At 39.5% G+C, this 70,050-nt stretch overlaps 3 protein-coding genes across 18 annotated transcripts; 2 read left to right on the forward strand and 1 right to left on the reverse strand.

Annotated features, from left to right (window-relative positions):
• Window positions 1-6,446: 6,446 nt before the first annotated feature.
• LOC128619813 (suppressor of cytokine signaling 2-like) lies at window positions 6,447-12,491 on the reverse strand. 3 transcript variants are annotated; one of them, XM_053644262.1, is made up of 4 exons: window positions 12,106-12,491; window positions 11,853-11,971; window positions 9,798-10,051; window positions 6,447-8,217 (listed from the first exon to the last, which is right to left on the reverse strand). In XM_053644262.1, the coding sequence occupies exons 3-4, from the start codon at window positions 10,042-10,044 to the stop codon at window positions 7,730-7,732; spliced, it is 735 nt and encodes a 244-aa protein (XP_053500237.1). In that variant the 5' UTR covers window positions 10,045-10,051; window positions 11,853-11,971; window positions 12,106-12,491; the 3' UTR covers window positions 6,447-7,729. The 3 variants fall into 3 exon arrangements, with proteins under 3 accessions (XP_053500237.1, XP_053500238.1, XP_053500236.1); XM_053644263.1 differs by lacking the exons at window positions 11,853-11,971; window positions 12,106-12,491 and adding an exon at window positions 10,168-10,822; XM_053644261.1 differs by lacking the exons at window positions 11,853-11,971; window positions 12,106-12,491 and having other exon boundaries at window positions 9,798-10,145.
• Window positions 12,492-15,912: 3,421 nt separating this feature from the next.
• On the forward strand, window positions 15,913-31,344 carry LOC128619127 (structural maintenance of chromosomes protein 1A). Its single transcript, XM_053643051.1, has 26 exons — window positions 15,913-16,364; window positions 17,997-18,185; window positions 18,539-18,651; window positions 18,822-19,025; window positions 20,057-20,295; window positions 20,475-20,733; window positions 20,814-20,954; window positions 21,049-21,131; window positions 21,641-21,740; window positions 21,867-21,974; window positions 22,846-23,031; window positions 23,134-23,313; window positions 24,018-24,164; window positions 24,250-24,387; window positions 24,480-24,596; window positions 24,713-24,819; window positions 25,418-25,559; window positions 25,666-25,811; window positions 25,990-26,143; window positions 27,379-27,489; window positions 28,507-28,663; window positions 28,774-28,928; window positions 29,017-29,168; window positions 29,281-29,350; window positions 29,441-29,551; window positions 29,644-31,344. The coding sequence occupies exons 1-26, from the start codon at window positions 16,256-16,258 to the stop codon at window positions 29,722-29,724; spliced, it is 3,699 nt and encodes a 1,232-aa protein (XP_053499026.1). The 5' UTR covers window positions 15,913-16,255; the 3' UTR covers window positions 29,725-31,344.
• A 109-nt stretch (window positions 31,345-31,453) lies between these two features.
• LOC128619128 (6-phosphofructo-2-kinase/fructose-2,6-bisphosphatase) lies at window positions 31,454-54,422 on the forward strand. Of its 14 annotated transcripts, none has more exons than XM_053643055.1 (15): window positions 31,454-31,545; window positions 36,310-36,435; window positions 37,273-37,369; window positions 37,830-37,896; window positions 38,094-38,258; window positions 38,819-38,875; window positions 39,392-39,513; window positions 41,457-41,664; window positions 42,280-42,426; window positions 43,943-44,047; window positions 45,152-45,281; window positions 46,881-46,943; window positions 47,813-47,877; window positions 51,355-51,483; window positions 53,083-53,548. In XM_053643055.1, exons 1-15 carry the CDS (start codon window positions 31,494-31,496, stop codon window positions 53,140-53,142), a joined length of 1,593 nt encoding a protein of 530 aa, XP_053499030.1. In that variant the 5' UTR covers window positions 31,454-31,493; the 3' UTR covers window positions 53,143-53,548. The 14 variants fall into 14 exon arrangements, 11 of the variants coding, with proteins under 11 accessions (XP_053499030.1, XP_053499037.1, XP_053499029.1 ...); XM_053643054.1 differs by lacking the exon at window positions 31,454-31,545 and adding an exon at window positions 34,551-34,731; XM_053643058.1 differs by lacking the exon at window positions 31,454-31,545 and adding an exon at window positions 34,552-34,731 and having other exon boundaries at window positions 38,094-38,168.
• Window positions 54,423-70,050: the final 15,628 nt, after the last annotated feature.

Genomic DNA, 70,050 nt, shown 5'->3' on the forward strand with positions numbered 1-70,050 from the left:
CCAGGAGTTCAAACACACACACACACACACACACACACACACACACACCACATAAGACGGATATTCTGTGAAACGGTATGAACACAGCGGCGTGCGTTTCTCACCGGGTTGCTGCTTTTATTTACAGAGAGTCGAGTCGCCATTTTAGTTCGGTCTCAGACCCTCACTTCCACATAAACATCAGCCATTTTAACGTTCTCTTACAATCACAACCGTCTCACACACCGTTACACCACGGCGCTGTCGAATTCTGGACTCTGATTGGTCAGAAGGTGTTGATTAATTTCCCTGAACAGCAGCTCTTCAGTAGCGCAGGTCCGGGTTATATTAACACGCTCGTTCTATCGATACGTCATCGTTTCTATAGCAACGGCTCATTCCCAGGGACTCGTATTGATGTACACGCCACTACCAATAAAAGGGTTTAAAACGTGTGTAATCGTTGACGTGAAGTTTTCTCGAAGTAGACGTTTGTGTAATGGAGTTTATGGAAGGAGTCTCCAGTGTCAGAGGTGACGCTGTGAAGCTTTTTTTGACGGAAAAAAAACGTAACGCACATGAGAACTTGCTTCACTGACGTTCCGATACAGTAAACGTAACTATAAACGGATAAAAAGCACGACGCGTTCTTTAAGAGTGTAAGCAAATTGCTGTGTTATAAGAGGAATAAAACACGTCGCCATGGTAACAGTAATTCCACTTCAGCACACTTGTCTGAGGTTTATCTGCTGCTGAAAGCTCTTGTTCTGCCTCGGAGACCTTCTTTCCTCCTCTGCTGTGTAGACCCGGAACATCTGGGCGTCGAGCAGGGCGGAACGAAGGGACTCGATGTCAGAGCGAATATCACATTTAACTCGCGCAAAACAATTAAAATCATCTTTTGGACACTTAGCACTACTAACAACTACAGTCCTGCGTCCTCCGGTGTGTTACTGTCTGAAAGAATTTACTTCAAAATAAAGAATTATTGGATAGGAACACGCCATTCTCCCCTATACGTGCATTCTCGCTGATACGACAACTTAATAGCTCTTACAGCTCTTAATAGCTCTAGCAATTGCCAAATAGAACTATCTGGAAATCTAGGCTAAATCTCCTCACAGGCTGTTAGTCAGAAGAGAACTCCATTTCACGTAAAAACCAAACTCGGAGCATTTCTTTATGCCCGAACCTTGCTGGAAAGTGAATGCTACTATAATGCCATTGTAATGAAAATATAATGCCACGATAATGCTGATATAATTCCACTAGAACATCAATATAACGTTTATATAATAATGTCACTATAATGTCACCATAATGCCAATATAATGAGGCTTATATAATGCCGAAATAATGCCACTATAATGGTACTATAATGCCACTTAATGCCAATATAATGCCACTATAATGGTACTATAATGCCACTTAATGCCAATATAATGCCACTATAATGGTACTATAATGCCACTTTAATGCCAGTATAATGCCACTTTAATGGTACTATAATGCCAATATAATGCCACTAAGGTGGCATTATAATGCCAATATATAATGCTACTATAATGGTACTATAATACCACTTAATGCCAATATAATGCCACTATAATGGTACTATAATGCCACTTTAATGCCAATTTAATGCTACTATAATGCCAATATAATACCAATTTAATGCTACTTCAATGCCAATATAATGGTACTACAATGGTACTTTCATGCCAAATATAATGCCACTCTAATACCAATATAATGCCACTTTAATGCCAATACAATGCCACTCTGATACCAATATAATGCCAGTAAGGTGACACAATAATGCCAATATAATGCCACTTTAATGCCAATATAATGCCACTATAATGCCAATATAATGGTACTACAATGGCACTTTCATGCCAAATATAATGCCACTCTAATACCAATATAATACTACTATAATACCAACATAATGCCACTCTAATACCAATATAATGCCACTATAATGCCAGTAAGGTGACACAATAATGCAAATATAAAGCCAATATAATGCAAATATAATGCCACTACAATGCCACTTTGATTTCAATATAATGCCCCTGTAGTCACCTTTGGAATATCCACTGTACCCAGAGAAGATTCCTCCTTGAATTACTGCTCCGAACATTTCCTCTGTTTTTTGTCCTAAATGGTTTTGGGAAGTTTGCGCTAGCCTTCAGTGAAACTCGGAGGAGGCTCGGGGAGTGTTGATTGTTTACAGACTGTAAAGCCCAGTGGGATGGGGCACATGCGATTTGGGGATTTATAAATAAACTTGGAGTATAATTTAAGGAAGAGAAGACATAAACACAGTCAGCGTGAACAGTTCCCCCTTTCTGAAGGGTTTAGAGAGGAAGGCTGTACCATGGTGCCGAATTCACAGTTCATTATTTATTCCTTAGAAATGGAAAAAATAATAATAATAATTAGTAATATCTTTTATTTCATCCCTTATCAAGTGAATTGTTTTGATTTGAAGTTGTGCTTTTCATAGTAAAGTTAAGTATGTATGTATTATATACATTTTATTTCCACCAGTAGGATCAACATGTTTCCCATCATTTGAACGTTAAAAGCAGTTGGTGGTGATCGCTGGGGTGGGTTTAATGGTTAAAGTGGTTAATCTGGTGCTGTGTGTGTGTGCTGACGGCAGGTGTGTGAGGGTTAAAACGTGAACACACAGTCATTCTTCTTAGAAAAGTCCCCCCCTTTCCTCTAACACTAACACACACACACACACACACACACACACACTTACTCTCCCTCCTCCTTTCATTTCCTAGAAAACTCTTTGCGCCATCAGGGAACAGTTAGTAATAAAAGGCTCCATTAAGGAAACGTAAGCACTTGGTGTGTGTATGTGTGTGTGTGTGTGTGGTTGAACATCTTTTATATGCATACACAGTTTACTCCTTCCGCAGGATTCATTTAGTTCCCCATGTACAGACATTCCTTGACATTAAACGCAACAATAAACGGATAAAAAGTGCTAACTTAAATCTGATCTTAAATCATTGAATCATAATCATAGAAAATGCAGCTTTCTTCCCCCCCGCCTATATTTTCACGTTAATTTTTCCACATGTAGGGCTTGTATTTCTCCCTACATCTATTTTATTTTTTCCACATGTAAGGCACGGGGTTTTATTTTCACACGTGATTCTTTCCAGATGATTTCATCTTCTCACGTTTTACATTGACATTTATTCACTTAGCGGACGCTTTTATCCGAATACAAACGAGGAGAAACAAGCAAAGCGATCCATCAAGCGGAGAACAATGCAAGTGGTGCTACCGTACATAACGTGGGGTTGGCACGTGAGGGGTTAGTTAGGTACGCGTGTAATACGTATTCGTATGTTTAATATCTGATCTATCTCCAGCATGATCCCATTATTCCCACATTGTTCATTTTTCACATATCATATGTATTTACTTGATTTTATTTATTTATTTATTTATTTTACAGGTTGAAACATCTTTACTTAAATGTAAAAAGCATATGACGTTAAATGTATGTGATTTTTCCATAAGGGATCCCACTGTAATTATTATAGTGTAAATCTTAGACAAATAAAAGCTTACACTACTTAGATAATGTGTGTCCCAAAATAATTCTGCCTACCCAGGGTTGTAATGAGAGGCAACGTCTGATTTCTGAAGGCAGTATTCATGTATCCTTCAGTATTATGCATGTAAATGCATATAATTGTGTGTGTGTGTGTGTGTGTGTGTGTGTGTGTGTGTGTGTGAGTGAGTGAGAGTCTGTAAAAGAAATGGCAGTGGAAAACACTAGAAAGAGAAGAAGCAATCTGTGGAATTTTTTTTTTTTTTGCGGTATTTTGCCTAATGATATTTCTCAACAAAAGGACATTTAATCCTTTATGTCGTTAATGAATAACGGTAACCTAGCAACACGGTGACGTATCGCTGCATCCGAAAACGTCGCCTCAAACCATTTCCTTGGCATTATGCAAAGTGCTCCTTTATGAGACATCTGATCTATGAAACAGTGAGTTAACTAGTGGCGAGTCGTTTGCAGATGAGTCGTATCATCACGAGTCGATTCTTTAAGGTGGATTTAGATTTCCATCTTCGTTCCTGTCTTTGTCTTTTTTTTATTGATTGTTGCCAATATCAACACCATTACTCATGCTTCCATTCATCTTCAAAAAGTCACTTAAACACGTCCATGGAAACCCTTTCTTCAACATCCAAACATTCAACATGCTTGCGTGAAGTGGTGAGTCATGCGTTTGACTGAGCTGTGTGTATAGGGCATGATTATTATAAAAAATATAAATGGTAATAAATCTTTATAATAAAAGCACAGCCACGACAGCATGATAATATTAACGCAGGCATTCGTACTGTTTTTGTATAATGACATACGTAGCGTGTTACCGATTTAGGTTAACAATTTCATTACATTTTATAAAACGCAACGCAAACTAAACACTTGCTCCGTAGAATGTAGAGCAAGGTTTCAGGAAATCATTTGAGAGAGAGAGAGAGAGAGAGAGAGAGAGAGAGAGAGAGAGAGAGAGAGAGATCGATCGATCGATCGATCATTGGTCAAACCAACTGTTTGGGAATTGACTCTTACAGGTAAGTCGAGTCAAATGATTTGACTCGCTGAAAAGATCCAGAATCCCAATAACTACTGGAAATGTTTGGTGTTCTCACATTTCAGTTTCACCCGTCGTGAGTGCCATTTTTCCGTTTTCCTTTCCCTTCTCGTGACGTCTGTTTTACCAAAAATTAAAAGCCAGGTTCTCAGAGGCTCTATTAATACAAGCGGTTAGACCTGCTTTAAAAGTTCCCGGTTATTTGGTACATCTCATGTCTAAACACCTGAACTATTTAGTTGAAATTAGGTCACACTCATGCAAATTAAAACGTTGATCCAATCCACCAAAGATTTATTTATTTTATTTTTTTTAAAAAGGATGCCATTTAAACGTAACATACAAAGGTTATCAGCGCTGCAGCGGGGGTCAGTTTAACTTCTCAGGAAGAACCAGGGACTCATTAAGAACCATCACAAAACAAACAGTCGACGATCATCCAGGTAACGACACACGGTATTAAGAATCAAGCGCGTGTAAACTTTTGAACTGTAAACTTACTGAATTAATTTGTGCAAGTTCAGTAATTGTGTCTCATGGACTATGTGTTATAGTACACTACATGTCTGTTATAGCTGAATTAGCTAATTCAGGACAGTACTAAAATAAATATAAATAAATAAAATGACATTTTGCAGATTCTACAAGGCGTCCGTAAACCTTCGACATCACGTTTACATGCTGGTCTTTCTTTAATCCTTAGTAACTGCATGATCAGGGTTGCGGTGATTTAAATTAAGATAGTAGTTTGTTTATATTCTGGTATATAAAAACACAAATTCTTTAGAAAAATGTCGCAGGCGGGTACGAACAAAAGTGACTAACTGCGTGAGCTGAAACCGGTTCTGAACTAGAATGATGTAGCCGAGGTTGAGGAACCATCAGAGGCAGAATTCATACACTGTGCTGACACGGCAGAGATTCCTACATCGGGGCTTTCTATCCCGTGTTTTCCCATGTTTCTCGTGAGATTTACATTTCGTTCAAAAAGAAAAACCTGTGTTTTAGGCCACACCCACTTCCGGTTTAAGTCTGAATACAAATGCTGATATTTTGGTGCACTAAACACAAATGGAGTCGTTGCATTACATACCTACTCTACAGTACAGCCGATCGAGAGACACCTTTATGAATGGAAATACAGATAGTTTACCTCAAGACCCCAGTGCAAACCACTGGTAACAGAAATCCATATTAGACTTAGCCATCGCTGGTAAAAAGCCTGAACAGTACTGATGCAAGATGAACTTGTACCAGAATGATGGGAAGAGAAGAGTATGGAGAAGGAAAAGAAAGGGCTCATGTTCCAAAGCATACTACATCACCTGTCAAACATGGTGGAGGTAGTGTTATGGCGTGGGGTTGTACAGCTGCCAGTGGAACCGGGTGACTGGTGATTATTGATGTGACTGCTGATAGAAGGAGCAGGATGAATTCTGAAGCTTTCTGCTCAAATTCAGTCAAATGCTTCAAAACCGATAGGCTGGTACATCATTGTCCATCTGTACAACCCAGGAGCTTCTCAACCCAACTGAGCGGCTTTTCACTTTAGACAAATCTGAATTGTCCAATTACTTTTGAGCCTGTGAAAATGGAGGGACTCTGCAAAGAAACCCAGCAGTAATTCCTAAACAATTAGTGCAATATTTCTGATAAACCCCTTGACTTAAAGCTGAAAGGCTACACTTCAATCACATCTGGGTTGCTTCCTTTTATATGCTCCATTGTGGTGGTGTACAGACGCACAATTACAAAAATTGTGTCACTGTCCAAATACTTACGGACCTGCCTGTATAACATGTTAATCTAGTATCATTAACCTTCTGTCATGACAACTAGCTGTTAGCACACAGGCTACAGATGGGTGACAAATGAAAGGAAATGCTGTAGGAACATTCGTTTAATTATTTTTGCTCATACAGTACGTCCGCATTAGAGGGAAGAGTCACAGCAAAATAAATCCGATACCTTTATCCTACAATTAAATGTCTCCATGCTGATGGGCGTGGCTTCTTCCCGGATGACCCTGCCTACATTAAAACCCAACCAATGCAAGATCATTTGGAAGTATTTTTCTCTCAAATATCTCTTCCAGTGCAGTTCCAGACACGCCATAGTTCTGGCGTTCTTACATTATTTCGGTTTTTCCCTTTCATTTGTCATCCATTTTTGTTCCCCCCAGAACAATTAGCTGTTCGCTAGTTTTTGTTTGCTAAAAATGTTCACTTTAAAAAGAGCAGCTTAACTTACAATTCAGGAAACCAAAAGCCAGTGATTAGATGCATATAATTCTTTATTTTGGTTTTACTTGAACTTTTGAAGATTTTTTTTTTTTAAGGGGGGGGGGGGGGGGGGTTCCACATTTGATGGATTAATACGAATTAAATCTATGGAGTTGGTTGTAAACATGACATAGCTGTGATTGATATCCGTGTACCATGATGACGGACTGTTATTTGCATTATGTTACATTGGACACAAAAATAAAAATTACATGGATGGAGTGTGTCACTTGTAATATGCCAGAACTGTCATCAAAACAGGTAGAAAAACAAAAAGGAATATTTCTGTACTGTTGTTTTGACCATTCCCATGCAGCTGCCAAACAGACTATATAACACTCACATTACGACTGTAGCCATCAGACATATACACGCTAGACACATCACCGATATTAAACCCCAATCGACACACTGCCGCACTTCATTTACGGATAAATTGCTGCCATGGGTAACAATCATACAACATCACTCACTCATTTAACAGCAAATTCATAACCGATTTAAAATGATGGCTTTGAACAGACAACGGAATTTGATTTCTAAATTGATTTGGAAGAACTCGTGATTCGTGAGCCAGTTCATACATAAAGTGCTGATTGGTTGAGGTTTGGATAAGGGGGCGGGGTTAGTGCTTGTAGGTAAATTACATACGGCTACAATTACAATATATGGATATGGTTATTGTGCGAGATCAGGTTGTGCTGATTAATCGTGTCCGTTACAAAAAAAAAAAAATTTCATTGGGGGGGGGGCAGGAAGCCCAAATTTGAATGATATCAGGAAATATTGAAATATTTACTCAAATGGAATACTGAAGGCAGTCTAGAGTACGAACGGATATTCCCGCAGGATTTCCTTCAACATTTCGGGCAAAGGTAAATGTCTGTGATCACGAGAATGTTGGTTTATAACTATACGGCACAGGTGCTGTAAACTGGGCGGAGCCTTGTATAGCGGTTTGTTGAGTTTGAGCTTCAGCGTGTTCTCCGCCATTGCAGTCGGACGTGTATGGCGATCCGTGCCGAGCTCCCGGAGAGCCGCCTGCCTGCGATAGGCCAGAGTGTAATACTGCACCAATTCCACCGCTCCTTTAAACTGCCGGAGATGAGGCCGAGCCATCACTACAGAGTCGAAGCCGAACTGACCGTTCATGTACTCGATGCGCAGGTGCGTAGGGCCGAGCTCGGTTTTCACGGACAGGGTGAGGTGGTAATGCGGGCTCGAACTGTCTCTCACGAGGAAGGAACCCTCCAGAGTCTTGCTCAGAAGCTCCTTAGCCTCAGCTGCAGTTATCGAGCCCCAGTACCAGCCTGCGAAAAACAGGACAGCCAGATGATTATTCCAACACACCTCCTTGATATCAACTTGTTCGATTATCCGTTTGATAAACGGATTCTGAGGAAGCCCATTTCCACAACTTGGAAAAAAAATAATCCATAAGTAAACATTGACAAAATAAAATCAAAATACCATCTCATCATTGACATAGTAAGGCAAAAAATTATAACGCATACAAGTTATAAATTCAAGATACTATTTTAAAAAAAAAAAAAAAAAAAAAAAAAAAAAAAAGATTGAGATAACAGGTCATAATTGACATAATTGAATGTTGGTTTCGCTGGTTATCGCACAGTTATGGTGTAGTATCTCAACTATTGTTTAGTATCTCAATTATGTCTTACTATATCAATTAAGGCTGAGTATCTCATTTACAGCATAGTATTTCATAACTATAGCTTAGTATCTCAATTATGGCTTCTGTCGATCGCCACTTTATTCTCATATCTCGAATATTATGGCTCACTATCTCACGATCGCCACTAAATTCTCCTCATCTCAATTATGACTTATTATCTCAAAGTTATGGCTCGTTATCTCATTTACAGCATAGCATTTCATAACTACAGCTTAGTATCTCAAAGTTATACCTTATGTCACAATTATGACTTCTCAATTATTTCTTACTACATCATAATTAGGATTAAGATCTCATAATTACGACTTAGTATAGCAAACATTATGAATCAGTATCTCAATTTAGGATTATGTTGAAATTATGACTATCGCACGATTATGAGACGATACAGTTTTTATCTTCCAAAAATTCAGTACACTAAACATCAATTTAATAGTAGTAATACTATTAGGAGAATTGGAAATGACTCCGTGGGTAGAGTTCCTGCCGGACACATCCTCCCTATGTCCCCAGTTTCCTCCCACCACCCAAAAACCTGCTGATAGGGGCAAGACTTCTTAGCCAATCCATCTAGGTGTGAATGTGCATGGTGCACCGTGAGGAACCCGTGCCTATTCAGTTTGTATTCCTGGGATAGACTCCAGATGCACCGTGACCCTGACCAAGATTAAGAGCTTATTTATAATGATTATCTCCCAGGAATAAGACTGGTAGTATCGGAAATATGAGACAGTGAGATCTTACAGTATGACATTCCATTAGGTTTTATAAAATGGATAATTTAGTGAAAACTCATTTTAAAAAAAAAAAAAAAAAAAAAAAAAAAAAAAAAAAAGTTCTATGCCATTTCCATGTACTTCAAGTAAATTAAATCTATAATAATAAATGCCAAAAAATCTGATACATAGCACTATAAAATGGTCCATCGTGCCTTGTACTAAAATACTACTTGTGTAAGGAATAACATTCATGCTGTTATAATAAAATGATCAACAGGATGATGTAATGAAGCGGAGTCACTGTACCCATGGTAACAGTGTATATTTTCCTACAACAGCACGTCCCTGTGTTTTATTCCTCTTTGACCACAGCGATTTGCCAAACGTTATTTATTTACTAAAGAACACATACTTTTTAATCTGCTTATTATCTGTATAATTTGGGATTTTAAGGGTTAACTGGTTTCTCCCTCACCCGACTCTTGAAGGTGTGTCATAGCATCCTTTAATCTCTGGACTTCCTCAGCTGGATCCACTAGGTCCGGCTCCAGCCTGTGCGCCTGTACTCGTACTCCGGGGTCAAGTTTTTCAGGAATGAGGTCTGGGTTGATCGCAGGAGTCCCAGACAGGTCAATACAAAGCTCATCGAGCCTCCAGCTTCCACTCTGGGCCACAAACGCTTCGCTCTCTGCTGACTTGGAGATGCACTGTGTGTGCCCCATCCAAAATCTGCAGCGGTTTATAAAAGCAGAAAATATGAGCATCGAGAATAAACCATGTCCATGTGTTCAACTTGGCACAGGAACCCGAACGCTCAGAACTTTCCTGCTAAAGCCTAGACGTACGCTTTAAAAACATACAAGTGTGCTTTGAGGGTTTGTGCCAAAATCCAGACCCATCAAACGACACGGGAAATCCAGGACCTGACGACAGCTACGTATCCGTCCTTCTGCTTTTTACAGACACATAATGAACGCGATACAACTTAAACATGGTCATAAACCACAGAGCTGACGGCAGAGGAGTTACACAGCATCGTGCTTTATTACCTTTTCATTTCATATTTAATATTAGACACCACATTTGTTTCAAAATCATTTAATATTGTATATTTATTCTTTAAATTAGAGGGAGATGCATCATTTGATACAAATTAAACTAAGTGTGTTTAAATGTATATTTAAAAACCATCTCATATTTTAATATTACTTTGCTAGAGGCTGCATTTCTTCTAGCCTTTATTTAAAATATAAACTTTAGAAGGTATTTCATAAAGAGAATTTTATTTTAGTTTTTTTTTTAATTTAGGGTCTAATTTTGTATTTCTCATTCAACAGGTATAACGTGTAAAATGCTAAATTGTAATCTTTCAGATTTGTATGTTAAAGATTTTACATCATCATCATATTACTCTTTGATGTTGGGATAAAAGTGTAATATAGATAAAAACACAATATTGCATTTTGAAGTTTTCACATATGTTATGAGCTGTGAAGTCCAATATTCCCAGAACCATGTTAATAATAATAATAATGTTGTATTGTAGTTTGGTTGAATATTAAAGCTGATAACACTTTTTTAAACATCCTTTAAATCTCAACATCTGTTTATTTAAAGCATCTTTGACTTCATAGTGTTTTGCTCTTAGTTAAAAGGCGCAGGTAATTAAAGAAAATAACCCTTACATTTGTTCTATTATGAAGTCATTTGCAATACCTTCAATGCCATTTATGAGACAGTGAAGAATCATTTATTCCTGATCTCTCCACAGAGGAGAGCCCAACACAATGCCAGTGGCCTTCAATCAAACGGAGTGCACTCCTGATAAGGAAACCCTGATGGTGGTGGGGTTTCAGAAACCTAGTTATTCATCTCTGATAATCCACATACATAAAAGCCTACCACCTCGAGTGGGTGTCATTAAAGCCACGTCGAGGAATCCTACATGAGCAGATATGAGGAAATAGCAAACAAGGGTGTAGCAGAAGTGCACTTAAATCAAGACGAGCCATGGCTTTTGTGGAAGGAAAGAAAGAAACAAACATCGAATCCCTTTCTTTCCAAGGATTTTCCACAGATCGTCTTCATAAATCGAACAGCAGAGAGTCATAGTTTAGATCCGTTTCTTTTTTCCCCCCTAAATCCAGTTTAAACATGAAACCAATTTACACATTATACAGAATAATAGAGGCTTTACACCAGATGTGCTCAATTAATGTCACTCATTACCACAAAAAGAAGAAGGAGGTTTAAATTGAAGCCAACGTTTGTTTAGGTTAATCATTAATGTTTGTCATAAAATAATACTAAATAGATCCATGTGCTCCAATTTCTTTATACAGCTTTGCATGAAAAAAAAAAACAACCCCTATCTATACTTTGAGAAGTATTCTGTTTGTAGTTGATTTTATTTTCTTGCATTTTATATACACACACACACCCCAACTCAGACCTGAAGTGTGTGTGTTCAAGCATTTCTAATCTTTGTCTTAAATCACAAACTTCATGAAGAACAACAAGCAGCACTTACCTTTTCCATGCAGTTGCACAGATTCAATGAAGCACTGCGGCAAGTTCACCACATCCTAGAATAATACTGTGTGAATTATTTATCCCAGGTTCCAGACTTCAGAAATAAGGCTGCTCACGCTGAGACACACAAACACACCAAAAAATCAGAGCTGTTTTGTTTGGCTTTATGAAAGAAAAAAAAAAGAAGAAAAGAAAAAGAAAAGGAGAGATTTAGTCCAGGATACAAGACACAGCCAGGCGGTGACACAGACCTCGTGTTGTCCAACCCTAAACCGCAGCCGTGGGCATGTTCTCACTACCAATTCTTCCACTTTATATGTGTGTAGGGTTGGTTTTTAAACCATTTTAAACCGCAAACGTCCATCAACAAATCAGGATCTTGTCGCTTAGCTTGTGTCCACCGCAGGATCCTGTGCGAGTGTGTATCTTTCTACAGGTTTTCCTCCGTTCTGAAGCAGCGCGCTGCTTTCCAGGAACATTCCCAGAAAGCTAGATCACGTGTGTGTGCGTGTATGTGCGTGTATGTGAGTGTGAGTGTGTGTGTATATATATATATGTGTGTGTGATCTGATCCTTACCCAATCCGCCTCAAATGTAACTTAATTACAGACACGTTGCTCTAATTAAGCTCCATGTTATTATCCACTTTTACGCAGCAATTATTTGCAAATGAGCGTCCCCGTGCGTCACGTGGTGCAACTTATAGGCCTAAGCATGGAATTTTTTTTTTTCTTTTCACGGATTTATTCACACAGGATAAATGACACACGATGTGCGTTTCCAAGAAACTGCCGCTGAGCAACAACACCAGAGTTTCTTGGTAGGTGGAGAATTGCGTCATGGCAGGGACCGGAAGTGAACTCCCTATTGGGGATAATGAATGGGCTGTCATTGATTTTTTTTTTCAGTTATCTACAATGTTTTATTGGCAAGATTGTCACTGTGTATTGTAGTTTGTGTAATATTAAACAGAGTGTAATATACTAGCATATATATATATATATATATATATATATTTATATTTATATTTATATATATATATATATATATATATATATATATATATATATATATATATATAGCCAGGCCTGTGCATTATTCTTTCTGGGCTCAGGGTCAGAGTGGAGTTGGAGTATATCAAGGGAACATTGTGCGTGAAGTGGGAATACACCCTGGATGGGAAGCCAATCCGTCATGTGCACACACACGTGCACACACAATTTCTGGAGAATCCAATCCGGAAGAAACCACAAGGAGAACATATGAATCTCCACACAGAACTGCGGATCCTGGAGGTGTGAGGCAACAACGCTACCCGCTACACCACTGTTAGAGCTACACCTTCACCTCAGTAAAACTAATCCTAATCTTAACCTTCACCTCAGTAAAACTAATCCTAAATGTAACCTTCACCTCAGTAAAACTAATCCTAATCTTAACCTTCACCTCAGTAAAACTAATCCTAATCTTAGCCTTCACCTCGGTAAAACTAATCCTAATCTTAACCTTCACCTCAGTAAAACTAATCCTAATCTTAACCTTCACCTCAGTAAAACTAATCCTAAATGTAACCTTCATCTCAATAAAACTAATCCTAATCTTAACCTTCATCTCAGTAAAACTAATCCTAATCTTAGCCTTCACCTCGGTAAAACTAATCCTAATCTTAACCTTCACCTCAGTAAAACTAATCCTAATCTTAACCTTCACCTCAGTAAAACTAATCCTAAATGTAACCTTCACCTCAGTAAAACTAATCCTAAACTTAACCTTCACCTCAATAAAACTAATCCTGATCTTAACCTTCACCTCAGTAAAACTAATCCTAAATGTAACCTTCACCTCAGTAAAACTAATCCTAATCTTAACCTTCACCTCAGTAAAACTAATCCTAATCTTAACCTTCACCTCAGTAAAACTCATCCTAAACTTAACCTTCACCTCAGTAAAACTAATCCTAAATATGACCTTCACCTCATTAAAACTAATCCTAATCTTAGCCTTCACCTCAGTAAAACTAATCCTAACCTTAACCTTCATTTCAATTTGATTCAATTTTATTTGTATAGCACTTTTAACAGTGGACATTGTCTCAAAGCAGCTTTACAGAAACATATAAACACAGGATAGAGATTTTAAGTGTGTGAATTTATCCCTGTTGATCGAGCCGGTGGTGACGGTGGTGAGCTAAAACCCCCTGAGATGATATGAGGAAGAAACCTTGAGAGGAACCAGACTCAGAAGGGAACCCGTCCTCATCTGGGTAACATCGGATAGTGTGAAAGTAAAAGAAAGTTCATTATGGTTTTTATATGAAGTCTGTTTGTTGAACTAGTCCACTGTTCACTAAAGGGGACCTGAGTGTAAATCTGCATGTGGTAATTGCAGTCCGAGTGGTACCATCCTCAGCAATCTCCAGGCTGTAGCCTCCAATTGATGAGAGCTCCATCCAGAGGTAGGGCATCAGGATGGATCGGGCAGGTCCGGCATGCAGAAAGGGTCATGATCACTGGTATCTCCATAAAATCATGTCTGGCTTGACGGAAGGAGAGAGGAAGAGGGAGGTAAAGGGAGGGCGTGATTATTAGGTATTCTTATTGTCCAGTGATGGATAAGACTGTGTACTTTGTGTAAAAGAACGTCTACTCCTGGTAGGCTTGAGTAAACAAATATGTTTTCAGCCTGGATTTAAACACTGAGACTGTGTCTGAGTCCCGAACACTAATTAGAAGACTGTTCCATAACTGTGAGGCTCTATGAGAGAATGCTCTTTCCCCTGCTGTAGCCTTCACTATTCGAGGTACCAACAAATAGCCTGCACCTTTTGATCTAAGTAGGCGTGGCAGATCATAAAAGACCAAAAGTTCGCTTAGGTACTGTGGCGCGAGAGCGTTTAGTGCTTTATAGGTCAGTAGTACTATTTTATAATCACTGTGAGATTTCACTGGGAGCCAATGCAGTGTGGATAAGATCGGGGTGATGTGGTCGTATCTTCTGGTTCTAGTTAGGACTCTTGCAGCTGCATTCTGGACTAACTGGAGTTTGTTTATGCTCCTACTGGAACATCCAGACAGTAAGGCATTACAGTAATCTAGCCTAGAGGTGACGAAAGCATGAACTATTAATAGCAGTGGAAGGCACGGGCCAGACCCCGGGCGAGGACCTCTCCCTGTCCGCCGCCCACAGTCTTCGAGATCTCCACCAGGTACCGCTTCGCCTCTCTCCGTGAGACCAAACCAAACGCCGTGATCATTGGAGACTCCATTGTTCGGAATGTCCGTGTCGCCTCATCTAAAGGTAAGGTGCACACACACTGTTTATAATCTTAAACTCAGTAAAGCTAAATAATCCTTATTAAAAAATAATCCTAATCCTAATCTTCACCTCAGTAAAACTAATCCTAATCAAAAAATTAGATTTAGCAAAAGTAATCTTAATCCTAAATTTAACATCAATAAAACTAATCCCAATCTTAACATTAATCTAAGTAAAGCTATGCCTAATCCAGACTTTAAGATCTATAAACTAATCCTAATCCTAAACTTCACATCAGTGAAATGAATCCATTTTAAACTCAGTCTAAGTAATCCTAATCCTAAAGTCTAAAGTCCTAGCCTAAACAATAAAGTAATTAAAATATTAACCTTAACCTCAGTAGAACTAATCATAATTCTAATCTTACACCCAGTAAAAGTAATCCTAAAATTAACCATAACTTTTTTAAAATTTAAGTTGTGGCTGTTTTATTATTTCGTAAATAAACCCTAAAAAGAAATTAAACACCACCACCACCCCCATTTTGTATATTATATTTTGCTATAATATACAAAAAAGAAACATTTGTGTGTGTGTATATAATATTTATTATTATTATTATTATTATTATTACTGCAATCTATTTTATATCAAAACGGCATAATTTCATTGTTCTTGCTTGTGATATCTTGAAATATCGCGGGATTTCCTACGATTCTTCACGAGCTCGGTTTGTGTTCCCAAATCCCGCGAGATTCAACAGGACGTCGGGTCTATTCGTAACCGTCCAAATCTCGCGAGAATACGCGACAACGCTTTTGTAATAGGCGCGCAGACAAGTGTGTTTATTTTTCCGTGTCCGCTGCAAGTTTGGCTGTGTTTCAGCCCCAAAAACACAACTGCAGCGGAACTTATATTAAAAAAATAGTCATATTTATCGAGTGTAAATGCGTTTGTTTGCAGTTTCGGTGTAGCTAGTTTGATATTTGTTTATATATAAGCCGTGCTAATGGCAGTGTTAGCATTTTAGCTAACTGGCTAAGCTAGCAAGGGAGCTAGAAATTCGTAACGGTGTTTTTTTTTTAATGTTGTTCTCGCGTTTTTTCTTTGAATTTTGGTATTTAAATCGCATTTTAGTACAGTAAAATGGGTTATTTAAAGTTAATCGAGATAGAAAATTTCAAATCGTACAAAGGAAGACAGATAATCGGGCCTTTTCACAAGTTTACTGCGATTATTGGACCGAATGGATCAGGTGAGTAGAGTGGACTCATAACATCAATCAATCAATCAATTAATTAATTAATGCATATAGTTATACTTTAGATAGCTCTTCAGCTAGTTTAGTTACGTAGATACATGTAATGTATTTATAACATAGTAGTGCTATTACTTGGCAGGAAAGGAACTGAAATATACACTCGCCGTCCATTTTATTAGGAACACCTGCTCGTTCATCCAATCAGCTAATCATATAGCAGCAGCACGATAAGATCTTCATTAATGTTCACATCAAACATCAGAACAAAGCAAAAGTCTGATCTCTCTGACCATGGTGCGGATATTTGAGGATTCAGGAACTGCTGATCTCCTGAGAATTTCTGTAGAGTTCACACTGGATGGTGCGAAAAACAAAAAAACCACCGAGCGAGTCGACAGTTCTGTGGGTGGAAACACCACGTCCATAAGAAAACGGCCAGATTGGTTCGAGCTGCCAGGAAGCATGTAGTGACTCGTATAATCACGCGTTACAGCCGTGACGAGCAGAAAAGCATCTCGGCGTGAACAAGACGTCGAACCTTGAGGTGGACGTGCGACCACGGATGAAGACCGTCCAGTTTAGGCGAGTCCGTGCCCTGATAGACGGAGATTCCAGTTCTTGGTTGACATCACAGGAGAAGAACCTGATGTGTTCTTCTGATGTTGTTGCTCATCCACCTCAGTGCTCGATGTGTTGTGCCTGCTGAGATGTTTTTCTGCTCACCGTGGTTGTGTACCAATCTAGAACCTAGTAGCTACCGTTTCACAAACCCACGTACAAGTGACGTATGGAATCACGCGCAGAAGTTCTTCTCGATTCGTCGTCATTTTCTAAAACGTTCTTTGGAAGTCTTCCTGACGGAAAAGCTCTCAGGGCTCTACGCCGAAGCTTTAAGGGTTTCTTAACTGAGTGCTACATTTTGTAAGGAGTGTTTCCGATCAGAAAGCGTTACCCTGTTACCTGTAGAACCCTTTTAGGAACGCTTAATTATACAACGAACCCTGGAAGAACTATTTTTATTTGTGCGGTTAAAAACAGCTCATTCAGAACCTGTCCGGACGTTAACATTTCACTTTTTGGTACATCTCATTTGGGTTCTTCATGGTTCGTGATAGTTTGTTGGGTAGTTAAGAGTTCTTTGCCCCTATTTAACCCTGAAGAACCCTTAAAGAACCCTGAAGAACAATTTTTTTTTTAATAAGGTAAAAACTCCTCACAAGTTGCTGCTCCTCTAGAAGTTTGACATTTGGCTTCTTGGTGCTTGGAACATTTTTATTTTTTTTAAAAAAGGGTTCTTTAGGAGTCCATTGGATAGTTAAGGGTTCTTTGCTTCCTAAAAATGGTTCTTCTGGAATTCTTTCTCATGAGAAAGCGCTTCATTGACTGGTTCTAAACAGAAGCTCCAAAGGTCCAACCAAAGAAGTTCTAGAGATTCCCAGTTTTTGTTATCGGAAAGGGTTTCATGTAGAACCCTTTGAAGAACCCTTTATCTTCCTAAACCCGTGTGTAGAAACGTGATGTTACGGAATTGCGCAATCGACCCAGAACCTGTGATTATAAGCCCCGCCCCCTCAAACACACCCAGAATCGGTTCATGCATTTTTTTTGTACTTTTTTTCTCTTCAGGGAAGTCGAACCTCATGGACGCCATCAGCTTTGTGCTGGCGGAGAAAACCAGCAACCTGCGTGTGAAAACGCTGAAAGATCTGATTCACGGCGCCCCGGTGGGGAAACCCGCGGCTAACCGGGCCTTCGTTAGCATGGTGTACCAGGAGGACAACGGCGAAGAGCGCTCCTTCACCAGAGTCATCATCGGTAAGGCTGCTGAGAACCTTACTCTCTCTCACACACACACACACTCGTATCATGTAGATCACGCTAAATGTCCACGTGTACGGATACTATAATAATAATAAGAAGAAGAATTGTGGTGATATTGTTGGTATTTTGAGATTTGTTTTTGTCTATTTACTCTCTCCCTCCATCTCTCTCTCTCTCTCTCCCTCCATCTCTCTCTCTCTCTCTCTCCCTCCATCTCTCCCTCTCTCTCTCCCTCCATCTCTCCCTCTCTCTCTCTCTCTCCCCCTCCATCTCTCCCTCTCTCCCTCCATCTCTCTCTCTCTCTTTCTCTTTCTTTCTCTCCCTCCATCTCTCTCTCTCCCTCCCAGGATCCTCGTCGGAGTACCGCATTAATAGTAAAGTCGTGGGGTTGCCCGAGTACAGTGAGGAGCTGGAGAAACTCGGAATTCTCATCAAAGCCAGGAACTTCCTGGTCTTTCAGGTCAGATGCGTTTAACTGTGTACACTCACTGTCCACTTTATTAGGAACACCTGCCTATTCATGCAGTTATCCCATCAGCTGATCACGTCTCAGCAGCACGTCAGCACGCAGATACAGCGCAAGAGCTGCAGTTAATGTTCACGCCACATTTCCGCTGTCGTGACTCTCAGGGTGCAGTGGAGTCCATCGCCATGAAGAACCCTAAGGAGCGAACAGCCCTGTTCGAGGAGATCTCTCGCTCCGGTGAGCTGGCTCAGGAGTACGACCGGCGCAAGAAGGAGATGGTGAAGGCTGAGGAGGACACGCAGTTCAACTACCACCGCAAGAAGAACATCGCAGCTGAGCGCAAAGAGGCCAAGCAGGAGAAAGAAGAGGTGAGAGTGATTCTGATTGGTCACTGATTCATTTTTAATTCCATCTCCCTCGGTCTTCCCCTCCTGCTCTTCCTCCAACTCTCTTCTTCTCCCTCCATCCCTCTCTCTCCCTCTGTCTTCCCCTCCTGCTCTTTCTCCGGCTCTCTTCTTCTCCCTGCATCCCTCTCTCTCTCTTTCTCCCCCTCTGTCTTCCCCTCCTGCTCTTTCTCCAACTCTCTTCTTCTCCCTCCATCCCTCTCTCTCTCTCTCTCCCTCTGTCTTCCCCTCCTGCTCTTTCTCCAGCTCTCTTCTTCTCCCTCCATCCCTCTCTCTCCCTCTGTCTTCCCCTCCTGCTCTTTCTCCAGCTCTCTTCTTCTCCCTCCATCCCTCTCTCTCTCTCTCTCCCCCTCTGTCTTCCCCTCCTGCTCTTTCTCCAACTCTCTTCTTCTCCCTCCACCCCTCTCTCTCTCCCTCTGTCTTCCCCTCCTGCTCTTTCTCCAACTCTCTTCTTCTCCCTCCATCCCTCTCTCTCTCTCTCCCTCCGTCTTCCCCTCCTGTTCTTTCTCCAACTCTCTTCTTCTCCCTCCATATCGCTCTCTCTCTCTATTTTCCCCTCCTGCTCTTTCTCCAACTGTTTACTTCTCCTTCCATCCCTCTATCGTTCTCTGTTTTTCCCTCATTCCCTCTGTGTGTGTGTCTGTCTCTCTCTCTCTCTCATATTTTTCCCCCTTTTCCCTGTCTGTCCCTCTCCCTGCCTCTTTTTACCCTCCTTCTCTCTCCCTCTTTCCTTGTTTTTCCTCCTTCTTCCTCTCTCTCCCTTTTTTATGGAAGGAGTCTCCAGTGTCAGTGTTTAGTAACAGTCAGTAAGATTTTCTGTGGTGTAAGTGGAATAAAGCACTTCGTACAGGAAAATAATCAACTTCAGGGTGATCAGTGACTCCGCTTCATCACCGCACCTCATCATTGATTATTTTCCTACAACAGCACAACGCGGAGTGGTTTATTCCCTACACGGTCCGCTCAGTATTATCCGAGTGTCATTCCCCCCGCAGGCCGAGCGCTACCAGAGGCTAAAGGACGAAGTCGTGCGTGCGAACGTCCAGCTACAGCTCTTCAAGCTCTACCACAACGAGTGCGAGATAGAGAAACTGAACCGCGAGCTGGCGCAGCGCAACAAAGAGATCGACAAAGACCGCAAGCGCATGGACCGTGTGGAGGAGGAGCTGAAGGAGAAGAAGAAGGAGCTCGGCCGGATGATGAGGGATCAGCAGACCGTCGAGAAAGAGATCAAGTGAGCGGTTTAGATGGGAATTATACACTCGAGGTTATAATATAATATAACTTTTACAAGTGGACGATTTTTTTTGGCTCCATTTCGTGTTTATACAGATTTAACGTCTTAGGAATTTTTGAAAACGTAAGCGTTCGTTGTTAAGTGGCGATGAAGTGGTTGGTTTCTTCCGCCCGCAGAGAAAAGGACGCAGAGCTAAACCAGAAAAGGCCGCAGTACATCAAGGCGAAAGAAAACACGGCTCACAAGATCAAGAAGCTGGAGGCTGCACGGAAATCCCTGCAGAACGCCCAGAAGTGCTACAAGAAGCGCAAGGCGGATATGGACGAGCTGGAGCGCGAGCAGAGAGCCGTGGAGACGGCCAGGCAGGAGTTCGAGGAGCGCATGGAGGAGGAGGCGCAGAGCCAGGGCCAGGACCTGCAGCTCGAAGAGAACCAGGTACACCTCCTATACAAATATCAGATATCTAAACCCTTTAAGCATGCACTGATCTCGGAGAGCCGTTTGTGCGCCGATAGGTTAAAGCGTATCACCGTCTGAAAGAAGAGGCTAGCAAGCGAGCCGCTACTCTGGCCCAGGAGTTGGAGAAGTTTAACCGCGATCAGAAAGCTGACCAGGACCGCCTAGACCTGGAGGAGAGGAAGAAAGTGGAGACGGAGGTACAGTAGAATAAATGCGGTAATCAGAGTCAGGAGAACAAGGTGTCGTGAGTCTCAGCGTCTTGCTTTATGTCCGAATGTCGTCTCGTCGCAGGCTAAGATCAAGCAGAAGATCCGAGAGATCGAGGAGAACCAGAAGCGTATCGAGAAGCTCGAGGATTACATCACTACCAGCAGGTACACCACGACGGCGACAAAAACGCCTCGGACTTTATCGGAGACGTTATTAAAGAGCGACACTTCATAAATTCGATCCGTTTATAGTTACGTTTAAGATTACGCAAAGCAACTTCACTTCCTTTATAGCAGTCTTTCCTTCCAAACATTTATTTATTTATTTATTGCATTTATATTTTTTGTTTTTCTGATGAATCTTTACCCCGTGTTCGGTTTCAAACTTTGTCATTTTCAAAGACAACAAAATTGCAGCGTACGTAAAGTGTAAAGCTTGTTCCCGATGCAGCTCATTTGCATGTAGCGACGCCCACAGAACTCCATAAAAGGTCATGTGCACAGAGAGCTATTTACGAAATAAATCTGTTCGTATCCAGCTTGATAAACGAGTATCAAGAGTATCGTTTCATGTCTTTCCGTTATTTCGATATCATCTACGCGCTCCTCGTTATAAGCAGCACGAGATCATTTATCGCCACGTGCTGTCGTTATCTTCTCCTCCTGCGTTACAGACAGTCTCTAGATGAACAGAAGAGGATGGAGGAGGAGCTCACAGAGGAGGTGGAGCAAGCCAAGAGGAGGATCGATGAGATTAATATGGAGCTTAACCAGGTACACCTCCGCTCGCTATCGTCTCTTAAATGCCAGTGGATCAGTTCTCAGTTCCGTCTTCATGATGAGCTCGAGGAAAGGATCTCATCACTGTGGTGTTTTTGTTTGTTTTTTTCCTCCGTGCAGGTGATGGAGCAGCTCGGTGACGCTCGTATAGACCGACAGGAGAACAGCAGGCAGCAGCGCAAAGCCGAGATCATGGAGAGCATCAAGAGACTCTATCCCGGATCAGTGGTACGTCAAAACGGGCCGGTCCAAAATCGATCTGTCTAGCTCTGTGCGGTTCATCGAATTTCAGATTTCAGTTTCGATCACGGCCTCCTACGAGTATGGAAATAAAATAATGGAGATAAAACTATTATCGTGCCACATTCCGTTTCGCACCGCTCTCATTTTGTGTTTTTAAAAACCGCACGCCGGGTTTCTTTACAGCAGCGCGCTTTTGAATCTCCCTGAAAGGCCAGACTCACTCCACGCCAGGCTGTAGCGTTTTTAGTTCAGCGTCTTGCCCAAGGACACTTCGGCATGTGGAGTCACGTGGGCCGAGAATCGAACCGCCAACCCTACGATTAGTGGACAACCCTCTCTACCACCTGAGCCAATTTTTATTCAGTTGAATTATATGCACTGTTAAAAATTCAGTAAAGTTTTTAAAAAAGTTAAGTTAATGCATGATGTTTCCAAAATCAATGAGTAATCGTGTTTAATAATCGTGATCTCAATATCGACTAAAACAATCGTGAGTTTGACTTGACTCGGACTTCACTCGATGAACTCGGGGGTCGAGGAGACCGTCCCGAGCTCCTGACAGAGTTTTCCTAGTTACAGGTCGAAAATTGCGAGACACGAACGCAGTGCTAATACGAAGCGCCGTGTAAATCTAAAAATAAAGTGGCCACGCCCATAAAAGACAGGGTGATGTGACTCAAGGACAGGACAACGTTTTTGAAAATCTTTAGCGTCCAGTGTCTACCAATTTCAAAGTGAAAGTGTGACGTGTAAATTTCTAAAAAATAAACAAACATGCACTTATTGTGATTCTGTCCCCTCTCTCTCTCTCTCTCTCTCTCTCTCTCTCTCTCTCTCTCTCTCTCTCTCTCTATAGTATGGAAGGCTCATAGACCTGTGCCAGCCCACTCAGAAAAAGTACCAGATCGCCGTAACCAAAGTTCTGGGCAAAAACATGGACGCCATCATCGTGGACTCGGAGAAGACCGGACGTGACTGCATCCAGTACATCAAAGAGCAGAGAGGAGAACCTGAAACCTTCTTACCTCTGGACTATCTCGAGGTGAACTTTCTGTAGTTTTGCCGTCGAATTCAGACGCTCAGTGTTTTTATTATTTTTTTTTGTAGGCAAACGTGTTAATCGTCCCTGCGCTCTCGCCGTCAGGTCAAACCCACGGACGAGAAGCTGCGTGAGCTGCGCGGTGCCAAGCTGGTGATCGACGTCATTCGCTACGAGCCTCCACAGATCAAGAAAGCTCTGCAGTACGCCTGCGGGAACGCGCTCGTGTGCGAGAACGTAGAGGACGCCCGCCGGATCGCTTTCGGAGGACCGTACAGGCACAAGGTCCTCGTTACTTCGCGATTATGTGTTGCGTTAACGTAGCGGGCATTTTTACTGTAAACAATTTATTTCTATAAAGTTCTACAAACAGTCTTTTGCGAAAATAAAGCTCTGCGGGTTAATTTAAACGAGTAAGGGAAAGGTACTGTTGTAGGATAAACAATCGGCCACCTTTCTGTTTACAGAAATATGCTTTTTATCCCTTTATATTTACATTTAGCGTCATGGGACGTCCTGAATCAAGTTTCTTCCTGTACTTCCTGTTCCTGTTGTGTGTAAAGCAGCTATAAATATTGTCATTTCCTCATCATTATCTTTTATCTTCTCTCTCTCAAAGTTAATAAGACCAAAAAAAAGTGTTTTTTTTTTCCCCTAACAGAACAGAAAACTTCACCGTGTCAACGATTACACGCAGTTTTAGTCCGTCTATGTGAACGAGCTACTGTACTACATTATTTAAATTTATTAATTATTTTTTTTAAATCCAGAGATATTTACAGAAATGCTTTTCTCGGTCCAAAACATATCCTCTAGTTAAATAGGTCAGGGTGTGAGAAGTCCATCAAGCTTAAAAACCTTGTTAGAAAGGAGATACAAGGACAAAAAAAAAAACACGTGTGTGTAAAACGTCAGGTAAAAATGATTTGTAAAGTGTTCTATATTACTAGATGTATTCAGCCGGCTTGTTTTGCCTTTTCGGTTCACAGACCGTGGCTCTAGACGGAACACTGTTCCAGAAGTCCGGTGTGATCTCTGGAGGCGCGAGTGACCTGAAGGCCAAAGCTCGCCGCTGGGACGAAAAAGCCGTGGACAAGCTGAAGGACAGGAAGGAAAAACTCACCGACGAGCTCAAGGTGAAAACCGTAGAAAATGTTTGTGCGTGAGGCCGGAACGTTGCGGGCAATCGGGTGGCTGAACGACGTGTTCTGTCCTGTGTAGGAGCAAATGAAGGCGAAAAGAAAGGAGGCGGAGCTTCGTCAGGTGCAGTCTCAGGCTCACGGGCTGCAGATGAGGCTGAAGTACTCTCAGAGCGATCTCGAGCAGACCAAAACTCGCCATCTGTCCTTAAATATGCAGGTCTGGTAATTACAGAAAATATATATATGTGCACGTCATAATGCTATGTTTAAGACACAGCTACGTTGAAAAAAAATTTTTTTTTATTTTAGGAAAAATCCAAGCTAGAGAGCGAGCTGGCCAACTTTGGGCCCCGTATCAACGACATCAAGAGGATCATCCAATCACGTGAGAGAGAAATGAAGGAGCTCAAAGACCGCATGAACTTGGTACGAGGAAAAACATCATTGAGTTAGAACCCAGCGGAGGACGAGAAAACGTCCCGTTCGAGGTCTTTATTTACGTCTGTTATCATTTGTTTTTGTTTGTTTGTTTGTTTTTCCAGGTGGAGGACGAAGTGTTCTTGGAGTTCTGCAAGGAGATCGGAGTGAGGAACATCCGTGAGTTTGAGGAGGAGAAAGTGAAACGGCAGAATGAGATCGCAAAGAAGCGGTGAGATTCGGATGAAAATTGTCCATTTCTGTGTTTATACAGAAATATTATCACACGAATATTATGATAATTCATTAGTATTATATGAATTTCTTGAATTCTCGATTCCGATTGGGTCCGAAGTTGCTGAATAACTTTCTGATTCTGTAAATCGCTGGTTTATATTAATGCACTTCTTCTGATACGTCATCGTTTCTATAGTAACGACTCATTCACGGGGACTTGTGTGGCGAACACACCACGTAATCTGAGACTTTTTTTCTTAAAGTGTTAGAAAATGAATGGAAGGAGTCTCCAGTGTCGGCTTTGTAACGTGTTATGACACGGGGAACGTCTTCAGAACGTTGCGTTTTTTCATTAACGTAACAAGCTGCGTTTTATTTTCAGTCTTATTAACTTTGAGAGAGAATAAAAAAAGAGAGGCTGGTGACAGAGTGTCCGTTTATAAACAGATAAAATGTCGTTCTTTAATACGGAGCGTTTTATTCCTTTCTTATTGAAATGTAAGTATCGAAAACAACTGAAGCACTCCCCACCCCCCCCATCCCCCCAGTTGATTATTCGGGCTTGTTTTAAAACCGATATATTCCTCACGCAGCTTGGAGTTTGAGACCCAGAAGACTCGCCTAGCGATCCAGCTGGATTACGAGAAGAACCAGCTGAAGGAGGACCAGGAGAAGGTCATCATGTGGGAGCAGACGGTGAAGAAGGACGAGAGCGAGATCGAAAGACTAAAGAAGGTGAAGGATGTTTCTAGAACGTTCACCCTGTTAAATGTTCTGACGCGCGTGTGTTCGGAACCTGTGTTTCACCGTGTCTGTGTGTCCGTATGACGGTTTCTAACAGGAAGAGCAGAGGCACATGAAGATCATCGATGAGACCATGGCTCAGCTTCAGGACTTGAAGAATCAGCACCTCACCAAGAAGTCGGAGGTCAACGACAAAAACCACGAAATGGAAGAAATCCGTAAGAAACTCGGTGGAGCCAACAAGTGAGGGTTTTTTTTTTGTTGTTGTTGTTGTTGTTGTTTACTCTTGCTGTTTTTATGAGTACTCGAAACAAGTTATGTTTGGCCGATGAGAAAACGCAGCGAGCTGGAAGTGTAAAAGCGAACTGTATTTGATAAGCGCTATATAAACACTGTTGTGTATGTGTTCGTGTGCGTTTAGAGAGCTGACGCAGCTTCAGAAGGAGGTCACGGCCATTGAGACGAAGCTGGAGCAGAAGCGCAGCGACAGACACAACCTGCTGCAGGCCTGTAAAATGCAGGACATCAAACTTCCTCTCAGATCAGGAACCATGGACGACATCAGCCAGGAGGAGGTCGTTTATTCCGTCGATTCATTTTCATAATGCGGTTAAAGCGAACCCGCTGGTTTATACTCGACACGGCAGCAGGGCGAGCAGCGTTGATCGCGCACTCGGCCGCGCACCTTAAACAGTAGCACTAGACGAAACATCAGGGCCAAAATCATCCATGTTTCTCCTGTAAAATGTCCGGCAGTCGTCGTGATTGTTGTCATGAACCGACCTTACATTCAGAAGTATTTAGTCATCTTAAAGATCCTGTACTGAAAACAGAACTTTTTACTAAGTTTAAAGGCTGTATGAGAGGTTTTTAAAATTCATACACTAACGTGGTTGGACACGACGTTGGTTTGTTCATTCAGTTGTGGACACAGGATGATGTTTGTATCGTACCACGCAGACATGTCACGATCATTTCTAAGGATGTGCACGAGCTGTGCTCTCCGAACGAGCAGGATACATGCGTGCGGCAGCCATCTTGTCTACGTGTAGTTCAGAGCTAGTATGATTGTAATCAAACGCTGTAAAGTCTTAAGGCCATGTGATCGAATGGAAATTTCGAAGGGGATAAAAGCTGCTTCAGACCTTCCTGGAGTGAGATCTGACTTAAGACTGTTTATAGTTTTAGACCCTTGGATCATCAGTTCCCATGTTTATCTCCAATCAAACTCTGCGTAAATGTTTGTGAAGACGACAAACTGACTCGTTCAGCACGTCAGTCTCAAGGCCGAAATGTCCGGACGCTTCTTTCATGTATTAGCAACTATGTTATGATATTATAGATGTTATCGCGAACAAACTATTGTTTATTAGCTGTTTTTATGTCTGATTTTAGCGTTCATGCTACTTGGTACTAGTGTTTGCGAATTCAAATTTTTTTTTTTCTCTAAACTATTAAATCATCCGGAACCGATAGCTTAAAAAAGGCAGTAAAATGAGCATTTCCACCATTTCGGGTAATATTCCGTTGTAGGCTAATTTATTTTATTTATTTATTTATTTTATATGATACATTTATTAATTAAATATAGTGAACCGATGTTAACTGTACACTTGTCTGATGTTAGCTAGCTCAAACACTCATCGATTTTAGATTTTATTTCACATTACTGAATGCGTGGAATAAGGGGCGGGGCTTAAACCACCTGAGCTAATTGTTTGTACTGATCTCCGGTTCTTACTGGTGTATTTTTGAGCGACGACACCTGCTGATGCGCACGTTGTAAAGTAATAATTGTTCACATTCACAGGGAAGTTCTCAGGAAGAAAGTCTGAGCAGCAGCCAGAAAACATCCAGCACCGTTTTAGCCAAAGAGGCTCTCATCGAGATCGACTACAGCAGCCTGTCTGAAGACCTGAAGGTACTTCATTTATTTATTTATTTATTTATTTATTTATTTACCTACCTATTTATTTAAACAAACATACAGTCGATTCTTTTTTCCATCGAATTCCAAGAGCGTTCGTGCGGTTTGAAGAAGAAAAAAAAATCGCTCCAGCCCCTCGTACGATACTCTGAGTCGCCTCGAACGGACAAAACGCTTCCGAATCTGTAAGAAGTGTATAATTACGAGAAATAAAAACATCCTCGGGGAGTTTTAGGAACGTAACGAATCGGTCCGCCCACTCGTCTCTCCGAATTTTATCTTACTGAGAAGCCGTCATTTCCTCTTTCACAGTATAGATTATTAAAACAAATACTTGCTAGACAGTGGCTAGTGTATTAGGTACACCAACCTTATAGCCGGAGCTGCATTATTAATGGTAATTAATATCTATTTTAATCCTGATTATAATTTGAAATGAATCAAACGTCGCCGGTTAATGAATACGAATTAATTCATGTTGTTTCGGTTAACATGAGAATCCGTCTATTGAGTTTATTCGTTCATTTACACGTATAACTATTGGAGTTAAACGGACGTTTGTTCTGGTAGCTTTATATATTTTTTTATATTTAAAATTATTATAATTGGTGCGCTATTTGAGTTTGATCGCATTTAAGTGTTAAACGTCTTTTTAAGAATTCAGGGTGGATCTGTAAAATAATATTTTTTATTATTACTGATTCAATGTTAAAGTCCAAAAACTGTAAATTCCAGGTCTAAACTGAATTGTGTAAAAAAAATATTTAAGTAATAATTAAATTCTTAATGTTTTTATTTGCCTGAATGAAATTATTAAAAATTTCTGTAGGATAGCGTTTAGATTTTTTAAAAAAAATGTATTTTAATTGATCATTTTAACCTGTTTGTTGTCATGGAAATAGCCATGCTAGCTGGTATGGCGTTAAATTATAAACAAACACGCAAACAAGATGAAGGTCGTTCGTCCAAGCTGATGAACTCGGTGGTTTTTATGTTGTCTGCGTACCTCAGGACTCTCTGTCGGAGGATGAGATCAAAGGCGAGATGAACACCCTTCAGCAGAGGCTTAACGAGCAGCAGAGCATCCTCCAGAGGATCAGCGCTCCCAACATGAAGGCCATGGAGAAGCTGGAGAGCGTCCGAGACAAATTCCAGGAGACGAGTGACGGTCAGAGCCGGTTTAGTTCTTCCCGTGGTTCCTCGTGTGGTTCTCTTCCCCAGGTTATGAAGAATAATCTAAACTCTTAACGATGTTATCGTACGCTGTCACGGTTTCAGAATTCGAAGCCGCTAGGAAGAGAGCAAAGAAAGCCAAGCAGGCTTTCGAGCAGATCAAGAAGGAGCGGTTCGATCGCTTCAACGCCTGCTTCGAGTCCGTCGCCACCAACATCGACGAGATCTACAAAGCACTCTCGCGCAACAGCAGCGCTCAGGTGAATTCCCCTCCCCTTATCTCGAGAAATCCGTATCGGCGAGCGTGACGAAACCCTGCCGTTAAAACTCCGGGTCGTGTAATTCCAGGCTTTCCTCGGACCGGAGAACCCGGAGGAGCCGTACCTGGACGGGATCAACTATAACTGCGTGGCTCCTGGGAAACGTTTCAGACCCATGGATAATTTATCAGGAGGAGAGAAGACCGTCGCCGCTCTCGCTTTACTCTTCGCCATTCACAGGTGAGAACGTCTGCGTAATTACGAGAGCTCGCGATCCCAACTCGGTCAAAAACAGTCAACAATAACATCTTGCATCATGACACTAATGACATAGCACTTATTTGTCTTCCAGCTATAAACCTGCTCCTTTCTTCGTGCTCGACGAAATCGACGCGGCTCTGGACAACACCAACATCGGCAAGGTCGGCGTTCCGGGCGGCGCTAAATTTATTCGTTCTTGACCGAACGTCCCGATCACGTCGATCTTAACGCATTCACGTGTTTACTTGCAGGTCGCTAACTACATTAAAGACCAGTCCGTCCAGAACTTCCAAGCCATCGTCATCTCGCTGAAGGAGGAGTTTTACACCAAGGCTGACTCGCTCATCGGCGTGTATCCCGAGGTCAGTCAGCTCACTAACTCGCTTCGCTTTTTACTCTGTATTATCTTATAAATCTCACATAAACCATATCTCTGTCTGTTCTCCGCTTACAGCAAGGAGACTGCGTGATCAGTAAGGTCCTGACCTTTGACCTCTCCCAGTATCCAGACGCAAACCCTAACCCTAACGAGTAAAGAAGCTCACACGTTCCCAAACACAAGCCGGGTTTGAATTTCACCTCGGCCCGTTGTGTTTAAATGGTTTTTGTTTTTTTTTCCTGGTCACTTATTCCTCTTATATAGTCGTATAAAATATTCGTGATATTTCTGATGTCGTTACATTCGTTTTTGGGATTTTTTTTTTGCGTTTTAGCAGTAATCATGTTGAGAGTTGCACTCGCTTTTTTGCCATTTTTACCGACGTACATCTTTAATCATGATCGTTATGATGGATTTGTATTAAATTAGCGATCTTCCACCCGTCACATGACCCCTTTTTTGTACGATCATGTTTTTCAGTATGAATTAAAACCTTGGCGCTTCAGGATTTTTAGCTGTGCTTTATATGTTTAGATGTTTCTTCTTAAACTAAAGTGTAAAATTATTGTTGGGGGGGGGGGGGGGTTTCGGTTTTTTTTTTGTTTTTTTGTTTTTTTTTTGGACAATAAACTGTTTAATAATCCGAGTAAGACCTTTTGTGCTCGCTTTAAACCTTAAGATCAGAGATCTGATTTTTAAAGGAGTTTGTTTTAAACGATGTTATTAAAGTTGTGCATAATTGTTGTAGCTACGTTTATTCAAGTTAAGCCTACCGCACGTGTTAATAACTCAAATTAGCAAGAATATTCACCGTACAGCTGGTTTGAGTTTAGCCACGCCTACAAAACTCCATAAAAAGCAAAGCTCAGAGAGGGTTTAACATGAAAAAATGGCAACTAAACCGTGGAAGAGGGCCGCGCTAAAGCTCCCAGTTTACCACACCGTAGACGCACAATAACTCCTCCTCCTTTTATAGGGTGCCGTTATTTTTGTCCTAATCGAATAGCTAGTCTTATTACGGATTTTTTTTGGAATCGAGTAACTCATCGACAACTAGAAGATACGATACGAAACGTAGGATACGATCGGGTTTTTCCCCCCGGAGTAACTGGATTTTCAATAACACTACGTGAATATTTCTTGTGCTGCTGTGAAAGATTTACGACGTACACACACACACACACACACACACACACACACACACACACACACACACCCCCTTCCTTCTACAGAACATTGGACATATAAGATGTCAAGCTTATATCAAGCTTTCACAGCACGTTATGTTGCTGACTTCAGGAATAGAGCGAAGATTTAAAAATAGCTCCGCTTGTGAAATTTGAACGGTTTATGATTGCGTCAGTGATGCCCCCGGGGTTTGTGGGTAATCTAGGAAACCATAAACTAAAGCGAATTAACATGTCGACGGCAGAGGTTTAAAATAAACATTGGAATTTTATTACAAGCTAAATCTCGGACGTTATCAAAGATCATGTGTTTAATTCTAAAGATTAATATGCGGGGTCGTTCAGGGCGGAGAGATACTATGGTGTTGAAGTTTATTTGTTGTTAAAAGTGTTCACTTTAACTTTGGTTGTAGTATTAGGGATTTACACGTGTCAAAGGGCAAAGGTCAGTCCTGTGACAGAGGCACGGGATGATCAGGTTCTATACTGCATCAACAAAACGGCGTAAGAAATCTCATTTTTCGTTCAGTTTCAATTTGGTGTTTGTTTAAACCCCGATGGAGCTATAAATCAGCCATTTTCTCCAATCTGGCAACCATGGCTATATCTGATACTCCTGTGGGCTGAGCAGCTTGTGGGGAGTTCTGTGGATAATTATAAACACACACACACACACACACCGAGAGCTGTGAGCAGACGGTCACTTCACGTCAACACTGCTCTGCTGCACTGAGGCACATGGAGGTGAGAAAGCCCACACCCAGGAAGCGTGTCCGCTGTGAGAGCACAGGTGAGGACACCGAGGATTTGTGCATGATCGGAGTTCGCTTCGGCTTTGGTTTCAGGCTTCGATTTGAGTCGGACGCTTGGGAACGGGGAGGACGGGTCAGGACGGGTCACTCACAGGCCTCGGGTCTGCGGCGGTCGATTTACGATTTTCTCTTAGGGCTATACAACATGCAGCATTATTATTATTATTATTATTATTATTATTATTTTATTATTATTAACCATTACAATAAGTACCACCCTAACATTATCAATGACTCTTTCCTATTCATTAATAGTTATTAACTAATACGTTATTACCTAATACTTATTATTAGTTACATATTAATATTAACTAGTGTAATTAAATAATGCTTCTATTATTATTATTATTATTACACAATTTGACATATGAACAATATTAGTTTCATATTAATGAGCAAAATAAAATGATAATTTCCTAATGAGATTACCCTATTATTTATTATTCTCTTCTTTTTTCATCTTAAAACAATATTAATTTGTAATATTGACATAAAATAATACATTTCTTGCCCTATTATTAATGTAGTTTATTATTGTTAATAACCAATATTAGTACTATGCTAATATTAATGACTTTCTTATTTTGTTAATAATTTAGTTACTAATAAATGTTTACCTAATACTTATATTATTATTAATTATATATTATTACTATTAACTAGTTTAATTACATGATGCTACTGTAATTATTATTATATAATTTTATCATTACACAATTTATGACATGAGCAATATTAGTTTCATATTAATAAACAAAATAAAATTATAATGCCGTGATATTATTACCAAATTATTTATTTATTCTCTTCTTTTTTTCATCTTAAAACAATATTAAAATATTTAAATGAAAATAAAATTTTAAATATAAATTATATATATATATATATATATATATATATATATATATATATATATATATATATATATATATATATATGTATCTAATTAATGTCAGTTATTATTATTATTATTATTAAGGCATTAGTAGTAATAAAAAAACAACAGTAATAAAAATTATAATAATAATGTCCTGGTAATTAATTATTATAATTTACTAATAAATACTCGAGTTATTTCATGTTTAGTCATAAAATGTGTCTGATGTACAGTATATTTTATAAATAAAAAATAATACTAATACTAAACTCATCCTCAAATTATAAGCCTCGTCTGTAGGAAGCGTTAAAGGTTCTACGTAGAACCCTACTGCAGTGTTTTTCTATCAGAAAGGGTTCCAAGTAGAACATCTTTGGAATATAAATCCCTTTAATTATCCACTGAAGCCTTTAAGAATCCTTTTTTGTCTAATATTATACTACTATTACTAATCCGAATCGTAATATGATTTTCTAGGAGAGGGTTTTCTCAGAATTATGCGTTGTTCTCAATCTTCAGAAAAGACAGGAATGTTATTTAAAGGAATTTCACACGCTGTTGTATCCGCTGCTGTTGAGGCATTTTTGAAATCTTTTTGTGAATGAACACTCCGACTGGTTGAATAATAATAATAATAATAATAATAATCCTGGGATAGAGATGTGTTGTGGAGAGTGTAAGGAAACACGTCCTGTCTTACTGAGTGAGATATACATGAGATTCATGTTATATGACCCAGTGGGATAACGAAGATTACGCTCATGATCGTTAATCTGGTGTTCACAATGCCAGCGAAGTACTTTAGCTCTGTAATGACTTTCGTCGCCCTGAATGCTCATCACTCAGAGGTGCCAAGACCTCCGACACGCATTGCCAAGTTCCTGCAACTCGAGTGTCGATTTACAGAATCGTTCACTGTCTGGAGGGACATCAAGGGCATCGGGGAGAAGTAGAGGAGTCGCACATCCCCCCGGAACACTGAGCACTGGCTTATCTCCTGGTTTGATTAAATTACCTATAATCCCACTCACAATCTTCACTAACTGCAGCCAGTTTACCTTCGGCCTAATCTCTATCCCGCACATTCATTCCTCTTCAGTAAGCGCTTTATCCTGGTCAGGGATATCCGCCGTGGATCCGGAGCCCAGCCAGGGAACACTTGGTATGAGGTGGGAATACGCATTCTCTCGCTCGTTTACACCTGGGGTCTGTTTAGAGTCGCCAGTCACCGGCACGGTCACGTATTTGAGAGGTGGGAGGAAACCGGAGAGCCCGGTTCGTGTGAACATGTAAAACCCGAGCTCAGGATCGAACCGTGGGCCTGGTTCATTTCAACACATCTGTAACGTACAGTATTTTACTTCAATGAATATCTAATCTAAAAAAAATAATAAATCTCAGAAAAATAATGGGACTTTGAAAAACTACACATGAGACAGGCATGAGTGAAAGAGTTATTATATCTGTTCTTGTGGAGTAAGACAGTCGGGAAGTGGGCGTGGCCTTTTGAGGATTTAAAAAAAAATCTAATGATATAAGGTGATGATAGCCAAAATGTAAACAATCTACTGTTAAATTTATAAGCAAACAATGGTGATCAGTGATTGGACGTTGGGAAACAATGGTGATCCGTGATTGGACGTTGGGAAACAATGGTGATCAGTGATTGGACGTTGGGAAATAATTGTGATCAGTGATTGGACGTTGGGAAACAATGGTGATCAGTGACTGGACGTTGGGAATACTGGTGATCAGTGATTGGACGTTGGGAAACAATGGTGATCTGCGATTGGTTATTGAGAACCTCAGTGATTGGTGGATGGGAACAATGCTGATCAATGATTGGTTGTTGGCACCAAGGGTGATTCGTGATGGTTAGCGTTAAGTCTAGGCATACCATTAATTACCTGCATCAATAATTATATCAGTGGCTTATTCTCAGAAGGAGAGTAAGACAAACATATGTGTGTGTATGTGTGTCTAGGTGTGTGTGTGTGTGTGTGTGTGTGTGTGTGTGTAGTAAGGTAACGCAGTAAGGTAACCCAGATGAATCAGCTGACAGAGGAAGTCCAATCCTCAGACTTTAGCCTCTGCACACACACACACACACACACACACACATACACACACACAGATGCTATCTTCTGCCGGATAGATACCAGTACTTCTTTGTGACAAAGACAGACAAACACTGAAATGGCTCACCTGCAAAGACAGCTTTCCCAGAATCCCCTGGAGAAGATCTGGGAGCCGTGGATGAACAGTAAACTGAGCCGAAGGCGAGGGTGTAAGTGACATCAGAGCCACGTCTCTCTCATTCTCACATTCTCTCTCCCTCTCTTTCAACTGGACAATTTTTCAATTTAGCAGCTGTTTACTAACTTAAAAGGCAAGTCCTGCGCGCGCGCATGTGTGTGTGTGTGTGTGTGTGTGTGTGTGTGTGTGTGTGTGTTATCATGGTAGAATGTATCCTTAATAGATTATTAATATATAAAATGGTGTTAATCAGAGAACACGTACAGCTACACGATGTGCTTTTCACAGTGACCTCAGGGCCGTTAACCTCCGAGAGATACGAGTTCATGGTCCTTTTCCACAAACACACACACACACACACACACACACACACACACACACTCTGTCTCTCTCTCTCATAACACATTATCTACGGGAAGCTACATAAAGAATAAAACACTCCATTTTGTGCTGTGAGCGTGATGTAATGCGTGACGAGGTGGTGTGATGAAGCGGAGTTACTCTTACCATACCCAACTCTTTTATTCCTCTTATACAGAGATTTGCCAATGATGACCTTTTAAATTATTTACAGAACATGCCATACTTTCATTTTTTTATCTGTTTATAGTTACAATAAATTTTGTGGAGCATCCATGAAACAGGTTAGTTCCAGTCTATTCTCTTACGCGCCGTTGGAAACAAACAAACCAAAAAAAAAGCTTTTCATGTTACCAAGAAACCACAAAGTGGTTCTTAAACTCCGTGTTGAAATGTAAGTCAGAAAACGTACAGAAAAGTTACAGCTGACACTGGAGACTCCTTCCGCCGTTAACTAAACGCAACTCTGATAAAACCCGTTTTTCATCGTTAAATAACGAAACATCGATTAAATCCATTCATCATCAGCTTTAGATTAAGTGGTGCGTCGTAGGGCTTTGACGTTCGAGTCCGATATCAAGAAATTTTCTGTATTGTCTTGGTCCTGGAATTATTGCGATTTGTACTCGGATTTTTCCGAGTCTTGGGTATCGGTCTCGCTAAATATGGTCTCCACTGAGAGTTTGATAAATAATGTTCGTGTTTGACAAGAAGGAAATCCTTTTTTTTTTTTTTTCCAGAGAACAACCTAATTATTGGTACAATGCTCCAAAAAAAAAAGTCGGATTACACTCGTTCGCACTTTCATTTGAACTCGACCTTGACTTGACCTCGACCCCCTTAAGACTCGGTCTTGAGTCAATCTTGGTCTTGGACTTGTCTTGGACTTCAGCATTCCAGCGTCCGCTATACAAGTCCCTGATACTATAGAGAACTATTGTCAGAGCTGCTGTTGTTGAAACGTATTCAACACCTTCTGACCAATGAGATTAAAGAATTCATCAGCGCTGTGGTATTATAATCTAAATTAAGTCAGGGTTAGGGTTAGATGTGGGTAATATTTGCCACTTAATGGATAATTCTTCATTTAGGAAATCCTTTGAGCAGGTAACATAAATGCCTGAGATTTTCTTTGCTCGAATACCGACGTTGTCCTCGGCCGCCCCGCACTCCCCACGCTCTAATTTCATACAGCTGATGGGTTCATGTTTTTTCTTTCTTTTTTTTAAATCTTACTGTCGTGTTCTAGCGTCTGTGCCGCAGTTCACAAACTCACCCACTATGATCGTGATGGTCGGTCTGCCTGCCAGAGGAAAAACCTACATCTCCAAAAAGCTAACACGCTACCTCAACTGGATCGGCGTTCCCACGAAAGGTAAATGATGAAAACGATTTGTATAGCATGAGTTGAAACGTGGATTACGCTGCTATAAATTCACCCCTAAAATACAAAGATTAAACTATAATGGAAATTTAAAAAATACATCAACCCAACAAATTCATTACTACTATTAATAATGTTTATTTGGGGCAGGGGGGGCTTGACAGTTATGGCTTTGTGTTACTGATCGGAAGGTCGGGGGTTCAAACCCCAGCACTGCCAAGCTGCCACTGTTGGGCCCTTGAGCAAGGCCCTTAACCCTCTCTACTCCAGGGGGCGCTGTATCATAGCTGACCCTGTGCTCTGACCTCGACTTCCTGACATGCTGGGGTATGCGAAGAACAAAGACTTTCACCCTGCTGTAATGTATATCTGACCAATAAAGACTCGTTATTTATCAGTCCCTCGAGGATTACGCGACTTTGCGATCGCAGGAATGAACGCAAACTCGAACAAACGCTACGATATTCGGAGGAGCTTGCTATTTTTTTTTCGAAATAACCGCAGGATTTCCACAGATTTTGGCTGAGACACATCATGTGACGTCATCACGACGCGCATTCAGTCGAAGATGAACATGAGTCCAGCTAAAATATCTCATTTACCAATGACCATCACTGCGAAAGACCATCCAGAACAATTTCATGCGGTTGCAAGTTAAGTAGTTTTCCAGAAAAAAAAAAAAAACTCCACAAGTTGCAAAATCGAGCGTTTTTTTTGGCCACAGCAATAAAAAACCGCCGCAATATTCTGTACAGACTGGTTATAGCAAGACTAATGACTTTGATCAGCACCGTGTCCGTAATCGATCTCCCCCCTTTCCTCTAACAGTGTTCAATGTTGGACAGTACCGCAGGGAAGCCGTTCAGTCCTACAAGAGCTTTGAGTTTTTCCGTCCAGACAACGAAGAGGCCATGAAGATTCGCAAGTAAGCGACACACCCAACTTTTCTCACTGCTTATGTAACGACCCCTGCTGAATTTTGTTAGCCGTTTTCTTCCGAATTCAATCTTGGTCGATTCCCATCCACCATCCGGCTATCCGCCGTCTTCCGCATACTTCACCTCACGGACGCGCACGATTGGCTCGTGCTGCTGTGATCGATCGGGGAGACAGAGTATGCCCCGCCCACACAGACAGCACAGAAAATTTTGCTCTCTAGCACCACGGACAGCGACCTTGCTGAATTTTACGCGTGACCTGATCTAGGGTTCGGTCGTAACAGTGTTAATATTATAATCTCCTCAGGTCTAGATAGACGTAATCATGTTCAAGATATATTTACTCGCTAGAATGTTGTTGTTTTTAGCGCTGTACGGAATGTACCGTGGGAGGTTATGTGTGTGAGGTGGTGGTGGTGGTGTAGCTGGGTGTGTTTTTGTGTTCAGAGCTTGTGCACTTGCTGCCCTAAACGACGTAGGTGCCTACTTCAGTCTGGAGCAGGGCCAAGTCGGGGTGAGTTTTTTTTTTAACTTTACCTCTTACTACAAAATAAAATCAAACAACCAAGACGTGTTTGGTGTATGAAGCGTGCGTCTTTACTTTCGCACTGGTGCTACGACGCTAATCAAAAGAAGCATATAGTCTCCAGTTTAGCATACCTTTAGCTTCTTGCGCAGCTGGCTTTTAAACGGCACTCTTTTTGCCTGCAGGTTTTTGACGCCACAAACACAACTCGTGAGAGGAGGGAGGTCATTCTGTCGTTCGCCAAAGAGAACGGCTACAAGGTCTTTACAAAAACCCGAACACGATCGCTTCTTCTTCGACACTCAGATATAACTAACTGGCGAAGTCGAGTTACGGTTAACACCTCCATGGTGGTTATTTTCCAACAGCATAAAGTGTTTTATTCCTTTTACCCAGCAGTGATTTAATCAATAATGACAAATTTCTTATTCATCAAAGAACAAAGCATCATACTTTTTTTTCTTTTTCGGAGTATAGTTACGTGTAACGTCACTGAGAAACCGCAAAACATGAACCGATCCGTCCTGAAGAACTCGGACGGTTACAAAGCGCTGACACTGGAGACTCCTTCCGCAAATGTCTCCACAGGACGCTTATACGTTTTTATACGTCTTAAACAGCAGCATGATTGATTTTTTAAATTTTTTTTCTCTCTTTAATTCTATTTATTATCAGACCGTTTTGTTCTCTTCCAGGTGGCGCTAGAAATTCTGGCTCACACAGAAACATGATTTCTAGATAGAATAATTCACTCCTCTTCTGTAGATGATTCAAATGACTGTACGTAGGCTTGTGTTAACACATCGCTACGTTTAAATCTGATTCCGATTCTCTTTAAACGCGAATGAAACCATTTAAATCTAGTATGGTCATTTTGGAGAAAAAAAAAAAAAATGGTTGTCTCTTTTAGGTGTTTTTCGTGGAGTCCGTGTGTGATGATCCTGAGATCATCGCGGAAAATATCAAGGTAAAGAAATTCAGTGGAGAAAAAGATGACACTCTTTCCAATATTACACTACACCCAATATTATTAACGTGCTCTCCAAGCGTTCTGCCAAAAAAAAAAGAGAAATTTCTCGGAAAATCAACCGTATATTGGGAAAAAAAAACATGAAAATGCATCATGTAAATACATAGATATTAAAACTTGAACGGAAACATTATAAAGATATCCTGGAAACTATGCCGTTCAATCGTGCCAAAAGTAATAATCCACAAACTATAACTATTAAGTATAGATAGAGGAATGTCAATTAAGCGCACTCGTTAGCATATTAAACCACGCCCACATGTACCTGGTTCTGTACTAGTGAGTTCATCTAGTGCTTAAGCAGCATTTTATCCCATTTCTATATTTTACTCCAGATATGCTGTAGAAGTAGACAACCGTTACCTCACATTTTAGTCATGATCTAGTCAAATTTGTAAGAAAAATAGTGTTAAAAATGGGGATTATTTTGATTTGTGTATGTCTTCCCTGCAGCAAGTGAAGCTCAGCAGCCCCGACTACGTCGGCTGTGATAAAGAGGAAGCCGTGAAAGATTTTTTAAAGAGAATCGAGTGCTATAAGATCACTTACGTCCCTCTGGATGACGACAAAGACAGGTGAGATATTTGATAAGAGAAACGGCTTCGCGACTAAAGCGCTGCTGGATTCTCTAATCTGATTGGTCAGTAAAAATAAAATGAATTAAGGAGCTGGATCAGAAAATGTTTAGAATATTTTACATTGAGTTGTGTAAAAAAAAAGGGGTGCACGGTGGCTTAGTGGTTAGCACGTTCGCCTCACACCTCCAGGGTCGGGGGTTCGGTTCCCACTGTGGCTCTGTGTGTGAGGAGTTTGCATGTTCTCCCCGTGCTCCTCCGGGTACTCCGGTTTCCTCCCCCAGTCCAAAGACATGCATGGTAGGCTGATTGGCATAGTGTATGAATGGGTGTGTGAGTGTGTATCTGATTGTGCCCTGTGATGGATTGGCATCACACCACCCGAGCCGGTGGTGACGGTGGTGAGGAAAAACTCCCTGAGATGATACGAGGAAGAAACCTTGAGAGCAACCGGACTCAGAAGGGAACCCGTAATCATCTGGGGAACGACGGATAGTGTGAGAGTAAAAAAAAGTTCATGATGGTGTTTATATGAAGTCTGTGTGTTGAACTAGTCCACTGTTCACTAAAGGAGACCCGAGTGTAAAACTGTACGTGGTAATTGAAGTCCCGAGGCCATCGCAGCAACCACAGCGAGAACGTCCATGTAGAACTGATGTCCAAAACCATTTCCATGGTACTTCAAGCTTCACCGTCCTCAGCAATCTCCAGGCTGCACCGCTTGGGGTCATCCTCAGTGGCAGAATGTAGCCTCCAGTTGATGAGAACTCCATCCAGATGTAGGGCATCAGGATGGATCAGGCATTTCTGGAAAGCAGAAAGGGTCAGGATCACTGGCGTCTCATCATCTCACCAGGCTCATGAAACTTCTCCTTCTCCTCTTCTCTGCAAACAAACTCTGTCTCTTTCAAAATCTGTCTATTCACCTACTTACACAATAACACTAAAAGTACGTACTCTTTTTGTGAAGAAAATGTACATACTTTTGAGTGCCTCGCAAAAGAGTATGCAAATACTGGGACATACTATCTACTTAACCAGACTAATGTAAACTTAACTAGCGATTTCTACTGGAAATAGTAGACCATCCAGATACCTTTGGGATACTCATTTCAACATACTACGATTTGGGACACACAAATTCTAATCTCAGATACTATTTAGGACGGATAGTAGGCGAATTGGGACAGAGCATGTGTATTCTCAGAGTACAGCCTGCAGAATTTACAGCCTAAAAACTATCTGCATTTTGAAAACACCCGCGTTACCGTACCGTATGTTAGCACGTGACTTGCAAGCCTGATGAAGCGCAAACTTGTGAAGTTTGTGAACTAGGCTAAGCTCAATATGTTTAAAAAAAAAAAAAGAGAGAGCGAGATAAATTATTTGTTACATATCGGTCTTATTCAAACAGCGTAGCGGTAGAGGTGGGCGTGGTTAAATGACGTTGGTTTTTGAGTGAGAGTTTGATACGTTGCTACGTGAGGTACAGTATGAGTTCCACGTGTGTAACATCGGCTATGTTTCCATCCATATATTTCGGCGAAATATTAGCATATCGCATAAAACCTTTTGCGAATAAAGCACCGTTTCCATCCCGTGTGTTCAAGAGAACAAAATCGTCACTTCCGGGGGAAACTGCCCGATCTCACTGTCCGCCATTTTTACTTTTCTGAACCAATTATCCAATCGCATGATTTGTTAAGGCGAAGTCACATGACTTTTTTGACGCTCATCGAGTGTCCTTCTTATCGAATAAAAATTATCCAGCGCAATTATGCGCATTTTAGAGATTTTATTCGCATCTAGTGTTTAAATTCCAGCTTTTTTTTTTTTAATGCGATATCCCAAAATTCATACAAATAAGTGAATGGAAACAAAGCTTATGAGCTCTCTTTCTCTCTCTCTCTCGCTCTCTCTCGCTCTCTCTCGTTCTCATACAGAAACCTGTCCTACATAAAGATTTTTAACGTAGGAAGCAGGTATTTGGTGAATCGTGTTCAGGATCACATCCAGAGCCGGATCGTTTATTACCTGATGAATATTCACGTTACGCCGCGCACCATCTACCTGTGCCGGCACGGAGAGAGCGAGCTCAACTTGCTCGGCCGCATCGGCGGGGATTCGGGTCTCTCACCGCGTGGAAATAAGGTTTTTATCTTTTATATTTACGATACTATTATATACCTGTGTAAGGAGTAAAACTCGACAGGGCATGCTGTTATACGAAAGTGGTGTGATGAAGCGGAGTGGAGTTACTGTTACCACCCTAAAGTTGATTATTTTCCTATAACAGCAAATGTTTTATTCCTCTTCTACGACACCGATTTGACAACGATCACATTTTTTTATTTATTAAAGAGCAATATTATAGTTACGTTTACTCTCGTGAGACATCCACGAAGCAATTCTGTCCCTGTTGTAGCTTACGTTATAGCAGCTATAAAGAGTCATATAAATAAACAGCTACAAACAGCTTTACTGTTACAAAGCACTGAAACTGGAGACTCCTTCCATGAATGTTTACATAAACATCTCCTTACTCAACAACAATTCTGTTTATTATTAACGTTAAATTATGTCAGGATCCATGTTACAAGTCAAGCGCATGAGTTGTTACTATAGAAACGATAATGTTTATATAGAGGGATCTTGTATGCTATGCTAGGTTTTGTTCTTCACTAATCCCTTAAAGCATGCGGAGTTGCATTTTAAATGAGCTATATTGAGGTAGTGTTTAAACACAGGAAGTGTTTTCTCTCTCAGTTTGCGGAGGCTCTGGGTAAGTACATCAGGAGTCAGTGTATCTTGGACCTGAAGATTTGGACGAGTCACATGAAGAGGACGATCCAGACTGCCGAGGGAGTCGGGGTTCCGTACGAACAGTGGAAAGCTCTCAATGAGATCGACGCAGTGAGTACTGACCGAGACGACGTTCAGAAACGTTCAGAGGGATTTAAATGTTTTTTTTTTTTTTTTTTTTAGCATAGAGGCACCCTAAAGTGCATATTTTCTCACACATAGGAGCACCTAGAGGGCACGTCATCATATTTTTCTCGCCTATAGGGCAGTGTATCATGTATTCTCCACTGGAGAGGGAACTCCATCATGTTTCCTTACGTTTAGATGAACTCTATAGGACACTACATCGCATATTCTCCTCGGGAAGAGCACACTAGAGTGGACTTTGTCATGTTAGGGCACTGCATCATGTATTCTACACTGGACAGGCACCCATTAAGGCACTTCATCATGTTTCCTTACATGTAGGGGAACCCTACAGGACACTACATCATGCATTCTCCACTAGAAATGCACCCTGGAGTGCATGTTGTCATATTTTCTTGCTTATATGGCACTGTATCTCATTCATTCCATTGGAAGGGCACCCTAGAGGGAACTCTGTCATATTTTTCTCGCCTACAGGGCACTGCATCATGTATTCTCTACTGGAAGGGCACCCTTGATGGCACTTCATCATGCTTCCTTACATGTAGGGGAATCCTATAGGACACTACATAACATATTCTCCACTGGAAGGGCACCCTAGAGGGAAATTTGTCATATTTTTCTTGGCTATTGGGCACTCCATCATGTATCCTCCACTGGGAGGGCACCCTTAATGGCACTTCATCATGCTTCCTTACATGTAGGGGAACCCTATAGGACACTACATCACATATTCTCCACTAAAAGTGTACTCTGGATGGCACTTTGTCAAATTTTCTCACATATATGGCACTATAACTTGTTTACTCCACTCGAAGAGCACCCTTGAAGGTACTTTGTCACATTTTCTTGCCTATAGGGCACTGCATCTCTGTTACTCCGTTAGAACGGCTCCCTAGAGGGCACTTCATGATGCTTCGTTCCATGTAGGGGAATAGTATAGGACACTGCATCAGGCATCCTCCACCGGAAGGGCACCCTAGAGGGCACTTTGTCATATTTTTCTCACCAATAGGGCACAGCATCTCATTTCCCACACTGGAAGGGCACCCATTAGGGTATTTTTTTTTTTTCATCATGTTCCCTCACATGTTAAGGGAAACCTATAGGACACTGCATCATGTATTCTTCACTGAAAGGGCACCCTAGAGGGCACTTCATCATGTTTTCTTGCACATAATATCACCCCAGTGGACATTTCATCATTTTTTTTTTTCCATTTGAAGGGCAGCCATTAGGGCATCATAATTTTCTCCACTACAGCATGGCACATTATCACATTTGATCTACCAAAGGGGCACGTAGAGGGACCTTCTGCGGTGTATTTTCAACCATGGGGGCACCTGCTCATTGAATCCACCAGTGTCTAAATGTCACTGCCAATAATTCACTAAATATCTGAAATTTTTTGGAAATTGTGTGCCAATTTCCTGACACACACTGTGTGTGTGTGTGTGTGGGCGTGTGCGTGTACGTGTAGGGTGTGTGTGAGGAGATGACGTATGAAGAGATTCAGGACAACTTTCCCGAAGAGTTTGCACTGAGAGACCAAGACAAATATCGCTACCGTTACCCAAAGGGCGAGGTAATTACCTACTTCTAATTTTTATATTTAAATATATATTTTTAAATATTGAAAAAAAAAAAATGTACATAAAGAAGAATTACTTAAAGTTAAGGCCCAGTCACATCTTCTACTATTAAAATAAGTAAATATATAAATATATAATAATATATTACCTAAGCAGTGACAGAAAATATATTTCACTTGAAATTTTACTACAGTAACACGGCTAATATGTTAGTACTGATAGCATAGTTAGTTAACTGAATTTGTTCGACAGTTCCTAGCTAACATTATTTAGGTTGCAAATTAAAATGGGCATATAACATTCACATCATGAGAAACAGTATATTATTGGCACACAATGTACTGTATATTTGCTATATTACATTACTACAGTAATATAGCTCATGTAATTAATACCATATTTACCTAAATGAAATTCACTGAGATAAGATTAGCTAGCTAGCAAACTGAAATGAGCATAACCATATAGCACATACAACAGCAACGGACTTTTATATGTTTTTATACACTAGTCTACATAGCCGAATAACTAGAGATTACTGAAAGAGTAGCTTACACGTTCTTATCTCTTGATCAGTAATTATCAGATAACATTAACTAGCTCGTAAACCAAGGAGCATAACTACTAGACACATCTGAAAGATTAGCTTACACACTCTTAACATGAGCTAATTAGCATACCAATTAGCATAACCATACACCATTAGTACCTTTTAATAATAATAATAATAATAATAATAATAATAATAATAATAACAACAGCATTTAGCTAGTAAAAGGTTTTAACGTTATAGCTAAACACTTATAGAAAAGATTAGCGTTCACATCTAGCTAACGTTAGCTAACTAGCAAACCAAGGAGCACAAACATATATTAGCACATTCATACTTAAATAAAAACATTAAAAATGTAGCTAGTGAAAGTTTTTTAACGTTAATTAAAAGAATAACTTACACACCATTATGGCTTGATCTGTAACTGTCAGCTAACAATAGCTCATGCTAATTGTTTGCTAGCTAGCTTGAAAATGTTACGGCTTAAAACCTTTACAGATACAAACGAGGATTTATTTTCCGTCTCTCGTCCTCCTTGTGCTAGTCGTATGAGGATTTGGTTCACAGACTGGAGCCCGTGATCATGGAGCTGGAGCGTCAGAAGAACGTTCTGGTCATCTGTCACCAGGCCGTCATGCGCTGTCTGCTCGCTTATTTCCTGGACAAAAGTGCAGGTGAATATAATGCTTCAAAGCTCCAGGGGGTCTGTATGAAATATTTGAAAGACTGCTTTTTATTTATAATTTTTTTTTCAGGCTTTTTCAAATATCTGGGTCAGCATACACAGCAGGCCATTACAGGCAAACAGTGACTCAGAGCACTGGCAAACTAGGTCAGAAATGGCTAGACCTAGAAAACTAGGTCACAGAAAGAAAAGACAGACGTAACAGAAACCATGGTAGCGTTCAGATTTGCTGCTGATGCATCGTATTAGCTCATGTGTTCGAGAAGAGTGCTTATTAGCGTTCAGTTTAACATGTAAAGACTGTCAGTAAACCTTGTGGTGATAACTATCTATTGAAAAAGCTAGCTTGCACTGCAGCAGTGGTCTTGTCATTGAGTATGTTAGCGAAACATACATTGCTAGCTAGCTTGCTAATACCACCATAAACAAAGATATTGAATATAGCTAGCTGGCTAGTGTTAGACTGAAGGGTTGTCATTTAAGTAACTAAATATAAATGTCTAGATAACTAGCTAACTTGGGTGTCGTTTGCTATCGTTCTATAAAATAAAGTATTATAATTGCACTTAAGGAGCTTTTCTGGAAACGTCCTGTTATGTTAGCTTATGTTATCCATATACAAAGCATTAGCAGTGATGATTATGTATGTGACTTAACATTTCTCATGGAAATCCTATCCGGTCAGCTCATCGATTTGAGCAGTGACGATTATTAACGTCTATGCATGATGTTAATAATAAAAAAATATTAAAAAACTCATAAATTCAGTTGTAGTTAGCTGGTTATCAGTAAAGATTGCATAAATCCTGGCAGGTTATCTAGTGATAGCTAGCTGGCTAACCAAAATCCGTGAAAATAACAACTTCTATCTTGAAGAGTTCCTTATGGAGTTATAAACACACCCATTTTTCTCTTAAGGACACACCCACTCCTAGCTGCTCTCATTTCCATATATGGACTAAAGGTCTACATTTGAAAGAGGTCATTTCCTTAACGACGACAACTAGGGGACCTCGAATAACTCAGGGTGAAGTTAGCATTGTTAGCTTTCTATTTGACTGGCTAAAAAATATAAACATATGGCTAAATGTAAGGAATAATCCGGGTCCTGAAGAAGTCAGAAAACTTCAAGTTAAGTTTTACCTGTGGCTGTAACAAAGTGCTGACACTAGAGACTCCTTCCAGAAATGTTAAATAAACAAACACAGGAAATGTCTTAAAAACAGTCTCTTTGTAAGCTGTTACTATAGAAACAATAAAGTATTAGAAGTATTTGTAGCTGTGCTACTGTCAGACCGTCTGACCAATCAGAATCGAGAATTCAACACTGCTGTGAGAACTTCGCACCTTATCTCATGACACAATCATGAAAGCTGACATATATTCACAGTGCATTATGGGTAATACACATATAATTGATTTTATGCATTCTAGCATTATGAACGTTTTCCTAAAATGGCTTACGTTCCATAATAAGCGGGAAATGGGTGGGGCTTGAGAACTTGAGCCGAGGAAAGCGAGAAGTAAATAAAGTGATTCTATACGATTAATGTTTATGGATTTCACGGTTTCTTCTCCTCTTCTTTAGAGGAGCTGCCGTATTTAAAATGTCCTCTGCATACAGTACTGAAGCTCACGCCTGTAGCTTACGGTAAGTCTCATTAATCATTATATTTACTTTTATTTCATTGTGTAGAAGTTCGGAGGGGCCGAGACGTGTTTGCTGTTTTGAGTGTCGATTTTTTTTTTATTTTCACAGGAGCTATGATGCTAATGTAGAGGAAAGCTAAGGGAAGCTACAACATGTGTTTTTTTGCTCTGTGACGTTGTTTGGTCCATGTTTAAAGATAACATAATGTGTCACTGAACATCTCTTCAAAGCCGTTTAAGAAGGCATGACTGTGGCATGTTTACACATCCAGATTAAACTTCAGTGCTAAGCTGGCAGCTAGCTACACGCTTTTTGTTAACAAGAAAACTAAACCATTTGTGACGTTAGCTTGCTATTAAATTAGCTAGCTAGCATTGCAACAAGGGTTTGTCATTGTAGTACATTAGCCAGGCCTAATTATTTTTTTTTAGCTAGCTAGCTAATACCAGTATAAAAATGTACAGAATGTAGCTAGCTGGCTAGTGTTACAGTGAGCGCTTGTTATAGGAATAAACAGATAAATACCTAGCTCATGCTATAAAATATAGGTGCTGAAAAAGGGTCTGACAGGTTTACTGAAAATATCCCCTCACGTTAGCTTTTAATAGCTGCCTGCCTAGCTTCAGCAGTAAATATTCGGCTAATATTTAGGAATATGACATGAAAGTTCTCACAGAAATCCTGTCAGTTCAGCTCAGATTAGCTAACGTTTGAAGTAAAGGTTATTAGCATATATGTATGAATGAATGGCTCTCAGAGATTCTGCTGTAGCATCACGACACTCGAGGCACGAATTGTTTTGCTCAAAACGATCTCACGCAGTCCTGCTCTATCTCTCGTCCCACCGCTGTCTCTCTCTCCATCCTCAGGCTGTAAAGTCGAGTCGGTTTTCCTGAAAGTCGATGCAGTGAACACACACCGAGACAGGCCTGTGGTGAGTTCACTACTGCTTATAAACGCATATCCAAAAATGGCCAGCAAACCCACAGAGCTCAGGAGACACAGACGATTATTAAAGTGTCGCTAATCTGTTAAATCCTCATCACACTTGTTATTGCATAATCATCTGTGAGTTTTTATGAAACGGAATGATCTGCTGTTCAGCACTCATGCAGAGAAAACGGCCACAAAGATTATTTTTTAAAAAACCATGAATGATTATAATAACCATATTTACTAACTATAAGAACTATAGATAACTATATTAAACATTTTAGCACTTTTTGTCATTGTGATTGGGATTGAGAAGTACAGCTCAGCTAATTAACCAGCTGTAACAAGCTGGGGCATGTGGGCAGAGCTTGCAATCATGCAGATCATTGATTGGTCAAAGGCAAAGGTCACAGAATCGGCTTCTGTGTAGTGACCGCCAAACGTTCTCTCTTTTCTAAGCTCCATTTTAGCTCCATTTTTAGAGAAATTGTCACAATTTTAATGTATCTGTTGTGCTTTTAGTGATTTTCTCACAGTAATGCTTTATTGTTGCTGATTTAGCTTGATTTTACACATCTTACGCATGATCCATGTAACATTTTCAACCCAAATGGTTCCCATGATTCCCAGAACTATCTTAAAATAAAATAAAAAATACTGTATTTTTAAAAATACAGTGTCGCTTTTCCGGTGTAGCAAATTAACCAGAGGATGTGGGCGGAGCTTGAATTAGTGTAGCTTGGACATAACTGAGCTAGTGTAGAGTCATTGTTGATTGGTCACAAAGTTGTCCCGAATGAAGGGCGCTATATATAGTCCTCCAGTAATATTGGCACCCTTGGTGGTAAATATGAGCAAAGAAGGCTGTGAAAAATTGTCTTTACTGTTTAACCTTTTGATCTTTTATTTTAAAAAATTCATAAAAATATTCTGCTCTCATGGATACCAAAAAACCCCACAGATTTATCAAAAAAATATATATTTGTTAAATATAGCACCCCTATGAACTAAATTTTTTAACACACTTGGGTGAATAGGAACAAGAAATTGTTCAACCATGACTTCCTGTTTCACAGGGGTATAAATATGAGGTAACACATAGGCCAAGTTCCCTTAGTCATTCATAACAATGGGTAAGAGCGAGGAATGTAGCTGTGATGTGCGGCAAAAGGTTGTTGAGCTTCACACGATGGGAAGTGTCTATAAGAAAATAGCACAAGCATTGAAAATGCCCATTTCACCATCAGGGCAATAATTAAGAAGTTCCAGTCCACTGGAAATGTTATGAATCGACCTGGAATTGGACGTGTGTCTATATCGTCTCAACGCACTGTGAAGAGGACGGTTCGAGTGGATAAGAAATCTCCAAGGATCACAGCTGGAGAATTAGAGAAGTTAGTCGTGTCTTGGGGTCAGAAAGTCTCCAGAACTACAATCTGAAGTCACCTACATCACCACAAGGTGTTTGGAAGGGGTTCAAGAAAAAAGCCTCTACTCTCATCCAAAAACAAACTCGAGCGTCTTCAGTTTGCCAGACACTACTGGAACTTCAAATGGGATCGGGTTCTATCGTCAGATGAAACCAAAATAGAGCTTTTTAGTAATAAACACCAGAGGTGGTTTTGGTGCACACAGAGAGGTAGCCATATGGAAAAGTACCTCATGGCCACGGTTAAATACGGAGGTGGATCTTTAATGTTTTGGGGCTGTTTTTCTGCCAGAGGACCTGGACATTTTGTTAGGATACATGGCATCATGGACTCTATCAAATATCAACAGATATTAAATGAAAACCTGACTGCCTCTGCCAGAAAGCTTCAAACGGGCCGTGGTTGGATCTTCCAGCAGGATGATGATCCAAAACATCATCAAAATCAACACAAAAATGTTTTACTGACCACAAAATCAAGGTCCTGCCATGACCATCCCAGTCCCCTGACCTGAACCCCATAGAAAACCTGTGGGGTGAACTGAAGAGGAGAGTCCACCAGTGTGGACCTCGAAATGTGAAGGATCTGGAGAGATTCTGTACGGAGGAACGCTCTCAGATCCCTCGCCATGTATTCTCCAACCTCATCAGGCGTTATAGGAGAAGACTCAGAGCTGTTATCTTGGCAGAGGGAGCTAGCACAAAGCATTGACTAAAAGGGTGCCAATAACTGTTGCACACCTATATTTAACAAAGATATATATTTTTTTATAAACCTGTGTTTTGTTTGCAATTGTTTGATATCCATGACAGCAGAGTATTTTTGTGAATTTAAAAAAAAAAAAAAAAAATCAAAAGTTTAAACAATAAAGTCAATTTTTCACAGCCTTCTTTGCTCATATTTACCAAGGGTGCCAATATTAGTGGAGGACTAATATATATATAGTGGTGCATGAAATTTGCGACCCCTTATATAGCTGCATAAATGATTATTTATTTATTGAGGAAAATTATCCAATATTACATATCTGTGAGCAGCAAAAGTAAGTGAACCTTTAGGTTATTATGGGTTTAATTTGAAGGTGAAATTAGAGTCAGGTGTTTTAAATCAATGGGACGACAATCAGGTGCGAGTGAGCGCTCTGTTTTATTTAAAAAAAACAGGGATCTATTATAGTCTGATCTTCACAACACATGTCTGTGGAAGAACAAAGGAGGACCTCAGAAAAAGAGTTGTTGAAGCTCATCCGGCTGGAAAATGTGAGAAAACCATCTCTAAAGAGTTTGGACTCCACCAATCCACAGTCAGACAGATTGTGCACAGCTGAAGCGAGAAGTTCATGTGAGGAAACCCACCAACATCCCAGAGATAAAGCTGTTCTGTACTGAGGAACGGGTTAAACGTCCTCCGAGCCGATGCGCAGGACGGATCAACAGTTACCCCAAACGTTTAGTTGCAGTTATTACTGCACAAGGACGTCACACCAGACACTGACAGCAAAGCTTCACATACTTTTGCCCCTCACAGATATGTAATATTGGATCATTTCCCTCAATAAATATGACCAAGTGTAATATTTTTGTCTCATTTATTATATATTTTATGCATTATTTTAGATAAATAATGTATTGTGTGTTATGATTAATTACAAAAGGACAAAAAAACTCACGTTACCTGTTATGTAAAAATCATTTTAAAATAGTTTGGTGAACAAGCTACAGAAAATTACCCGTAACCCCAAATGTACTGCTAATCAGCCAAGACATGTTTTGTGCCTAAAGCTGCTTCTTTAATTTTGACTGTATCTATGAAGCTATTACAGCTAATACACAGTAAAAGCCTCTGTCAGCTAATGTTAATTAGCTTTGTAGCGCTGTTATAAAACTAACTGAGCCAACCACGTATTAAACCATGGTTTAATATAAAAGGTTCCCAAGTTTATTATATATTTAAAACCGATGCTGCTAGGGTTTTATTATATATATTACATTTGTTACAGTTTTTTTTGTATTACTATTTTACAATTTATTTAAAACTTCCCTCTTCAGCAGAGTGACGAAGCTGAGCGCAGTCACACTCCACCATACCGTCACACTCGTGTTCAGCCCATGGCTAGTCCCGCCCCGACCAAGGCCCCGTGCCTACCAGAGCTCGAACTCTCCGAGCTTAGCTTACAGGTATCACAATCAGATACAGATGAGACCGATTCGAGTTAATCAGCAATGATTAACACCCTCTAACGAGCAGCAAGCGCATGACCAAAATCTAACACTGACTACGTTTACACGGACAGCAGTAATGTAATTATGGACCTTATTCTGAATAAGACGATATTCTGATTAAGGTGTTTACATGAGTCGCTTTTAGAATACTCCTTTCATGTTCCTGTTTTACGTGTTATAGAACATAGATTGATTGACGGTACACGTCATTACGTCCCCACGTCGCGCCGTCCGACGTTCCTCCAGGATTTCACGTATCGACATACAGTTGGTCTTCGTTATGGGACCGTATACAGTTTTGAGTGTTTCATTTTTAATTTTACGAAAGCTTCGAGTGCGGTTCATTATTTGTCGTGCTGTACGTGCTAATAGACGACTGCTTGAAGCCGTGGGCTGCGTCCCAAACCGCGTACTTACCGTATATATAGTAGCTTAAATACATGTGTATAGTAGGTAACTATGCGGTTTGGGACGCAGCCGTGCTCTCTTGTTCACCGTCAAACGGTTGAGCGCTGCCGTGTGTGTACGTGTCCTGTCTCACAATGGGGTGAAAACTCCCACACGACGTTAACAGTGTGATTAAGCTGTGTACATGTCTGTAACGCACGTCGATAATGCGACTAAAACAGGAATACTCCACACGTCTTAATTCCATTTCGAGTATCACTTTAGCTGGATTCATGTCATCAATAATCGCTGTTTACATGCTAGTTTCTTAATCAGAGTATCGTGTTAATCGGGTTAATATCAGATTATCGTTGTCCATGTAAACGTACTGACTGATAACAACATGGCTACAGTTTGTAAATACTAATCCTGGACTTAATAAAACTCCGAAGATGGATTTGGGTGCTTGGACCCCGTAATTGCTTCTCATACATGCATTTATTAATATCAGGTCTAACATTATATATATATCACATAAAAATACATAGTTATTGCATGAAACAGGCCTAATTATAGACAGTCATGTTTACTTTTATTTATTTTTTTTAACAAAAAAAAATGCAAAAACTTTACATAAACTGTCAGGGCAGGATATAAAAAAATAAAATTCGAAAGAATAGGATGTGCTGGATCACGTGCTATTTTATAAGCTGTCGGATAGCGAGTGTGTAAGCCATATTGTTGCGCAATATACTCGACTTGTATTAGATTTATTTCAGTGCTTGCCATCTTCTCGTTCTTATATCATTGTATAAACTTTTTTTTTTTTTAATTGTCTCAACAAAAATGTGGCAATCTCAGATATATTTACCTACACACAGGTGGATTTAATATTCTAAATGGGGAGCCAAGGAAATCAGCACAGGGACTTGCAATACCTGATTCTGAATATGTGCAAATTTCCCCGTGTAAATAATCAACAACGAATTCATACGAACGCTAATAAATGATGGAACAGAGACTAAAATATAGAGAGACTGCTGAATGTTCTGGAAATTACCGTAATTATTTCCCAGTTTTATTCAACATTGTCAAACATTTTACAAGCCTTGGGCATGTTTCTGCAAAGCTGAACGTGATGTGATGTGATGTGATGTGATGTTGCAGAACGTCAGCGTGGACCGAGATGATGAGGACGCTCTCCTGACGGTTCCTGAACACATCTAAATGCAAGAAGAATAAACTGAGTATTGTTAAAGCAGGATTAAATTCAGTGATTCAGGGGTGATCAGTTAGCTCTGGCCGCTTTTGAGGGCTTCATCACAGTGAAATACCTTTTCCTCAGTTTTAAAGAGGACTGGATTTACAGGGTGAGGAAACAGTTGGTCTGATCTTCTTGAGTAGTATTTAACAGGGTGAAATACTGGAACTGATTTTCTAGGATGTCGTTCCTAGTTTTTTTTTATATATACTGGCTCATAGGAGTGGGCGATATGATAAAAATATCATATCACGATACCTGATATGCTCGATATAATATGTGATATGCATCACGATATTTAAGTTTGTTCACAGACTACTGGGAAAAAAACAGTGTTGCATGTAAAAAAAAAAAAAAAGAAAGAAAGAAAAACTTATTTTCTTGATACTTTTATTTAAAATTTACAAAAATAAATCAATAAATTAATTTAATACATTTGTTATTCAAATATATATATATATAAAACAATTTATTTAAATGATTATAATAATTATAATAAATTCTAATAATTCAATTATATTTCTAGATGTTATTAAAAGTACAAATATTTTTACAATTAAAAAAAAAATCAGCAATACATTTTAACATGTTTAGTTTATCTTCAGATCATTTTTTAAAATATCAGTGATATCATGACATGATTTTTTTTAAAGAAGTGTATTGTGCCTTAATTGATCAGCGACACTGACTACATCGCTATATTGTTATGTTATACATTATATATAATGTGTTGTATTATATTGTCTTATATTACCCAACCCTACTGACTCAAAATGACAGAATACTTTTTCTTACCTCAACTTGTCAGTCTCTTGAATTTGTGACGCGCCTCAGAATGACCAGCAGAGGGAGCTAAAGCGCCGTGATAAAGAAACCTGTGCTGAACTGAATGGAACTTTAATAAACTTTCAATGAATTGAATAAACTTTATGGCTGCAAGTAGTTCTGGGAACACACACACACACACACACACACACACACACACACACACACACACACACAATATATGCAATTATATATTGGACCTGACCATTTTCTTTGTTATATGGCATGTCTTTTCTGAGAATATGAAGTGTGTAGAAAAATATGTGTCAGGAAACATTACTCACCATTTTATACTTCCTGTGTGTGTGTCATTGTCTGTAATTTTTACAATTCCAGTGCCATATACAGTAAATTACTTTTCATGGCTGAATAAACAAGCTAAATTAATCAAAAACAGTTCTAATCTGAACATCTGTGACCAAAATCTCCATATGCATAACTTATGTATATGCATATTTATGCATTTTTGCTAGGCTAATAACAGTTCTATCCATCTATCTATCTCCCTTATGTTTTTGTATATTTTAGCATATACATTTTAAGTAATTAACGGTTAAGTATGTTTAAAAATCACTAAAAGTTTTGTCTAATGCAAAAAAAAAAATATCCAAAATTTTAATTGGGTAACCAGGCATCATATTTTTCCTGGACAAGAACTATTTATTTATTTTTTTTTTAATATTTTTGCTTCCTACTCAGACCTAGTCACTAGGTGTCGCTACGAGTTCTTGTCCAGTTTTAGCTGTAAGTAAATTCCTCCCAAACATGCAATAGCCAAGTATGTTTTAATATAATGTTTTATTAAAAAGAATAATAAATCATAGATCAATGTATTTAAATTAATGGCAGAATATCCACTGTGGTGAAATATGTAAGTTCAACAAACAGTAAATAGCCAAATATGTTTTAATAAAAAAATTTTAGCTACATATTTTTCACCTAGTACAATTTACAACCTCGTCTTAGCTAGGGAATTTTCAGCTAAGTGTGTTCTACTTAAATTTTACCCTAGCATGTTTTACTTTATTTTGTTTGTTTTTTCAACATTTCTAGTAGCTAGGTGTTTATTCTCTCAAAAAGATTTGTTCTTACTAGTTGCGTGTCCAGTTTTAGCTACAACTACCTTTTTAGGTAAATATGTTTTAACCAAGTATGTAAGTATGTTATAAAGTGTTTTAGCTACATTCCTGTCACCAAAAACATTCAACTACGTATTTTACTACCTAGCTTTGCATGTCTGTTGTTTAAGGTGAGCACGTTTTAGTTAAGTAGTTTTCAAATAAACATGTCGTTCCTAGATTTTACCTCAGCATGTTTTAGATTTCCAAGTTGCTAAGTGCACTGATTTTTTTTTTTTTTATTAAATCATGTATCAATGTATTTAAATTAAGGGCAGAATATCCACTGTAGTGAAATATGTCAGTTCAACAAACAGTAAATAGCCCAGTGTGTTTTAATAAAAAATTTTTAGCTACATATTTTTCACCTAGTACAATTTAGCTAGGTATGTTAGCATGTTTTTAGCTAGTGAATTTTCAGCTAAGTATGTTCTACTTAAATTTTACCCTAGTATATTTGAACTTTTTTGCTTTTTTTTTCTTCAACATTTATAGTCGCTAGGTGTTTGTTGAGCTTACAATATAGTAAAATATGTAAGTTCAACAAACAGTAAGTAGGTAAATAATGGCGGGTTGATGTCAAACTCATTCGATAGAAATATGTACAATTAAAAACTTTATTTATTGTAGTAACATGGACACTATCTCAATTATTATCCATGTATAAAAGCTGTGTACGGCCATAATCACTTTTTAGAGTATGTTTACGCCCTCAGAAACAGTTCTCGTCCAACGAGTTCTTGTCCAGTTTTATCCTTAAGTACATTTCATCTAAATATGTTTTAGCCAGGTATGTTTTAAAATGTTTAAGGAAATAAAGTGGACTTCATATAGAAATGAAAGATTCGTTACTTTGGAGGAACGTATCGTCGTGGTCGACCACCCGGACGTTTTCTTTTTTGTAAACCAAATTCTCTTCATCCTAATATTTTCATAGGCAGGCAGTGGAATGTAAATAAAAATGGGTGAAATGTGTCTACGGGTCAGAACCTAAGAGACGGGAACAAACAGGAACGTGGCGACCTTTTCACAGGAAGTCGACTGTTTTAGGGCGCCATGTTGCACTGATTCAGCAATGAGAGCCTGTCAGAAGTGTATACATTCTCTAAGTCTGTCTCATTGAGCAAGTGTCTCCCTCCCACACACACACACACACACACACACACACACACACACACACTTGCTCTCACACACACACTCAGCACTGAGGCCAACTGCCTGCCAGTATTTTTATAATCTTCATCCTCTCTGACCTGTTGCTCCTCTGCTGGCGCCAGCGGTCTCAGACACACACACACACACACACACACTGACCTGCCCCTAGGGTAGTTAATTGAGACCAGCTGTTGCAAGGTGCCACCACTCTCCCCCACACACACTGCTGCACTTGCCTTTTTGGCAGATTGCTCACTTCAACACCCCTAAAGGTTCCTGTGTGTCAATCCTCATCGATCCCCGTGATTAACTGATTAGCTTAATTATTTACCTCTCTCCATTCCTTTATCTCTCTACTCCTTTGTTTTACTTCAGAGACAGACTCATCAACCGCAGCTCATCTTTTTTTATTCACTCTGTATTTTAATCTGCCTTTTTATCTCACTTCTTTTCTCTCTTTGTACTTCACTCTATCCTTTATCTCTTATCTTGTCTTTGTACTGTAATCTGTTAGAGTTGCTCTGTAAGACACTAGCATGCTTAGCTAAAAAAAACCACACAATTGTTGGGGTTTTTTTTTTTTTTTTTTTTTTTTTGCTAATCGTGTTCATAAAGCACAATAAAAACATACCAAAAGCAAGCTTTGTAGTGTAAAAATATACTTAAAAAGTCAAAAACATGCCTGAAGAATGCCCAGGTAACACATACTTAGCTAAAATGTATGTTGGTAAAAAATAAATAAAAAAAATGTAAAAAATTCTGCACTAAAATGGAAAACATACCTTAAAACAAGCTTAAGTTAAATTGTACTTATCGTTAAACTATAATTATCTAAAAGTTACTTGTACATAGTAACAATGTACGTAGCTAAATATACTTAAATAGTTCACGTAATTTGAAATATACTTAAAGCTTAATAAAAACATATTTAACTATAATGTACTTTGATTAAAAAGACTTACCTAAAACATGTATATTTAATGCACTTAGCTAGAAAGAATTCGTAACTAAAATCAAAAACGTACCTGAAACAAGTTTAGTTAAACTGTACTTATCTAAACCGTAATTGTAAAAAGTACAGTATTAACTAAAGCATAGATTGCTGAAATGTATTAATTCAACATTTGAAATATATTTGCATAAAACATGCATAGAAAAAATACTCACATTGATCATAAAAGATACTTAGTAAAAAAAAAAAAACATATTTCACTAAGAATATTCTTAAAAACATACTAAAACATAACCAATATGAGCCCGGTACTTTTAGTTAGACAAAAACATACATAGACAAAGCATACTTGGGTAAAATGTACTTAGACATAGCTAAAATGTAAATTGGTGAAACATTCTTGAAAAACTCTTATCTAAAATAGAAGCAATACTTAACACAGGCGTAGATTTTAACACGTACCTAGCTATACCATAACAAACTAAAATATATTAGCTAACTAAAACATATTTGGCTAAAATGTGCTTAGTTAAACCATACTTAATTATTACATAATTGTCTAAACGGTACTTAGATAAGATGTAGCGAAAACATACTTAGTTAAAAATAGCTTGTACATAGTAACAACGTACGTACTGTCGCTAAAACGTACTGAGACGTAAGTAAGTACGTACGTAAGTAAAACATATTTAAACATATTTAGTACTTTGATAAAACATGCTTACTTAAAGCATATTTATTTAGCAGACTTAGCTAGAAACTAAAATAAAAAAACATGCCTAAATCAAGTTTAGTTAAACTGTACTGAGCTACACCATAATTTTGAAAAAGTACAGTGTTACAGATAGCTAAAATGTATTAGTTCTACATATAAAACATACCTAAATAAAACACACAGAAAAAAAACACTTACCTAAAACAGAAAAATATATATTTCGCTAAGAATATTCTTAAAAACATACTAAACATACCCAAAAAGACTTAAGACTTAAGACATTTGCATACGGTTAGATTTTACTAAGACAAAAACATACTTCGACAAAGTATACTTAGGTAAAATGTTTTATCTAAAGTAGAAACAATACTGAAGCAAGCTTAGGTTTTAAAATGTGCTTCATTATATCATAATAAACTAAAAGGTACTTAGCTAAAACATATTTAGCTAAAATATGCTTAGTTAAAGCATACTTATCTACAAAAGTGCTTAACTAAAACTTACCTAAAACATACTGAGCTAAACCTACTTAGATTAATGTAGCGATCTGAAATGTACTTAGCTAAAACACATTTAGCTAAAATGTAGTTAAAACATACGAATCGTATTAATAAAAACACGAATCCATAAGCTAATAATATACTTATTTAGAACACACTTTGCTAAAACATGTATTACTTACTTACTTACTTACTTAGCTAAAACATGCTTATCTAACATGCTTAGATAAAATAAAATGCACAACTAAAATAGAAAATATATTTAAAACAAGCTTAGGTAAAAAAAAAAAAAAGAATAAAAAAGTACTTTAAATGTATGTTAAATCATATTAGCAAAACCATAATTATGTAAAAAGTTTTTAGGTTGAACTAACCTACACACACTGGCTAAAACATAGCTAGAATGAATCGGCTAAACACAATTAGCTCAATAAGCACATGCTTTGGCTTTGCTAAAATGGACTTAGCTAAAACATAGTTAAATGTATTAAATTAAACATAGCTAGAACATTCTTGTCTAATAAAAGCTTCAAAATGTAAAGATAAAATATACTTGGTTTAAATGTAAAATGTCATTAGCTAAAACTTATTGAAATATACTTAGCTAAAATGTACTTAGATCAAACATACAGTACATAACTGATAAACATTTTATCATTGTTGTTGTATTTTTATTAATTTTTATTCTTATTGTTATTTCTCCTAGTTGACCCCCCACCTCCACGGGCTTATGTGTTAGCATGAGTTAGTGTGCTTCTTTGGTTCATTTTCGGCATTTCTCCTCATATGTCTCCTCGTACGTTTTTGCTGAGTTCAGTCTCTCGAGGTCGTGACTGTGTTGGAATGAGGTGCGTTAATGCAGGAAATAAACCCTGAACCGAAGTGCGCTATTCTCCCTCAGGAGTGGAGATCTGCTTCCTTTTTGCTTTAGTGTATAAAGCCTTGGGTGATTTGTGAATGTGTTTTATTATTCATACACACGCATGGTTATTTTCCACTATTCCTTTGCACCATTATATTTTTATGACAGCCTGGCTAGAGAGTGAGAGATAAATGGATAAATGCAGAAGGAGACACAAATGCACCTTTGTTTGTCACGCCTGTATATAACACCTTGCACCTCTCAGGTTTCCAGCTGCTGGAAAATTACCCTCATCTTCCTCACCCCATGACATCATTCCAGAGGACACCCAGCTGGGCCCTGTTGCAATGCCCCAGGCGGAGCACACACTGAGGGGCTCCTTCTACCCAACAGGTTTCCATCAGCTGGAATATTAACCTTGTCTTCTCAGTGATTCAGGATGATGCCTATAGACAGGCTCTGTCCCAATCCCCCAGGTGTAGGACACACTGCTGAGACCTCCGGTGAGCCTACGGTGAGCTTCGGAGCGGTGTCGTAGAAACACGACTGATACTCACGTCACAAAAATGACGTTATATGTAAGAAGTTTCAAAACTATTTTGCCAGCTGAACCCCTTCGACTTTATTTATTTGCCTTGAGTCCTCACTGCGTTTCTGGCTAACATGCGATAATGACAGGTCTAAGCTAGCTTTTATTTTAGCAGTATGGAAATATAGCAAGAGGGCACAGGGGCTATTGGTTGGTTATCACGTTTGCCTCACCCCTCCGGGGTCGGGGTTCGAATCCCATCTCCGCCCCGCGTACGCAGAGTTTTCACGTTCTCCCCGTGCTTCGGGGGTTTCCTCCGGGTACTCCGGTTTCTTCTGCCAGTCCGAAAGCGTGTCCTGTAGGCTGATTGTCATTTCCAAATCGTCTGTAGTGTGTAAATGAGTGTGCGGTTGTGCTCTGCGATAGGTTGGCACCCCTTCCAGGGTGTCCCCCGCCTTGTGCCCCGAGTTCCCTGGGATAGGCTCAAGGCTCCCTGTGTAGGATGAGCGGTACGGAAAATGGATGGATGGATGGATATATAGCAATAACGCAAATTTAAATGAATGAATGAGAGAAAGAGAGTGAAGGATAGAAGGGCAGGAGGAAGATAAAGAGGGGATTTAGAGCTGTAAATGCTCAGTACACACATCTCTCTCTCTCACACACACACACACACACACACACACACACAGGCTACGCATCTGGCAGGCAGAAGGAATGTTTGTGTTTGTGGGTTGCAGAAAGAGAGCGGCACTGTGTTCATGAACATGCCGTCTAACAGCTTTTTAAGTTTTATTATTTTTAATTGGTAATAAAATAACTGGAAAATAGAATCAACTAAGTGGTAGTGTGATGTCATCCGGCGAATTGATTATTTTCCTATAACGACACGTCCCGACGTGTTTTATTCCTCTTACACCACAGCGGTCTTTTCGAAGTTTGATGGAAAGCTTGAAAGTTACAGCTTTTCCTCTGACTGTTACAAAGCGCTGACACTGGAGACTTCCGTTTCCATAAATGTTAAACAAGCGTCTCCTTACAGAAAACACCACCACGTCAATGATTACACACGTCTGTTAATCCGTTTATTATTAGCGATGCGAAGTCCCTGTGAACGCGCCGTTACTATAGAAACGATATCGTATTAGAACGCACGCATTGATATGAACCCGAGCTACTGTCAGAGCTGCTGTTCTAGAAAATTAATCAACACTTTCTGACCAATCAGAATCCAGAATTCAACAGAGATGGGATATAAAGGATGATACAGCATTATTGCAGCATTATTACACACACATATCAGTTCTCCACCTGTCAATATGTGAATGGAATGTAATAATGCAGCAAGTAATGTGTGTGTGTGTGTGTGTGTGTGTGTGTGTGTGTGTGTGTTCCAGCCGCTCATTAGGGGGTGAGCCTCTCTGGCTCCAGACCCCCATGGTAGGTGGTAGGATTGAGGATGAGGTGTTTGTGTATGTGTGTATGTGTGTGTGTGTGTGTGTGTGTGTGTGTGTGTGAGAGAGAGAGAGAGAGAAGGTGTCATTCTGCCACTTTGATGCTCCCACCTGCAGAGGGGTTAATGAGAGACAGAGTGAGGGACAGAGGACTCTCTGAAACACACACACACACACATTCCCAAGTAGCACAGAAAAAAATAAACAATTACACAAAGAATAAAATAATCCACAATTATGAATTATTAATAAATTATGCTAACTATCCTGTAACTTGAGAAAAATTAAAAGTAAAATATGTAGTTATGAGAGTGGTAAAATACTAAGAGCACCGTTGCTAGGCAACTGGGAAATATAGAAGTATAAGCTAGCTGATGACTGATGCTAGCGATTCGTTTAGACCCTAAATCATTTATACTTATGATGTAAAGCTATCAAAAAGATTATACAAAAATGTCGGCCATATCAGAGTTTTCTTCATTTTTGTTGGTAAATTACTAAGAAAAGACTCCATGAGTCTAACAACTAAATGAACACTGCAGTTACACCTAGCATCAAGTGCTAAGTCCATTCTCTGGTAATATTCTGGTAAATATTTTAAAGTGTGTATGATGGCTTGGTTGTGTGTGTGTGAGGGGTGTATTTGGACATGTGTGTTTACTTAGTGCATTGATTATGTTTGACACAATTAGCAGTTGTGTCATGCGCCTAGACTTTGTCTCATCAGCCTTCACACACACACACACACACACACGTCTTGCTGACTGTCCTGAGATATGAGCTATGGGTGTAAAGTACAACTGATTACACTCACACTTCACTCGACACTATCATCTTCTCTCATCTTGTTAACTGTAGTTTGTGTGTGTGTGTGTGTGTGTGTGTGTATGTGTGTGTGTATACTGGCTTGTTTTGTCCTCAGGCTTTGGAAACAAAGTTAATTAACTGCATGAGACCCTACTGTCTTCATCATGCTCCTTCCTGTTTGCACTGCACACATTAGCTGTGTCTAAAATATTCAATTCAATTCAATTTGATTTATATAGCGTGTTTAACAATGGCCATTGTCACAAAGCAGCTTTACAAAACTCCCTGAGACGACATGAGGAACAAACCTTGAGAGGAACCAGACTACTAATTACCTGAAAATGAGGTGATTTAGTTAGTGAACAATGTAGCTTTATCTTCATTTTTTTTCTTCTCTTTTTTACAGACAATGTACAGACTTCAGAACATTAGAAACAAGGCAAAAACATTAGGAATATGAACATTTTCCTCAGACATGCTGATTATTTTATAAGCAAACACTCCATACAGCTAAAAAAAAAAAAAAAAAAATGGTTTGGTTAGTAAACATGTAGCTTAAGTGTTTTACAGACAATGTACAGACTTCAGAACATTAGAAACAAGGCAAACACATTGGGAATATGAACATTTTCCTCAGATATTCTGATTATTTATTAAGAAAACAATCCACATGGCTGCAATTATATTGTAATTACACTTAGCATTAACCGCTAACTGAACTTCCACATGTCCCACCATACTGAGAAACACTGGATCACAACTTGTCTACTCAGAGCTGTCTAGTGCATTCAAGTAAAAGACACAACGGATGCTAATTAACCGGAAAAGAACGCTAACACTTTAGTTAAGTTTGTAGATAACTCTTCTTTAGGCAATGTAAAAACTTAGGAACATCAGAAACAAGACAAAACCAACAGAAATATAAACATTTTCCTCAGACGTGTTGTTTAATTACTAAGAAAACTCTCCATATGGCTGCAATTACAGTGTACGCTGTAACTGCATTTAGCATTTAGCGCTAACTGAACTTTCACACTGAACTTTGAAGTGTAGTTACAGTGGAATATTAGTCATATGAAATGTTTTCTTGGTAATTTATCAACACATCTGAGGTAAATGTTGATATTCCCTAGAGGTAGGTGTTGTTTCCATCATCACAGCACCTTTACATTGTATAAAAATGAATCTTTAGTAGTTAAATGCTAACAGACATGCTAACGGTTGTCATTACTAGTGGAGTGTGACATGAGTGGGATCTTTTATCTACAGATATGGAACAGCAGAGGTGCAGAAATCCTGCAAGTCTTGAGATCTGTGTGTGTGTGTGTGTGTGTGTGTGTGTGTGTGTGTGTGTGTGTGTGTATTCAAATCACAAATAGGAGGCTTCTACAACAGGTGTTCTCACTGCTTTTAACTCTCTCTTTCTCTTTCTTCCTTTTCTGATGTCCTCACACCTGTTGTGGTATGGGGGACCTTAAAACAGGCAATCCTCTGTGTGTGTGTGTGTGTGTGTGTGTGTGTGTGTGTGTGTGAGAGAGAGAGAGAGAGAGAGAGAGAGAGAGAGAGAGGGGTGGATGGGTGGTATGTTTAATAGCTAGTTTAATTCAAGTGTCCCACACAAGTCTCTCTCTCTCTCTCTCTCTCTCTCACACACACACACACACACACACACCCCTTTGATCCAGGTAGGTGACCATGCATGAGGCGATTAGCCACACTGTTCATGTAGCACCTGGGTGAAAAGCAGTCTCGTAATGGAATTAGCTTGTTGGTGCTAAAGTAAAGATCGTTTACATTTCAATGGAGGAAGGAAGACAACAACAAAGGGGAAATGCAAATAATTAACACACTCCTGTAGGCTGAGACGAGTGTGTTAGCATCTGTGAAACAAGCATAGCATGACGCTAATTATATTTGTGAATATACAGCATGATAATCATTTGTGGGTAGAAAAAGGCTACATCAACGCCCTTACAGTAACGTTATTTTTAAATAAACTGTAGCTGTAGGAGTAATTTAAAGAGTGTGTACTTTAAAAAAAAAAACAACTAAATTTATAACTAACCTTTGTATTTAAAATATAGACAAAAATATTCATAATTTTATTCTTGAGTCAGTTTGTAAACCTTTTAATTTGTTACCTTCAGCTGATAGCTAAGTGAGTTTATACCGCTGTTTGTAATTTTAAACTAATGTTCTTTCTTCTTAAAATTTGACAAATGTGAAGTTCGATAAGATTCATTTGTCCGGTATATCATCATATCCATTTTTATTTACAGTCTGATTATTACCAGGATTTCTCTTACAAATATAAAAAATATGAATTATCTCTATTGGAATCTCTGCTATTATTTATCATCATATAAAGTTTTAATAAGTGGCATAGTAGATATTTTATATATATATATATATATATATATATATATATATATATATATATATATATATATATATATATACACACACTATTTTTTCTTTTATATTTACATTTCCTCCAGCAATCTGTACATATAGAAATACATGACATCTTCATGTCTCAACGATTAGCGACAGCGGCTAATCGGGCGTCTCTTCTTTCCTCGTATCTTTTACATCACTTAGCTAGCAAACTGAAAATGTCGTGCATATCGTTAGCCAACTTTTACACATTCGCCGTGTACCCTCTCTATGATGTAAAACATGTACAGTTCTCGAATCTGATTGGTCAGATGGTGTTGATTAATTTTCTAGAACAGCATCCCTGACAGAAATAGTGCGTGTTCTCTCAACGGTAACGGTAACGGCTCGTTCACAGGAAATCGTACGGTGGATGATCTAAGGCTAATAATAAACAGATTTTTAAAAATGTTTTGTTATTTATCGGAGAAGAAACGAGTAGACGGAGTCTCCAGCGTCAGTTGTAGTTGTCCAACACAGGACTGAAGTCGTTAGGACTTTGTACTTTCTTGTTTCTCGGGTAACATAACTTTTTTCTTTTGCATTAACGTCAAGAGAGGTGCTAGCGTGTAAGTGATAAGAAGAACTTCTTGTTTTTCCACAAGAAGTAATCAAGTAATACTCTAAATTCCACACAGTGTTATTACTGTGACTCAAGCTGATATTTGTTTGCCTAGCTAAGTCTTTATTTGAATTTTATATATAAGGTATTTCATTTATACACACATGGTGTTGATGCTTAATATAGGCCTATTATAGATAATAGCAAAACAGGGAGGCAAAGTCTAATTTGCTCATCTGAATGCTTGATGATTTCTTCCATGTGTCTATCCAGACACACACACACACACACACACAGACACACACTATTTTCCCAAGTCTGTCTCCACCCAAATGTTTTCCTCCTGTTTGTTTCTCCACGGCCCATTACAGCTTCTTTGTCGATGTTGCCACAGAACTGTTAAGTACCCCTGGCTGCAAATACTCTCTCTCTCTCTCTCTCTCTCTCTCTCTTTCTCTCTCTCTCTCACCTCCTCTTCCTCAGTGTCACATCTCGCAGCAGGCTGTTGCTATCACTGCCCCATTTGGCTCGTGTGACTGTGAACTCACATTTATGACTTCCTGCATACAGTGTGTGTGAAAGTGTGTGTGTGTGTGTGTGTGTGTGTGTGTCTGAGTCAAGAGGAGTAAGTCAAAGCGGTTTCCTTTCTGCCTCCTTAATAAGTAATACGTTTGAGCTTGCTAATGTTCACACAAGAAAACTTTCTCTCTTCCTGAAAACCTTCACAGGGAAATTGAGAATTTTGGAGTTCGATACGTACAAAAAGGGAAATTATGGCTAAAACACAAATCCCTCACTATGCGCTGCGTGCTCAAAGCTGGTGACTTAAGTCTAAAAGTTAAGTCAATATTTACGCAGGGAATGATAGTCCTATTCAGACTTCATTATATGAGCAGGCATTTGAGCTCCTCGTTCAGATTGTGTATAGTTCACGCCCCTGCAGTTGCCTGATTTTTCTTGAGTCGAAGCCTCCGTGACAGGGTTTTCCAATAGCGTCTAGACCACCGCCTTTAAACACACGCACCTCACATTAAACCCCCCAGGTGTCTAGTATCGTTGTACGAATCACTGCACGCTCATTTAAATAATCGACAGGACATACTGTATTGTTTGATTATATTGGATTATCATGTGCACATTTGTGAATAACTATGCCCCGCTTCCATACAGCCTCATCGTGCACTTTTCCACTGCCGCTATGACAAATCAAAAGCCACAAATGTAAAATCTGTTATATCAAAGTACGAGGAGGTCTGGTTCCCTTTATAATATGCTTTCTGGAGGGCCGTCATTTATAAACCTAATGCGCTTTGTCATCGTGCAGCATTGCAGTTCATCCGTTGGTGCGTGTAGCCACTTTGAAAAGACATACAAGGCCGTGCACGCACACACGGACGCACACACACACACACACACACACACACGGACGCACTAGGAGAATAGATGCATTGTTAACATGACACTGTCACTATTGTGACAGATTACCCCCAAAGTGAGTGTGTGTGTGGGGTGGTTCTATGTGTGTGTGTGTGTGTGTGTGTTTGGTGGCATCTCTATACACAGGGACGGATGTAAGCACATCTGGAAAGCCTTATGTGGTGGCGGCAGGGGTCTCTGGAGTGGTGCCGGTTCCGCAGTGTGTTTGCATATGTGTGTGTGTGTGTGTGTGTGTGTGTGTGTGTAGGGGTGTGTGGGAATTCTCTCAGTTCCCTCTGCAGGAGGGCCGTTTTTCCTGGAGGTTTGCAACGCTGAAAAAACAAGCTGGAGTGTAATGACTTCAGTGTGTGTCTTTAACGCGGAGAGAAAGAAACGAGCAGACTCACGGAGCCAGCTGGCATTTCAACACATCTAATCTCGAAAACTCAAACCTATTCTCATACACTCGCAGAATACATAACAATGAGAGAAAAATGGGTTGAAGTGTAAAATGTCCCTGGGGTGCTGCGCTCAAGGCTTTTTTATTTATTTCTTTTTCGTTCGACAGCGTGGTCGGACAAATCCGCAGTAACGTTCTGACTTTAATAAGTACCTGTACTGAATTGGGTTCCTCTTTTCGCAGGTGAGTCGAACCAAGCCCGTGTGGGCGGGGCTAGAATTAACGTGTCATAAAATCCTTCTCGTAATATCTTCGACCTTTTCTGGCGGTTTCATCACGATTTGATCATCACAACGATTCGGATTTGATTTATTCCCCCACAGTAATGTTTTAAGTTGAAAGAATTAGGCTTCAGATTCACTATATATATATATGCTCACTACATAGAGTATAGCGCGACGGCCGGCGTTGTAGAACACGTGTAGTGTAGTGTAGTGTAGTGTTTATACCGAATGCGCAGTACGGCAGCATTTAAGTTTCAAAGCCAAAGCTTCAAAATTTTCACTCAACATCCGTTCTATTGATTTTGAAAAATTAAGATTAAAGTATTGGCACCCAAAGTGTTGATTTGGTTAGAACGCACTAGTGTAAACAGGGCTTTAGTGTGCTTGCTGTCTTTAAAACAACCTTACTGTGTGCTTGGTGTTCAGCAGTTCACCCTGTGTGTGTGTGTGTGTGAGAGAGAGAGAGAGAGCGAGAGAGAGAGAGAGAGAGAGATGAACAGCAGCAGCACACGTTTTAATGTAGAATAATGTGCAACATATGCTTGTTTTTTCATTTGTCACTTGACATATGTCAAAATAAAAATAAAAATGTACTTGTCATCTCAATCATCCCCATAACTTACATTTGACAGGAATCAGATACACGATCCCAGAGATTAGACCAGAGATAGTTCCTTATTTGGATTAATAACTGCTCAGAATTGAACGGTAGAAAAATGACATTAACTAAATAACAGGAAGTGAGCAGCCATCTTATCTTAAATCCCCCCAAATACGACTTACTAACCCTGTTAGACATCTGACTAGCTGATAAATAATACTAGTTACTAACTAGTAATAATACTAACATTTTAAATATGAATGAAATGGATTTAGACGAGACTTTAGGTTGTTCACTGTGCAATTATTGTTTTTTCATTTTTAAGCAATAAAATCGAGCACAAATTCCTCAGCACACTGGATTGTTATTTGGTGTAGCAGATAAATGTAAGAAATAAATAAATAAATAAATAAATAAATTTAATGCATGTTTTAAAACTATATTTCCTATATTATAAAACTGTACAAAGATCAATATAAGAACTATAAGAATTCTACACTTCTTACACTTAATAACGCAGTTATTAGAGTTATAGCTATAACTCTTGGTCTTGGTTCTCTGGCACGGGTTCTTTAAGAACGTGAACTTTATTTAAAATATTGTTTTTTTTTCCCCGATTCGTCAGTGTTCATTCTTATATCTGTGTCAATAAACGTTTTACTCTAATATAAAGTTTATCTTCTTTGAAAAAAAGAGAACCCCCCCCCCCCCCACACACACACGATACTGAGACGATAAAGCACAAATGCAAGTGATCTTAATCAGACCTAAGCATTTTTATTGTTGTTCCTATTGTTTATAATTGTATGATATATTTATAATATAAATACAGTGAAACTGAAGGGGAAAAAAAACTCGTGCAAAAATAAATAAATCACATTTGAGACAGTGAGACAGGTTCAGAAAGGAAAAAACAGATGGATAGTGTGTCAGGTGATACATACAGGCTGTGTGAAATCAGTGCAATAGCAGAAACACTTGCCTACAGTGAGCTCACACACACACACACACACACACACACACACACACACACACATAGACACACCTTTTATGGAAGTCTGTGCACTTGTTCATTGACGCACAAGTGGATACTTATGGCAGCACATGCACTTGCCTGCTGAGAGCTTTCTCTTTCTCTCTCTCTCTCTCTCTCTCTCACACACACACACACACACACACACACAAACACGCACAGATGCGCATTTGTGGCACATGTTCAGGTTTGTTGCCGTTCCCCTGGGAGGAAAGGCTCCATATGTCTGAGCTGATTTAGACACACATGTGGCTTTTAAATGCTTCCTCACGCTCCTTATCCTTCTCGAGTCCCTGTGTCCATTTCCCATCGTATGCTAAGCTGCGCTCGTTCATCATACGACATACTCCATAAGTACGTTCAAAAAAAAAAAAAAAGAAAGAGTGAGAAAAGAGATAGGAGACTAATTCTGCGTTTGAGTTACAAGCTCGGAACGGCGTGATTTTCGACTTCCGAGCCTCGAGCTACGGTGCGAGTGACAAGTTCTCCAGATAACTGTGAAGAGTGATGTATATTTCCGTCCACGAAACAGTGAAGTGTAAAGTATACGTTGTGATTTCACAAGCGAATGTCTGTATGTTGATCGATGTGAAGGAAATACTTGTATATACAGTGAAACTCATGTAGAGGGAAGACATGCTGCTGTGTTTACTGTCGACGCAGTGAGCGGCCATGTTGATTCAACGTCACGTGCTGAACTTGTAGCTTATTTTAAATGAACAGAAGTTTGTGGAATTGAACAGCGATAGAACAGTGATTTGTTTTGGCCTAAAAGTGTCCCAAACACATCTAAGGGTGCCAATACTTTGGTACGTATTTTGGAGCGTAGAAGGAAGGTTAAGTTAGAATAACCAAATACAACAACATGTATCTTTTCTGTAAGGTATTACATAGTGTAAGGTAAACAGGACCATTATCTTCTACACTATGTAGTGAGCACATGTAGTGACCAGGAAGCCATTTTGGATTTGGCTTTGAGATAAAAGATGGAGGATTTTACATGGAGCACGGATTCGAGGTGCAAAATCAAGCTAAATGCGAGTGACAAGAAAACTTTACTGGGTAAATAAAGAAATAAAGAAATAAATAAAAGGAATCTGATACGTTAAAGTTCTTCCCAAAGCTGCCAGAAAAAGCCGCTCCAGCCAGAGACGTCGTCAGGATGATACTGTTCTCTTCTCTTCTCTTCTTTTTTGAGTCAGCAGAAGAAAATAGAAAAGAAGAG

Source organism: Ictalurus furcatus, chromosome 15 (genome assembly GCF_023375685.1).
Source record: "Ictalurus furcatus strain D&B chromosome 15, Billie_1.0, whole genome shotgun sequence".
NCBI lineage: Eukaryota > Metazoa > Chordata > Actinopteri > Siluriformes > Ictaluridae > Ictalurus > Ictalurus furcatus.

Coding starts and splice junctions, on each gene's coding strand:
- LOC128619813 (XM_053644261.1), bottom strand. CDS start 10,086: ATGCTCATATTTTCTGCTTTTATAAACCGCTGCAGATTTTGGATGGGG. Junction 8,218..9,797: donor GACACACCTTCAAGAGTCGG/GTGAGGGAGAAA, acceptor TGTTTTTCGCAG/GCTGGTACTGGGGCTCGATA.
- LOC128619127 (XM_053643051.1), top strand. CDS start 16,256: ATGGGTTATTTAAAGTTAATCGAGATAGAAAATTTCAAATCGTACAAA. Junction 24,597..24,712: donor TCAAAGACCGCATGAACTTG/GTACGAGGAAAA, acceptor TTGTTTTTCCAG/GTGGAGGACGAAGTGTTCTT. Junction 25,560..25,665: donor AGATCGAAAGACTAAAGAAG/GTGAAGGATGTT, acceptor GGTTTCTAACAG/GAAGAGCAGAGGCACATGAA.
- LOC128619128 (XM_053643052.1), top strand. CDS start 36,177: ATGCCTGAGATTTTCTTTGCTCGAATACCGACGTTGTCCTCGGCCGCC. Junction 46,944..47,812: donor GCTCACGCCTGTAGCTTACG/GTAAGTCTCATT, acceptor CTCCATCCTCAG/GCTGTAAAGTCGAGTCGGTT. Junction 47,878..51,354: donor CACACCGAGACAGGCCTGTG/GTGAGTTCACTA, acceptor TTCCCTCTTCAG/CAGAGTGACGAAGCTGAGCG.